Source organism: Danio aesculapii, chromosome 11 (assembly GCF_903798145.1).
Source record: "Danio aesculapii chromosome 11, fDanAes4.1, whole genome shotgun sequence".
Taxonomy (NCBI): domain Eukaryota; kingdom Metazoa; phylum Chordata; class Actinopteri; order Cypriniformes; family Danionidae; genus Danio; species Danio aesculapii.
Window position 1 is genome coordinate 23415108 of NC_079445.1, and position 72089 is coordinate 23487196.

General features: G+C 38.3%; 1 protein-coding gene across 1 annotated transcript; it reads right to left on the reverse strand.

Annotated features, from left to right (window-relative positions):
• Positions 1-15229: 15229 nt before the first annotated feature.
• Positions 15230-26459, reverse strand: optc (opticin). Its single transcript, XM_056468568.1, has 7 exons — positions 26433-26459; positions 24577-24723; positions 22525-22690; positions 20747-20905; positions 19898-20100; positions 15566-15661; positions 15230-15488 (listed from the first exon to the last, which is right to left on the reverse strand). Exons 1-7 carry the CDS (start codon positions 26457-26459, stop codon positions 15318-15320), a joined length of 969 nt encoding a protein of 322 aa, XP_056324543.1. The 3' UTR covers positions 15230-15317.
• Positions 26460-72089: the final 45630 nt, after the last annotated feature.

Below are 72089 nucleotides of genomic sequence, written 5' to 3' on the forward strand. Positions count from 1 at the left end.
GACACAGACGTACACACACTCACACACAAACAAGCTTTAAGCAATAACTTTATCTGTTCGATAACTGTCAAACATGACGTCTGTCAGCCTGTGGCAAACACAATCCAAATTCTTGACCTGTTATTGATGCACTAAGCATGCTTCTGATCTTGTAGGTTTTTCCACATACATACATCAAGTTGCAACTGCTACTTTGAAAGCTTCTGTGTGTTGTTTTTGTTTATTTATATATTTATTTTAAAGCAATAGTTAGTTCTGGTCATTGTATTTTGATTGGCTGAGCAGCACTGAACATCACTGTGTTTCTTTTTTTTATAAAAAAAAAAAAAACCCGGAGCAGTTTGTTTTACATTAAAGCTTTAGTTCACCCCAAAAATATAATTATATTACTAATTACTAGGGATGTCCAGATCACGTGATCGGAAATTGGGCCCGATCATGCGGTTTCAGACACGATCAGAATCGGATGTTACCTCCCAATCAGGACTCAAATATATATATTCGAGTATATTTTCTCATTATTTTTAACACATTTATATAGTAATGCGGTGGCACAGAGTTAGACCACTTTATTCACACAGAAACAGCAACGCTTGTGACATGACATCACTTGGTTGCAGAGATAGGTTAAATGCTGGCAAAGTTGAACTTGGAAGCAGCTTGAAGCGTAAATCGCGATCAGCTTTTGTTGGGCCCACATGCCGCAGTGAATTACAGTACACGATTGAACCAAGTCTGGCTTCCATACAAGGGACAAACATTGACAATATCTGGGCCAAGTCTCAGCCAAGTTAATAACCACAACTGAGCCTGAACTGGGCCGTAATTGTTGGTGTGTCACGACTGAATGAATTTGATTTCACTTTATGGCCACACTTTTTTCTCGAAGCGACCCGATTGGTAGAACTTCTTCTTTACTCAAAAATAATATAAATGTATTTTAAAAGTGGGTCAAGATAGGCCAAACTTACATTTTTAACATCTGGGCCAAATACTACATTTGACATCTGGCCCAAAGCTTGTGTTCAGCCTTAAAGATGGTCCACCTCTGTGAAACCCCGGCCATGTTTGAGCCACATGCTATATGCCAGTTCCGGACGAATGCCTGCTGGGCCAGCTTTATGCTAAATCTGGACCAGAATACTTTGCTACCTGGGTTTATGTTACTTATTACTTGATTATTCAAGCTACCTCACAGAAGTGCAATCGGACGTGAGGGCAAAATAACTTGATCGGGACATTTCTATTAATCACTCCCCATCATGTTTTTTTCAAACCCTCAACTGTGTTCATCTACGAAATACAGTTTAAGATATTTGAGGTGAAATCTGTGAGCTCCTTCATAAACAGCAAGGCTCTTGACTCTAAATAAAGAAAGGTACCAAAATAAATACTCAAAACAGACGATATGCCTTCAGTAGTTTATTGGAGTATGAAGCATGATGCATGAACACGTGCCCTATACTGACACTGAAGAGAAGAAAATGTTGAATAAAGTCGTTATTTTTGCTTTTTTGTGCACACAAAACAGTTTTCACATAGCTTGATAATATTCCAGTTTTCCAGTTTTGATTGTCTTAATTTCTCCGTAGAAATTTCAGAGCTACATTGTAAAAAATGTTGGGTTCCACACAATTCCCTTATGTTGTCCCAACACAAATTGATTAAGTTAACTTAATATATTTAAAGAGAAAACTTAAGTTAACTTTAATTTAAGTAGATTGAACATAAAACAATTAAGTTGTCCCAAAAATGACATAAGAATTGTGTTGATTCAGCTAATTTTAAATAAGTAGTTTGAACAAGCAACAAGGAAAAGGGTGGTAAAAAGCATGCACATTTACATTTACACACAAGATGAATATATGAAGAGTTCAGATGCAAAAACCTCCATCTCAAGTGCCATCTGGAATTTTCTTCTATGTGAACATTTTTTCAGCCTCTTATGATTGTTCAGTTATTTCATATTAAAAGTGATAAAAATAACCTAATCTTTGCCATAAAAGTGAAATTACTGAAACAAGACATAGCAGCCTGAGTAAAATACTAATAGTAGAAGAATTTCAGATGGCACTTAGAGGTTTTTGCATCTGAACTCTCCATATATACACATAACCTTAAGGTACCATTTTTATTCTGCTTATCAGTCACAAACGTGAATGTGCAACAGTTGGAGAGGATGGATACATCTGCTTTCAAAACCTGATCAGGTGATGAGGTTTAAGCTGATGAGATGTGATATAATCATTGGATGCTGACATGCCTTGTTACATTTCTTTCCTGCATCCTTTACTCATCAGGTGAAGCATTGCATTAGCTTGTCTATTTAATGGATGTGCTTTGCCAAATGGACAAATGTAAATATGTCATTCGGAATGTATTGCATCAGTCAATTTATCAGTATGCAAATAAATGATCACCTTGCACGTTTAAGCTGACTGACCAGCCTGATCTCACGAGAAAACGTAAGTATTTTACGTTTTGTCAGTTTAGTGGCTAATTCCTACGACTGAACTTGTACGATTTTAAAAAGGAGGCGTAGCACCTAACCCCACTCCTAAACCCAACCGTCTTTGGGGGATGAGCAAATCGTACTAAATTATATGAATTAGATCGTACGAATTCATACGAATTAGCCACTAAATGGAAAAAGTTACGAATTGCCTTGAGATTGTGTTGGACTGACCCATTGTTGCATACAGCTATAATATCTATAGTGGTATCAAGGCATGTTTAATGATCCTTATAATTAAACATATACTAACATAACTTCTTTTTATTGTCCTTTTTTAAATCAGTAGGAAATGAAAGAGATTGGAGAATGCAGAGAGAGAGAGCTTCCCATTAGTATCACATTGATCTTTTTTTTCCATGCAGCCACTGTCTGGATAAGATCTCCGACTGGAGTCGATGAAACGATAAACCTTTCCTTTTTGAAGGTATAAGGCAGTTTAAAGAGGATCATGTCATTCTCTGAGAAAACGTGCATTAAAAAAGGGAGAGGTGCTGGGGAGGAGGAAGACTAACAGCCTACCGTAAAACGTTCTCTTATAATGTAAGTCATGATGATGATTGGCTCACAGCACATAAACGCCAGGCTTTCAAGGAAATCATTTTGATTGGATGCATAGACAAATGTAAGAGAATTTAGCTAAGTGGATATACCTCAAAATACTATATAAATTATTATTGGATATGTTTAAGAAATAATATGTACTTAAATACTTTATTGGAAAGAAAAAAGATATGTATATACCAAAAAGTAAAAAACCAATACATGGATGAATTAAAGGGCATATTTGATAAAAATTGTATTTTGGAAGCTTTTTGGACAGAACAGTTGTTGTGTGTAGTTTTAGTGTGTACACAGTCATATTTGGGCGATATAAAGAAGAGAAGTCTCTTTTTAAAAAGAAAAAGCATCCAAATCCCTCCCATTTTGAGGCATGATTGACAGCCACGTATTAACATGTTTCCGCAGTGACGCATATAATCATATCAACAAGATAGGACATGCGCAAAGCAACTGGGATTAAAAGATCTGTTCAGCTCGCTGTGATCATCAATCATCATCAAATGTGATCAAGAATGAGTTTTACAAGTTTCAAATGTTTTTAAAACAATGCATGTTTGTAATGAATTACAGCGATTTTACCGTCTTTATCACCCCAGACACATATCAGTACAATTATAAAAGAAGATACTTAAATCTTGGTTTGTGGACATTAAATCAGGTTTATTTTGTACACTAACATATTGGATATACAGCAGAGGATATTAACGTGTATCCTGTAAAATCTGCCATGCAAAAACGTGTGCTTTGTGTGTGTGTGTCCATGAACTTTGTAACAACATTGTGTGACTCACCGTTGCAGAAAGGCTATTAATTAACTCCACAACAAATATATCCATTAATCATTGGGAAAGTTCTTAGTGTAGTATTTTTCACAAATGTTACGTGAGATCTGCTTCCTTCGTGTCTGTCACTGTGCTGTTTATCTGACGCAGCCGAGGCGGAGATTGAGGCACACTCTGATAGGCAAGTGGGAACGGTGGGTGGGGAGACCTAGCATTAAAGGCTCAGGCCACAAAAACAGCTACATTGTGTTCAGACCAGTAAATTTCAATATTCTGAAAGCTATAATAAATAATCTGATGGGTGTTTTGAGCTGAAACTTTACAGGCACATTCTGAAGACACAAAAGACTTACCTTAAATTTTGAAAAAGGGGTAAAATAGGTGCCTTTATAGTTTCATAGTCTTTCAATTCTTTGCTAATAACCTTAGAATCAACTTACTAATATTTACTCAATATTTGACTTGTTATTTTGCAAGATACTAGTATTTAACTTAAAGTGCAATAGGTTAATTAGGTTAACTAGGCAAGTTTGGTTAATTAGACAAGTCACTGAACAACAGTTGGTAAACAAAAAATATATATAATAGGAAATACTTTGAAAATGTCCTCTATAATATATCACTTATTAATATTTGAAAAACAAGAAAAAAAATCACAGGAGGAAAATAATTTCTAATAATTTAGCATTTAACTGTACATGTCATTACATTCAATTTACATAACTGTAACATGACGCAATTCTGATGAGTGTTGTAGTATTCTTGTTTATGCTGTCAATTTAAATATCACCAGGTTGTGTGTACTGTAAGTAAAGTATAATGGTAAGCAGCTCCTCCTGTGGTTGAATGCTGGCTAAAACCTTCCCTTAAATGGCCAAGCAACATGCTTACTCCACACAACCATCAGCATGGCTCTGAAAACAGATGTCTCTTCAGACAAGGAGGAGAATGGCCAGTTGCCTTCCTTGGCTATGAAAGGGTGAAGGGGCAGCATGTTTTCGGATATGGCTCTCTGTATCCCCTTGCATTTCACTACTCTCACTGTCCCGTTACTCTGTGGGGGAGTGAGAATCTTTTCAAAGGCTTGCTTGCATACCTCTACCACAAAAGGAAGAGTGAGCTGCAGGATCCAGCGTTCGTTCCTATGTTTCCATACTTCTGAGACAGCTGACTCCACATCAATGCCATTTGTTTTTGTTGTCCCAGACCTGACCCCTTTCTGTTCAGTAAAATTTTACGTTGTTTGTGAATTCCTTTCACAAGCAGTAGGTGAGTCATTACTTTAGATTAGTAGAGTCAGACAGTAAATTATTTTACTTCACTACTGTTCTTAAGTACATTTATGTACTTAAATCTTCGTATTTTTATTAAAGGAAGCTATTACTTCACTAATATCAAATTTATATTTTAATATTAATATAACCTTAAGATGTTAAATTGACACTGAACAATTTGAACAGATCTGACTGCATCTGATAAATAATTTGAGTGAATGAGTCACTGAGATGTACTTCAAATGATCAAATGATCTGTTCGAAAAGAGTTTGCAGTTAATAACTTACTGATTCTAATGATTTAGTCAGAGGGAGAGTTCATTTAAAACTTTACTGATTCAAATGATTTGGTGAGATGAAGAGTTCATTTAACTCCCAGCAGACACAAAACGCCATAAGATGTTAATATTCGGTTAGATTTAGGTCGCCAGCATCTGAGGACAATGTTATTTTGACGTCACATAACGTGAAATGACGTTCATATTTGGTTGTTTGTAGTTTGTGTTGGAAAGTTACCAAAATCCAACACAGAGCCAACATCTTAAACCAATGTCATATTGATGTCACATACTGACATTGATCAGATATGGCAACAAAAAGCCAACGTCTGATAGACATCATATTGCTATTGTTCATACAACGTCAAGCTGTAACATAGACGTTAATATTTTGTTGTTTTTAGGTTGCGTTGGAAAGTAATCAAAAAGCAACATCTGTCTGACATTAGACATTGTTGTCAGCCTGACGTTGGATTTTGATGTCAACACTATTTTCTTTCCCAAACAAAATGCTACGCGTTGGAGTACAACGTCAATCTGACGTCATGTTGACATCATGTGCCTGCTGGAACTGATTCAAATGATACGGTCAGAGCTAGAGTTCATTTAACACTTGACTGATTTAAATGATCCGGTCAAAGCAAGAGTTCATTTAACACTTGACTGATTCAAATGATCCGGTCAAAGCAAGAGTTCAATTAACACTTTACTGATTCAAATGATCCAGTCAGAGTTAGAGTTCATTTAACACTTGACTGATTCAAATGATCTGGTCAAAGCAAGAGTTCATTTAACACTTGTCGTATTCAAATGATCCGGTCAGAGCAAGAGTTCAGTTAACACTTTACTGATTCAAATGATCCAGTCAGAGTTAGAGTTCATTTAATACTTGACTGATTCAAATGATCTGGTCGTTGTGAGTCTTCAATTAATGATTCACTGATTCTAACCATTCGTTCAGAGCAAGACTTGATTAATAGTTCACTGTTTCTCAAATGGGCGATGCAGTGGTGCTGTCACCTCACAGCAAGAAGGTCGCTGGTTCGAGCCTCGGCTGGGTCAGTTGGCGTTTCTGTGTGGAGTTTGCATGTTCTCCCTGCGTTCACAGTCCAAAGACATGCGGTACAGGTGAATTGGGAAGGCTAAATTGTCCGTAGTGTATGAGTGTGAGTGAGTGTATTGATGTTTCCCAGAGATGGGTTGCAGCTGGAAAGGCATCCGCTGCTTAAAACGTGCTGGATAAGTTGGTGGTTCATTCCGCTGTGGCAACCCCTAGTTAATAAAGGGACTAAGCCGAAAAGAAAATGAATGAATGAATGTTTCTCAAATGATTTGTTCAGAGTGAGTTTTCAGTTCATGTCTCACTGATTTCAAAGATCCAGTCAGAGTTAAAGTTAATTTAACATTTGATTGATTCAAATGATCTAGTCAGTGCGAGAGTTCATTTAACAGTTGACTGATTCAAATATCCAGTAAATCCAAGTCTTCAGTTAATGATTCATTGAGTTAAACGATCCAGTCAGAGCAAGTCTTCACTGATTGAAGTGATTTGTTCAGAGTGAGTTTGCTGTTAATGTCTCACTGATTGTAGTAATCCAGTGAGAGTTACAGTTCATTTAACACTTGATTGATTTTAAATGATCCAGTCAGAGCAAGTATTCAGTTAATAATTCACTGATTCAAATTATTTTTTTCAGAGCGAGTGTCCAGTTATGCTCCATTCACACGTGGCGTCAGTGTCAACACTTCCCATTCACTTTGAATGAGTAACGTCAGGCATAGCCAAACTGCATTTTGGGTCCATCGGCACCGCTTCAGTGGCGTTGCTCGCTGCAAAAGTTGGGACTTTCTCTACTTTTCAAGCGCCAACAGAAGCGTCAGCCAATCAGATCTCTGTATGCAAATACACCAGCTCAGACAGTAGCCGATTGCTGACTAATTCCATTGGCTGATTCTGCTATGACGATCGCGTCAGCCCCAGCTTCAGACACGCCCTTTGTCAAGCGTTGATGCTGAAGCCCCATGTGAATCGGGCGTTAATGTCTCACTGATTTCAATGATCCAGTCAGAGCAAGAGTTCATTTAATGTCTCACTGATTCCACTCATCTGTTCAGAGTAAGGTTCCAGTTAACAATTTATTGATTGATCTGGTCAGAGTGAATCTCCAATGAAGGATTCACTGATTTTCCTTTAAAAAATGAGTCAATTTTTTAGTTAAGTACATTTGATGTAAAGTCATGAGCTGTTCTTTTTACTTGAGTCAAAATACTTTTCTAAATAAAATAGAAAAGGATGAGTGTATACGTTTTACTACAGTAATATTTTATCAGGGTTTTCTGTATGTATTCCTCTGTTCTTTGTTCAAGCAAACCTAAAAAATGAAGCGTCAGAGCATTTTGGCTCAGACTCAGATTCACAATCGATGTACAGTGACACAGGTACAAATGATGAGTGTTTTCATTCACCGCAGTGCACTCATAAAACGCAAAGAAAATGGGCTTCAGAATTTATTTCCATCTTCATCCCTGTGCCACATTAAAGTGAACTACTGCAGCGGTGTGCTTTAATTCACAGCTCTTTCTTTCTTTCTTTCTTTCTTTCTTTCTTTTCTCTGTCCACAGAACATTCCGTTATTGATCGAACGCCCACTTCAGCCCCCCAGTGTTTCAGCTCGCCGTACAGCTATTTCTCTCCTTCTTGCTCTCTTTCACTGTTAATATTTCTTCTACTTTTACTTTTCATCTGTTTCTCCCCCTCCTGCTTCAGCACAAGCGTCACTCTAGCCTGCAGTAGAAACAATGCTTTGAAGTTTCAGTGGCTTCTCCTCTCTTTTGTCTTTACGCTGATTAGAGCCCAGCTGTCTATTATTCACACATTTTCAATTTAAGTTAGAAGGCTGCCGTGTGCATCTCTGATTCGGTCATTTAGAGGAAGGGAGAATGGGGTAGGATCTGTCGCCCCTTCATTACTGGAAAACTATATTACAGAATGTTCTTCTATTGCTATTGTATTTATTGCGAAGCAATTCCTAATATTCTGTTAATATATATATATATTAAGATGACTCTTTGACATCATCATTAACATCTGACACATCTTACCCCAATCTCCCTTACATCTAATCCAGAGGAGCAACCCTGCTCAATATCCCACTAACTAGTTCCGTCTAAGATTCAGCAATCACAGCAAATATGTGAGTCCGTCTGCATGTGGGAGGCAAGAGAGAGTGTGTGCGTGTGCGTGTGCATGTGTGTGTGCGCGCGTGTGTGCATGTGTGTGTGCGCATATGTGTGCGCGTGTGTGTGTGTGTGTAGTGTGTATGTTGTTCAGGCGAGGGCTCGACTCAATTATTCGATGGCTCTGGGCAGCTGAAAGGAGGATGGATGCGTGTTTTAAACATTCCTCTTGCCTTAGCCCCCCTCCTCACCTACACACACACACACAAACATAGCTGAAATACTCCCCCACAGCATATGCACCTATCCACGTCCCCTCCCTCAGCCGATTCATGTGGGAGGGAAGCCCGCAGGTCCTTTCAGTGATGAGATCAATGGATGAGCTCAGGCAGAATGCAAGGTCACCTTCATGGACCGAGTGCAGAATGGCAGAAAAACACAGAGACGGCAATGTAGAATCCCTGACATTAAAGCAGGTGCTCTCTCTCTCTTAGCCCTCATCGACGTGTTTTCAAAATCACTGTTTTATTCCGTTGCTTTCTCATCTCAGACACTTTTCCTTTTCATGTAGCAATTAGTCATTGAAAGTGTTGGGGGCTTCAAACACCCCTTTCCTAAACGCTCGTGGAGCCGTGGGGGAAAAGGATTGCATTTTATCTCGTCTCTATTCATCAAGTGAGTCACTGGTTGCCTGGAAGAGGTTAAAAAAGAGTCATATGCGACAGAGGATGATATAAGCCCTTGTGGAAGCAAACAACAATGGGAGGATCACTCGAATGGTGGAAAAAGAAAAGGAGAGGAGGAGGAGGTGGAGAAATGGTACTGATCATAAAGCTTGGCCGTATTGGGAGATTTGGAGCGCTTTTAGCCTTGGTCTTTGTCGCTTGTGCTCATTGATGGACTGCAGACCAGTGGTTGGATTGAGAACCAAAAATGGGTCGTGGGATTGTTCTCCTAGCAGGGAATCTGAATGCAGTGGAAATGGTTTCCATATCATTTGTTCTTGACGCCAAAGGCTTTGAGTTGGGATTTAGAGACGAATTTTTCTCTCACTTAAAAAGTTATCCAAATTAGGCAATTGCCAGCATGAGTTGTTGTGTGACAATGGTTGAGTTTTGTGCACAAACCATACAATTTTTTTTTGAAAGCTATAAAGATATAGAGATTTAATCTTTTAATTGTATATTGTTAAGTATTTATAAAAATATTTTAATAATTCATCCAATAAAATCAATTTTGGCCGTCAACACTACTTGTGACTAAAAGTTTGGCCAGAAATTATTCACAAATAAGAAATGCACCTAAAGTTTTTGTATTTTGCATGCCAGGCCAGTAGGTGGTAATGTCACGTTCTTAAGAAACATTATGTGCCTGATCACACATGGGCTGTTTCTCAAAATGTGTTCTTCAGTGATCTTTTGTTCTCATGTTCTCATGTAACATCATCATCAACCGCCAAAGTTCAGTTCCAAAACTCAAGACCTCAAGAATGGAGGACATGTGAAAGTTCCCGGATGTATTCTTGATATTGAGGAAGCATCTATGCAGACTTGAGCGCAAAACTCGCTCTAAGTCCCAGAAAATATTTGTAATATAAAAAAATATAACTTATTTGTCTCAGGAGTATCCCTAAATGAGACACTGAAAGTAAACATCACCATGAAAATCTTAATAAAGGCTAATTTTGTTTAAATAATTGTCCATTAAAAACGTGTGAAGGTCATGCGACCATCAGGAAGAACCAGGGCAGAACGCAACATCTCATTTTTTCACAGGACTCATTCTGTGTTCTCGCAGTCTCCTGAATTCATTCTTCCGATGTAACCTGGCAAGACCGGTCTCCACAAGAACGCAAGTTCGTTCTCTGTGTTCTTGGAATTGAGAAACAGCCATGGTTTTGTCATCTGCTATTTTGGTCAAGTATTTACACATAGACTGAACTTGAAATTGAAAAAGTAAGCATTCACATCATATCAATGGTTTCACAAAATCATGTTTTTGGTGCTTACACAGATGCAATATTGCAGTTACACTGTATCACTGGAAAATCACACAATCACACATCCTACAATATTGTTGGAAACACTCACAATTTTGGTCATTTTCAAAATTAGCACATTTAGTTCCCCAGATTGTTACTGTTGTGTAAATGGACTGCCAGAACTCATAAAACATTTCAGCAGTGCTGCATAAAAGCCCTGAAATGAAACAAACAAAAAACATTTTTAGCGATCTGTTGCTACACCATTGGTACTATCTGTAACTTACTTACTTATTTACTTACTTACTTACTTTGTAAGAGGTGGATCGTTAGCCCAACACTCAACTCGCCGGGTTGCAGAGGCAGCAGTCTTAGGAGAGAACCCCAGACTTCCCTCTGCCCCGACATTTCCTCCAGCTCCTCCGAGGGGATCACGAGGCGTTTCCAGGCCAGTCAAAAGACATAGTCACTCCAGCATGTCCTGGCACTTCCTGGAGGCCTCCTCCCAGTGGGACATGCCTGGAACACCTCCCTAGGTAGGCGTCTGTGAGGCATCCGAAACAGATGCCTGAGCCACCTCAGCTAACTTCTCTTGATGTGGAGGAGCTGTGGCTCTATTCCGACCTCCTCCCGGGAGACAGAGCTCCTCAACCTATGCGCCCTACCACCCTGCGAAGGGAAACTCATTTCGGCCGCTTGTATCCGAGATCTTGTCCTTTCGGTCATGACCCAAAGCTCATGACCATATGTGAGAGTAGGACCGTAGATTTACCGGTAAATAGAATGCTTTGCCTTTCGGCTCAGCTTCTTCTTTACCACAACGGATCGTTACATCGACCGCATTACTGCTACTGCTGCAACTGTCAATCTCACACTCCATCCTTCCCTTGCTCATGTACAAAACCCCAAGATACTTGAACTCCTCCACCTCAGGTAAGGACTTTTGTCCAACCTGGAGATGCAAACTACCTTTTTCCCGTGGAGCAATATGGCCTCGGACTTGGAGGTGATGATTCTTATCCCAGCCCCATCACACTCGGCAGTAAACCGCCCCAGTGCATGCTGAAGTTTCAGGTTCGATGAAGACAACAGAACAACATCGTCTGTGAATGAGATGAAATCCTGTGGTCTCCAAACCAGACCCCCTCCAGCCCAAGGCTCTCTTTGAAATTCTGTCCATAAAAGTTATGAATAGAATTGGTGACAAAGGGCAGCCCTGCCAGAGTCCAACATGCACTGGAAACAAGTCTGACTTATTGCCGGAAATGCAAACCAAACTCCCACTCTGTTCATACATGGACAAGATGGCCCTTAACAGAGTGCCTCTGACCCCATACTCCCAGAGCACCCTCCACAGAATGCCATGAGGGACACGGTCAAATGCCTTCTCCAAGTCCACAAAACACATGTGAAATGGTTGGGCATACTCCCATGAACCCTCGAGCACCCTGGTGAGGGTATAAAGCTAGTCCAGTGTACCACGGCCTCCAATATGTATTATATATATTTTAATCAATGTTCTGAGTTCAGCCTTTGACAAAAAATATTTTAAGTTAAAAAATAATTAGTCCAAATACTGTAACATAAATTGCAGCCCAACTTTGTTTGTGCTCTAAATGGTCCCCTTCCCAATATATACATTAAGTATTGTGAAACAAATGAGTTTAGAACCATCACTGATCTCACAGAGAGCCAAACTGTAATTTTCCGCTGTTGTGTTTAATTTAGCATTTAGACAGAAATCTGGGCTTCATTCTAAATCTGCCGTTAAATGGAGCTGTGTGGGATATTTGCTCTGAAGACCCATGCAGCACTTTGTCCAATTGGACATTGTGTACATAGCAAAGCTTTAACACCAGCTAAAAAAAGAGTGCACACATTTTGGTGTGCTAAAACCTGTTCGTGTTCATGGGATTACATTTGTTGTGTCTTTACAGGTGCTTAACATCCAGTGCAAATAATCTACGTGTGTCTTTACATTGTGCACTCGGGTAAATGTCAAACTATAAATATTTGACAGTTGCTAAGTAACCTCAGAAACCACCTGCAGTAGTACATGAATGAATTGATTTTGAAAATTGAATGCTTAGTTGTCACTGTAAATACATCGATGCAACATTTGAATAAAAAAAAAAATACAAATGCAAATCAAACATATAACATCATTAATTAAAAACAATGCATGCTCAAAGGCACTGCATCAATCTGAGATTAAATGACACTCCAAACAGCTGAGCGTCTATAGAAATGCAGAAGTATATTGCAGCAGACAGGAAGTACTGGAGAATACTGCCACATTGTGGTGAAAATAGGGCATTGCAGCTAACCGACTTTAAGATGACTTATAAAGTGTCCCTAGTTCTGTTCCAATATCTAATCAACTGACTACAAATACATTATTATGCCATTTAGATGAGCTCTCAATCTTCTGAGATGCATTTATATAATTAGACTACCTTCTGAGAAGCTTTCTTTTGAAAAATTGTTAATGCAGCATCACATTATGAGGGCAAACCCAACACACGGTACACTGCAAAGCCACACAGTGAAAAAGCTATCCAAAATGGAGGCCAGTTCAAAATAATGAGAACATTGGGTAACATTGGAAACAGGCTCATTGGAAAAGATGCTTGCGGCAGCATTTCTGCAAAACTGCATTATGTTAGAGCTGCATGTGACAGAGGTCAGTCAGAGAGAGTAACTTTGTCAACATTGCTCCAAGAATAACATTAGCAACTGATGCTAAAGGTTGATGTTTTAGTGTGTCATTCAGAGGGGTTGAGTAGAATCAGAAGGGTACATTTGTGCCATGCCCAGACAGGAACGATGTTTAGGGGGCTGAGTGTGACAGAAACCAGCTAGTATGAATGGTGTGATTAAATCTGAATCCCCAAACCTCAAAAGGTGCATCAACATTTAACACTACAAGCTGTCTTTTGTGTCCTTGTGAGTGTGCCACCCTTGGCAACACTAGTTTAAGTCTGTTGAAAATAAAATTGGAGCCCAGAGCTAGATGTATTGGGGGTCAGCTAATAAAAGTTTGACCAGATGACAGATGCTTTTAAACATTGTTTTTAGTTTGTCTGCTTCCTACAGTATATCCAACCCAAGATCATTATTGATATGTACCCCTATATACATTTCTGGAGATCGCAAAATACGTCCCAGGAGTTACCTTTTTTGCAGTTTTTGTTTTTACAAATCCACCAGAGGCTGCTATGTGTTCTTTATCAGATCTCTTCGCACCTGCTATTCTCACGTAAATCCACCAGACATCACTGTCAACTGACTGACTGACTGACCAACCGATTCTCCCTCACCCACTTCCCTAAACCCAACCAATAGTGTTTTCAAAAGCACCGATTGACCCAATCACCGCCTTCACTAAACCCAACGGACGATGTTTTCAAAAGCAACCCAGAAAAAGAAAAGCCCTCGGGGTCGCCTGGTTTTTACCACGTTTTTTAAGATCTTACCATGTTTACTTCTTTATTTTATTTTTTGTCTTTTGTTTTTGTTTTGCTTCTGGAACCTTTCTTCGCCAGACTCGAACTCTGTGGTCAACTCTCTTTGCATCTAAAGTTCGCCAACGTACATGGCGAGCAACTGGGCAAGCTGGTACCAGTGGAAAAGCCGTCCACACAGAGGTAAACAGAACAAAAAGCCATCAGCGGCATCATACCTCCCGTAACGTTTGATTTAAAGATGAAATGCAGCTCTGGCTACATAATTCGCGCTCTCCAGAAATGTATATGGGGGTACATTTTGACAATCAGCCTGTGTTGCAATGTCAGAATCAATGATTAAATCTTGCTTGGAGTTGTGTGAGGGCAACTAAAATTGAGTTACATTGGTGCCTTGAGACAGGTCATACTGAAGTTTAGGAAGCAGTATAACCAAGCATATACTGAATGCATTTCAATACATTTTAAAGCTTGTTTGACTATCGGTTGATTGGGTGATATGCTAATATACTAATAGCAAAAACATTTTAAAATCAACTGTGAGTAGTGTCTCATGTCTAATTGATCACCTACAGTGCTCAGCATATACGAGTACACAACTCACAAATCTCTCATTTAAATTAATATTTTCTGTGGGAATCTTTACAATATTACATTTGTGCATATACTAGTCAGTACTGAAGCCAAATCTGGAGCTAATCTAACAAAATAACTTTCAATAATGGTTCAAAAATCATTACCCAAGTTTATATGTTATAGAAAAATATTAAATAACATTTTCAAAAAGAGCAAAAATCAAGAGCAACAAAAATATTAACAATTTTGTTGAAATGTAGTTTGTAATTTTTATTTTTGTCATATTTTGCATGAATTTAAATGTATTATCTTTCCATTTCTAAAGATGTTCTGTGACTAAAATATTATTTTAATAAATATATCTGTTTATTAAATCTGTTCTGTTCAAATATATTACCCATACTCGCTGAGAAATGGATAAAAATGTTCATTTTTAAAATGGGGTGTATTAATTTATACTGAGCACTGTAAATTGGGATTTCAGTTATCATCTGCATGTGTAGGTGAGAAGTAGATTTTGGAACAAAAACATTTTGTATATCCTTCTGCAGAGTGCAAAGTCATACCGCATATCTACAGAGTGACTTGCTAAAAGAAAACTAAGCTAAAAACTTTCTCCAAGATATTGATTGGGTGACATTTTAAAGTAATTCAATTCCTTGCTTCATATTATTATTCTGTGGCCTGTGGAAAAGAAAGGGATGCTGTTCTAGACTGGAGTTCCTACAGGTAATCGTGGTAAGCAGAAATATGCCTGGGCATAAAGATTGATGTCCACCGGGTTGCCGTCAAGCCTGATGTCCTCCAGAGCTTTCCGTATGTAGTTCTTGTCATGGCTGTTGCAGAATGTGTCTTGGGTTATGCTCTGTATGTTGTTGTTCTGAAATATTAGATTTGCATTACATTTGAATGTATTATTTGTTACTAGTGATGAGATGTGCAGGAGCTGTTTTCTACCTGCAGGTGGAGCACTCGTAGGCTCTCAGGTAGGGGTACGGGAATGTAGTCTAACTTGTTGTGTGACAGGTAAAGAAATTGAAGATCCTTCATTTCCTGCTCAGGAGAAAAATAAACAGAAACAAAATTATGTTACATGATCACTTAAAGCTGTGTTTGCAATGTGACACTGCACTCTCAAAAAAGCAAAAGCAGCACCTTTTCAAAAAGGTTTTTTGAATTTTAATTATTTTTTGTGGAAAACCTATCAGTATATGACAAAATTGGCCCCAAAAATTTGTTTATATTCCATAAAAGTATATCTACCCTGTAGGTACAATTATATGTCTTTATGGAATGTGAACAGATTGTTTAGAGCAAATTTTGTCTTACTATACTGACAGATTTCTTTTAACAAAAAAGGTTTAAAACTAAATGTGTGAATGAACTATGCTCGCTAAAAATAAATAGTAATATCATAACTAAAATTGCTATTTTAGTCATTTTTAAATTATTATTTGCAAGGTTCCCACTCTTAGCCAATCATCAAATTCGCTGGCTTTCTCTGACTAAAGCTGAATTTACTTAACCTATAATGATCAGAAAAACAGACAGCTGTTTTGGGGGAGAAAAAAATCCATTTAAATGCTTTATTTACTTGTTCACAGATTAAGTACCAACTACGCTAACAAGCAAAAATGTTATAGCTAAGTAATGAATAACACAGAAAAGGTATCTTTTATCACATTTGTCATCTGTCACATCTGTTTAAGACATGGTGCAAAAGTCCAAAACAGATGTCACTGAATAATGTGTGATAGACTGAATTGCGATAGACTGAATTGAATTTTAAGGACCTTGTCAATCTTAGTCTTTAACATTAATACAACATTGACTAAAACATGGCGACCCAGTGGCGCAGTAGGTAGTGCTGTCGCCTCACAGCAAGAAGGTTGGCCTCGGCTGGGTAAGTTGGCGTTTCTGTGTTGAGTTTGAATGCGTTCGTGTGGGTTTCCACCGGGTGCTCTGGTTTCCCCCACAGTCCAAACACATGCGGTACAGGTAAACTGGGAAGGCAAAATTGTCTGTTGTGTATGAGAGTGAATGAGTGTGTATGGATGTTTCCCAGAGATGGGTTGCAGCCAGAAGGGCATGCGCTGCGTAAAACAGGTGCTTGATAAGATTAATAAAGGGACTAAGCTGAAAACAAAATGAATGATTAAAACATTAAATGAAGATTCATTTACACAAATTTAAATACCTGACCTGTCGGCTTTATACACGGTATATAAATATAACATTTCAAGAGTTCACACTTAGTTGATGATTGATAATGAAGTGTGTTTGACATGCTGTCCTGGGAGAGAGCCCTGATCCTTGAGCCTAGGTACATCTCAAGAGCTTCCCTGAATTCATTCACTCGGCCTATTCTTTGATTATTAGGAATTGCCACGGCAGAATGAACTGGCAACAATACCATACCAGCATATGGCTATGTACTAAAACACTGGCCCAGTACTAAAACACTTTATACTGTGCCAATTTGGTTTATTCAATTCACTTATAATGCATGTGTTTGGACTGTAGGTGGAAACCCACGAGGAGTACATGTAAACTCCACACAGAAATGCCAACTGGCCCAGCAAGGACTCGAACCAGAGACCTTCTTGCTGTGAGGCGAGAGTGCTAACCACTGTGCCACCATGCTGCCCTGTCCTTGATTAATCTAGGAAAGAGTAGGGGTGAATGGGGGTTCTTCGAGGCAAAGATGACTAAGGTAAGAAAATCTGGTTATTTATGTGCGTTTGGATTTGTCTGATTGGTAAATTATATAATAGCTATTGCAGGACCAGCTGTGGTCAATCATAAGCACGTGATCCTTGAAAAAATTAGTTTATAAATAAACGTCACTTTGGTATTCATTCATTAATTTTCTTTTCGGCTTAGTTCCTTTATTAATCTGGGGTCGCCACATGAACCGCCAACCTATCCAGCACATGTTTTACGCAGCGGATGCCCTTCCAGCTGCAACCCATCACTGGGAAACATCCATACACACTCATTTACAATGGACAATTTAGCCTTCCCAATTCACCTATACCACATGTGTATTGATTTGTGGGGGAAACCGGAGCTCCCGGAGGAAAGCCACACGAATACAAGGAGAACATGCAAATTCCACTCGAAAATGCCAACTGACCCAGCCTAGGCTCGATCCAGCGACCTTCTTGCTGTGAGGTGAACATGCTACCCACTGCGCCACCATGCAGCCTGTCACTTTGATATATGGAAGTCATATGGCATCATAAAATAAACATGACAGTGGGAACCCTGTATTCAATATGTAATGTAATCGCATGCTGCTAAATAATATTCTTGCAGTAATGATAATTCACTATTAGCATTTAAGCATGAATAATATTGACTTTTTGGTTGCACATTAAAATAATTTTACAATAACTTTACAATAATTTTTATTGGTTAACGTTAGCTAATGTATTTACTAACATGAACTAATTACGAACAATAGTTGTACAGCATTTATTAACTAGAACAGTAAAGTTCGTAGACAAACTTTATGGTGTCTTGAGAAAGTCTCGTCTGAAAGTTTGAAATAGTTTAAAGTTTAAATAACTGAAGTAGTTTTTGAAGTTTGAAACTAGTATGGATTGGCATGTTTCTTGCTAGGCTGTTGATAGGGGGTTTTGAGTGGTTGCTAAGTGGTTGCTAGGGTGTTCTGAATGGTTGCTCGGGTGTTCTGAATGGTTGCTAGGTGGTTGCTAAGGCGTTGCGACTGGTTAGTGTTCTGAGTGGTTGCTAGGCAGTTGCTAAGGTGTTGCTAGGCGGTTGCAAATTGTTGCTATTAGGTTGCTAAGGTGTTCTGAATAGTTGCTAAGGCGTTGCTAGGGTGTTTTATGTGGTTTGCTAAGAATGTTCTAGGCGGTTGCTAGGGTGTTGTGAGTGGTTGCTAAGGCATTGATAGATGGTTGCTAGGCTGTTGCGAAGGTATTCTAGGTAATTGCTAAGGTATTGCTAGGTGGTTGCTAGGATGTTCTGAAGGGTTGCAAAGCGATTGCTTAGGTGTTGCTAGATGGGTGCTAAGGTGTTGCTAGGTTATTGCTAAGGTGTTACTAGGTGGTTGCTAGGGTGTTCTGAGAGGTTGCTAGGTGGTTGCTAAGGCAATGCTAGGTGGTTGCTAAGGTATTGCTAGGTGGTTGCTAGGGTGTTCTGATTGGTTTCTGACCGTTGCTAAGGCGTTGCTAGGTAGTTGGTAAGGTGTTGCTAAGTCGTTGCTAAGGTTTTGCTTAGTGGTTGCTAGGGTGTTCTGAGTGGTTGCTAAGGCTTTGCTAGGTGGTTGCTAAGGTGTTGCTAGACAGTTGCTAGAGAGTTTTGTGTGGTTTCTAGGTGGTTGCTAAGGCACTGCTAGTTAGTTGCTAGGGTGTTGCAAGGTGGTTGTTGAGGTGTTCTGAGTATTTGCTAGGCAGTTGCTAACATAAATTAGCATAGTTCTAGTTTAGTTCTAGAATTAGCATGATGCTAGCATGTTTCTAGCATAAATTGGCATGTTATTAGCATTGTTCTCAAATGTTTCTAGCATCTTTCTAGTATAAACTAGCATGTTGTTAGCATGAATTTAGTATGAATTAGCCTGTTGCAAGTATGTTTATAGTATGAATTAGCATGTTTGCTAGTAAGATTAGTATGCTTTTTAGTTTGTTTCTAGTATAGATTAGCATGTTTGCTAGTATGGATTGGTGTGTTATTAATATGTCCAATGTAAAGTCAAGGGCAGTTTTTTTTTTATAATGGAAGTCTATGAGACAGTTGCTAGGGTGCTGTAAGTGGTTGCTAGGGTGTGGCTAGTAAGTTGAAAGGTCATCAGTGTTTGGCAGATTGGTAGTCCGAGTTAAATGAGCCCAAACTTAAGTCTGTATGACAGTCTGGCACAAAATTATGAGTTTGGTTCAATGTTAAGTCAATGGGACTTTTCTGAATTTCCTAAGAAGAAGTTTATGTAGTATAACAGTATGTTGGCTTTCTCGAGCCACCATAATCATAATTCAACATTTACTAAAGCATTGTTAACATTCAAATGCCTGCTTGTTGACATCAGTTCATGCATAATGAATTAACAATGAACGACTGTATTTTTATTAACTAAAGTGAACAAACACTGTAATAAATGTATTGTTCATTGTTTGTTCATGTTAATAAATGCAACAACTAACATTTACCCTTATTGTGTTACTGACTTTTTTTTTGGCTTTCTATTATGAAATGCATCCTTGATAAGCATACAATTCTTCTCTTACAAGAATTTAAAAGGATTTAGCAACACTAAACAGTATTCACCTTGAAGGCCTCAGAATGCATGCCTGAACTCCTCAGCTTATTATTGCGGATGTCGATATGCTTGAGGGAAGCTGGGAGTTCAGGAAGAGCCTGAATGTTGTTGTCGGCCATCATGAGATCATGAAGTTGAAGCAGTGAACGAAAAGCATCCTCGTTCACTTTACCAATCAGGTTTCCACTTAGGTCGATCCGCTTCAACTGATCTGAGAACAGCGTAAAGTGATAAACGGTTTGATCAAAGGCTCCATTCAAGTCCTAAACCTAGTATTAGATTTTTCAGGTATGTAGACAAAGTTATTTAACCTTTTACTCGATGATCATTTGCTTAAATAATAAGAGTAAACTATTTAAACTGTAAACAAACCATGCTGTGTTTTAAAAAATCTGGTATACCATGATGTGTAATTATTCTTCTCACAGTTCATCCATTGATTTAAAACAACAAAACGTATTTAGAATGAACACATTACTTTTAGCAGATCACAAATAACCTCAAAAACATGAAGTCTTTACTGCAAACATATATTGAATAGACTGTACTGCAGTGAATACTTAATAATCTGGAGGAGCAGACCACAGTGAACTCAAAAGAGCTTTGGATATGCTTGTGATAGTCACATTAAAATACCAAGCCTAACGTTATTTTCATGACAGAAAAAAATACAAAGAAAAATGTGGCTCTTACTCAGTTTTCAATACGCACATGGATGATTAGTAGCACAGCCTTACTATTTAAAAGAATTAGTTTCAGTTCTTTTTAAATTCAAGTTCCTCAAACCATAAGTGCAACCCATTGTTTGAAATGAAGTATGTGCAGAAAAAAACACATTTTTATTTGGAAAAGCTTACTGAGATTGATGAAGTCTGTGGCCTTGATCTCTGTGATCTTGTTAAAGCGAGCGTAGAAGTGTGTGGTTTCTTTGGGAAGAGGGGGAATGTGAGTCAGATCTGAGTCATCGCAGTAAACGCTGCCGCTGATACACACACACAGAAGGCATGTGGGCATACCTGCCGGACAGAGGGAAAGAGAGCCATGTTATGACATTTCACACCACTAGAAGGCGCAGGCTTCTTGGCTGAGATAGAAAATACACCAGATGAAAAGTGCCTCTATTATGCTGTTTTAAAGGTTCCTAGTTTTATTTTGGAAGTCTCCTACGTTTACATGCATTCAAGGTCACAGAACACCCTATTTTGTCTATTTACTAGTATCTAGTCCACGCGTTTCTTATTATTAAATAATGAATAGGCATGCATATTTATGTACAAGTCACAACTAGAAAAAGTCATAACTAAATAGATGATATTTCATTTATAAGTCACCATAGAAGTCAATCAGAAAAATAATTTTCAATCAATCAATCAATCAATCAATCAATCAATCAATCAATCAATCAATCAATCGTCAAAATTCTAATAAGTACTAACTAATCGGACCAGAATAGGTATTAAATCTGTACCAATATCCAACCAATGATAAATACTAGTGTTTGATGATTATTTAGTGTCTATTTAATAGGTACTACTCCTACTATATAGTAAAAAATGGCAGTATCAAATAATAACTCCTGTCTAGTGATGCAAGTACTACATATTACTAGTACTAGTAGCTAATGAATAAGTACTGTTACCCAATTGAAAAATTTAAAGAGGTAAAAATAATTATTGGTAGCATGACCATATAAACTCACCGGCCACTTTATTAGGTACACCTTACTAGTATTGGGTTGGACCCGCTTTTGCCTTCAGAACTGCCTTAATCCTTCGTAGTATAAATTTAACAATACGATTTTGGTCCATATTGACATGATAGCATCACGCAGTTGCTGCAGATTTGTCGGCTGCACATCCATGATGCGAATCTCCCGTTCCACCACATCCCAAAGGTGCTCTATTGGATTGAGTTCTGGTGACTGTGGAGACCATTTGAGTACAGTTAACTCATTGTCATGTTCAAGAAGCCAGTTCTTAGCTGACAGGAGTGGAATATGGTGTGATCTTCTGCAGATGCAGCCCATCCGCCTCAAGGTTCGACATGTTGTGCATTCAGAGATGCTTTTCTGCATACCTCGCTTGTAACGAGTGGTTATTTGAGTTACTGTTGCCTTTCTATCAGCTCGAATCAGTCTGGCCATTCTCCTCTGACCTCTGTCGTCAAAACAATTTTGGTTAATTATTAATGGTTAGTTATTTGAGTCGTCAACTCAAACCAGTCTGGCCATTCTCCTTTGACATCAACAAGGCATTTGCGTCCACACAACTGTCGCTCACTGGATATTTTCTGTTTTTCAGACCATTCTCTGTAAACTCAAGAGATGGTTGTGCGTGAAAATCCCAGCAGATCAGCAGTTTCTGAAATACTCAGACCAGCTCGTCTGGCACCAACAACCATACCACATTCAAAGTCACTTAAATTGGCCAGTGAGTGTATATACTATTATATTTCATAAATAAAATTTTAAAAGTTTTGCCATAATCTTCTGTACTAAGTGAAATTTTAAGTGAGTTTATCTACTTGTCCTGTTGATTGGTCTATTGCCTGCAGTGCTGTATTATATGCTATATGAAAAAGTCATAACAGTCTAATAGGGGCAATTTAACACTTTCAAATGCAATGATCTGTCTACCTAAGCCTGTGTCCGGTCCAAACAGGCCTGGTGCTTTGAAGTCTAGAGTTGAAGGAACAGGTGATTTCGTGGGACGAGGCGGCAGAGTCACTTCCTCCACATAGTTTTCAGGAACAACCACAGCAGGTGGAGGAGTGACAGCTGTTGGAGGAGCTACTGTCTTAACCTTAATCAGAATGAAGATGGACGAAAACAGAATATTAAAAGTTCATAGTGACTCTACTCTTAATATATCATTGCAAAATTAAATAAATAAAATCAAACAAAATATATACACACATTTCATTGTTTTTACAAAAATTGAGCATCACGTTAATGTTAGTTCAGGCTAGACATGTCAGTCAAACTTGTATCAGCTGATGCTCAGCTGTTCATGATGTGTACCAATCTAGTTCTGACATCTATCACGCTGGTCTAACTAACTCTCTTCAGTGCTTGGCAGCATTCAACCATCTTCAACTCCTCCTAGATCATATCTGTTATCAGATTCAGGTATTATTTTGTCCAATACGTAGACATGGTAATCAGCATATCTTTGGCATTTACATTAACTCGTAATTAATTGTAATTGTTTATGCGTTTTGGTTCTGTTTTTTTTATGGGGTCTGACTTGCTGCTGCACTCCTTATATACACAGCTGCATGGATGGACGTGGATTTTGTTTAGAACAAAACCATACCGCCATCACAACTGCATAAAGGGGTAGTTCACACAAAAATTACAATTCTGTCATCATTTACTCTTGCGTCACTTAATCCAAACCTGTCTGAGTTTCTTTCTTCTGTTAAACCCAAAAGAAGATATTTTGAAGAAAGCTGGAAATCTGTTACTATTGACTTCCACACTGAAAAAAATGATGTCTGCAAAATTGTTGCAAACCGTTTATGTTTTGAATTTAAACAAACCATTTAAATTTAATAATGCTCAGCTTAATTTGTTTGTTTAAATTCAGCCCAAATAAATTGATTATAACCACTTAACTTAAAAAAGTAGTAAATCCAATGAACCATCTTTGAATAATTTTTTTCAGTGCATGGTATTTGGTTTTGCTACTATGGAAGTTACAGGCTTTCAGCTTTTATTTACAACATATTCTTTTGCATTCAACAGAATAAAGATTTGGACCACTTGAGGGTGAGCAAATATTTTTATATATTATCCATTATATTTAAAGTGCCTCTATTATGCAATTTTAAAGGTTGCTATTTTGTTCTATGTATGACTATTTAATAAGCACTATTGTCTGGAAAATTAACATTAGTACATAGTAACTTACTAGGCATATACATATATTTATTGGTCACAACTGGAAACAGTCAAAACTGAATAGTCATTTCATTGAAAGGTCACCATAGAAGTAAATCAGAAAAATAATTTTCAATCAATCAATCAGTCCTCAAAATTGTAATTAGTAATATAAAGAAAATAATAGTAGTATTTAATAGGAACAAAGTAGGTATTAAATAAGTGCCACTCGAGGGTGAGTAAATAATGAGTAAATGATTATTTTTTGGGTGAACTTCCCCCTTAATATTTAATGCTGCTGTTGTTGATTTTTGATGAATGGGATCTTGACTCAGATATTATACTTATTCCAAGCAAATTGAATACATATATTTTAAATAGTTATTATGACTAAATATATTTTTGTATAATTAATCTTATAATTTTCTCATTTTATTTTTATTGTGAAATAATATATTTTTCTGTCAAGTTAAAAAAAAACTGAGTTAAAAAAGCTTTAACAGTATACAATAGCTTTCAAATAAAGAAATGAAGAGAACCCTCAAAGCAGCTGCAGAGACTTAATTCACGAGCTTTCTCTTCAAAAGTTTATTAGATTAAAACAAACATTGATTTATTATCCGGTGGTCCTCCTGGTAGACCATAAACCACACGGATTACTTTTATAGCATTTATTTCCCTTTACTGTGGAAAGAAAAGTTTCACATAACTATTAGAATTACTGCTTCTATCACATACAAGAAAGAAAATCATTCAGGTAGATTCATGATACATACTGACTAAATGAATCCGCTTATGAAAGCTCACCTCCTCATCCTCATCATCATAATTATAGTGCAGATCCCAAGAGTCTGGGTCATCATAATTCTCCAGGCCAAATGCTTCAAGATCTAAATCAGTTGGAGGGGCACCAAGACTGAACCCCAGAAGAATCCAAACGAGATACAGTGACATCTATAGGAGATAAAGTGAATGGTCTTTTCAGCATGCTTTGTAATTAGACACCAATTATGGATTTAACATCACCTAGTGTCAAGTTAATCCGCTCTATGCCATTTTCTGCTCCAACTTTCTAATTAGCTGAAAGACTGTGCTTCATTTTGAGGTTATGGCACCGTCCACTCTTCCCCCCTCCCGAGGGGTTTTATAACAGTCTGCAGGAGCTCTTTGTCTGCAGCAACAGATGCCTGTCTCACCTCTGTTTATTTAACCTTTAAGGGCATTTCTTTCCGGCTGCTGAGACATGTATGTAGACCCATAATAGCCACAAACTTCACATATAATGACAGAGTGATGGTCATACACTTTAGACCCTCCATGCATTTCAAAACATAAATACATCGGCTTTGTGTGGCTCGCGACGGTAATCTATCATCTAGTTGTGTGGAACACGGGAAGAGGCTGTTAGCAGATGACATGAGTGTGCATAGCCAAAACATGAGATTTCCACACAGATATGGAAGAAAGTAAGAGACAACCTTTTGGAAAGTATGGATTTGGTTTGATGACACTATTGATTATATTTCTTGTCAATTTTAAATGAAAACATGTTGTTAATTGAGCATAAAATAAAAAAGGAAAAGTTCAGAAATCAATATTTTGTGGAGTTACCTAGATTTTCAATCAAAGAAAATGAAAACAGATGGTAATCTGACCAGTTTCTTTCTCTCTCTCTCTCTCTCTCTCTCTCTCTCTCTCTCTCTCTCGCTCTCGCTCTCGCTCTCGCTCTCTCTCATAAGTAAGCTTGTCAATCTGGCATAGTTCACACAAAACATTTATTTATTCACAAATTACTAACTCTAATAGTTCCAAACCTTCCTGAGTTTCTTTGTTTGTTCGAGCACAAAATAAGATATTTTGAAGATTGTTAGAAAACTCTAACCATTGACTTCCATAAAAAAAATAATAAATAAAAAAAAAACAGGAAAGAAGCAAATGATTACAGGTTTCCAACATTTTTCAAAGTAGCTTCTTTGTGTTCAACAGATCAAAGAAATTTAAATTGTGACAAGTGAAAGGTAGAATTTTTTAAGTATACAGTGCTAAGCATAATTGAGTAGACCCCATTTTGAAAATGAATATTTTTGTCCGTTTCTCAGTGAATATAGGCAGTGTCAAAAAAAATGACAACCTACAAAATTTCAACTAAATTTTTCAACTATATTACTTCTCTTGATTTTTCCTCTTTTTTTAAATTTTGTATTTAATATTTTTCTATAACATATACATTTGGGTGTACTAGTTTTTGGAGCGTTATCGTAAGTTATTTTGTTAGATAAGCTCCAGATTTGGCTTCAGTACTGAGTAATCTAATGTATTTGCACAAATATAATTGCTATATTGTATAGCTTCCTACTAAAAATATGAATTTAAAAGATAGATATGTGAGGGGTGTACATATATGTGCTGAGCACTGTAATTTAGAATACTGTTAACACCTCCGTGTTGTTAACCTAACAAAAATAACATGATAAATCCAAATCACATGTAATCCTCTGATCTAAATTAACCCAGATTGACTCAAATTTTTTTGCAAACAGCTCAAATTTAAAACATTAATATTCAAAGCTCCCCCGGGCCTCTTCAGTTATTCAGCTTAACCTGTTCTCAAAGTGTTAAACCAAGAGACCAAAGAGTCTTCACTCAGCAGGAAGGAGGCCTACCTTTGATGTTTGTCTGTGAATGGCCATAGCCCTAAAGCAGCTCTTACGGGAAAAGAGCTATGGAAGCTGGCCTTGTGTTCTCCTGAGGATTGAGTAATGAATCTAACCCGGGATTGGAAAGGCGGTCAGGTTAGGTGAGGGGGAGAGCTGTGGGAGCTCAGCTGGGGGACGGCCAGGTCAGTTTGCTCAGCTGTCACTAATTCTACAGCCTTGTCAATGGCGAAGTATCAGTTTGGTTTAGTAATTTACCACTTCTTACCAGCAGGATGTGGTTTTTAGATGTGTGTCCCTAGAGAGATGCAAAGTTTCTTCTTCTTTTTGTTTTAAATTGCACTGCATTTAATGACATTTTTGTCATTCCAGAACACAGTTCTGGTCCGGTCATTTACGACTCCTTACCAGCAGGTTGTGCTTTTTAAAACGTTTGTTTTTATTTCTTCTATTACATTTAGCTACATTTTGGCATCTCAAAAAACTATTTCAATTTGGTAATTTATCGGTTCTTATCAGTGGCTTGTGGTTTTTGCATTACATTTAATGACATTTTTTAACCAATCACTCATTTTTAATATGGGATTCTGTGCTTACGTTCCTGCAAAATGGCAGTTTATAGGTGAAATGACTAAAAGGCCACAAAATACCAACCACAGAGCTCAAACAAATTGAGAAAACATTTTCATTTCAATTTGACAACAAACGCACACACAAATTCTCACTAACAGATGGAACACGCTGCAAATAGCACAGATAAGGGAAATTTGTCAGGGGACCATAAAAAGTGATGAGCCCTACACGTCTGCACGTGTTTCTGGTCAGTAGTCTGACATGCTTGTTTTCTAACTTTCTAACTAGTTGTTCTGAGAGTGACTCTTATTAACATCACATAAAAATAACATTTCATTGTGCAATTCGTCATAATATATATGCAATTCGTATATGGTATAAAATATACAAAAAAAAAAGAAGCAAACATGAGTGCAGCGCTCGAGCTAAAACTGATAACATATCGTCACCTTGGAATTATAAGGTTCTATCTGCGTTCTGAATGATTTTGAGATATTGAGCTTCAAAGTTTTTAAATTCCATTTAAAAAACAGTATGTGTGTAACATTTTTTGTTTAAAATGAAAAGTCTAAAAATGCAAATAACCTATAAAAAACATCCCATAATGTAAATAAGTTGTCATTTAATAAGAATATGTAAATAACTAAATTTTGACAAAAATGTTAGATAGAACCTTATAAGGTGATGATATGGGCTAGAGCTATCTGACATGTAGTAATGCTGACGAGTAATGCTAACGAAACATCTTAAAATGTAGTATTTGAAAATTGTTATGAACAATGTGTGTATATATGTAGAGTAAATGTGCATATGAAGTGTGCATATATGTGATTTAATGTTAAAGATGTTTTATTAATTTATGTTTGCCTTTTTGTTTTGTGTGAGTTAAAACATCTGTGACCCTGTGAGTCCCTGGTTCAAGCTGGACTCAAGGAAAAACTTATGTATGGCCAGCCACACAGAACCGATTCACCTGTCAGACTGTGTGTTTATGACCTGGCAATGCAATCTCACAGCAATTTAAAATTATTTAGATTTAGTGGCTACTTCGTATGAAATTGTACAATTTAGTTTGATTTGCTTATCCCCCAATGATGGTTGGGTTTAGGGGTGGGGTTGGGTGCCACGCCTCCTTTTAAAAATCGTATAACTGATCTTGAATTAGCCACTAAACTGACAAAATGTAAAATTGTTACGTTTCCTCATGAGATCAGGCTGGACAGGGATGTTAAAATAATCTCCACCAATTCACCAATTGGAAGCAGCCAGGTTCGTCGCTTTTTAGGGTCCCTTGACAATTTGTGATCTTTTCTATATGAGAGATCATTTGTGTTTTCTTAATTTGTTGGTGTTTTTCTGTTGGAATGTGTTTTCTTCAGTCAACGTATTTTATAATATGAATAAGCAGATTACTGCAAATAAGCTATATTTTAGTGCAGTTGTTTGCACAATACTATATAAAAATGTAATAATACTTAAATACAGAGTAAGATTTCATCACATATTCATTCATTCATTCGTTTTCCTTTGGCTTAGTCCCTTTATTCATCAGGGGTTTCCACAGCAGAATGAACCGCCAACTTATCCACCATATGTTTTACACAGCGGATGCCCTTCCAGCTGCAACTCATATTGGGAAACATCCATATACACTCACATGCACAACTCATACACTACGGCCAATTTAGTTTATTTAATTCACCTACAGTAAAGCGCATGTCTTTGCACTGTGGGGGAAACCCATACCAACACGGGGAGAACATGCAAACTCCACACAGAAATGCCAACTGACCCAGCCGGGACTCGAACCACCGACCTTCCACTCAGCCACTGTGTCACCCATCATCACATATCTATCTCTAAATGAACAACTTTTTTTATAGTCAGTTTGCTTGGTAGCTCAAATGGTAGGCCTACAGGGCACTCGGATATTTGACAAAAGAGCTCGATGTAAAATCTGTTAAATGGTGTAGATCCATCAGTAAGTGTATGGGAAATATGGGAACATGCAAATACACAAACAAATAAAAAACAACACCCTCTTGTGAACGTTTCATAACAGAGGTGCACAAAACACTAGGTGTGGAACAAAATATTGATATGCAATATATCGTGATATTTTCGACCGCAATATATTATCGATACTCTGGCTCCAAGTATCGATATTTATCTGAATGCACAAAAGATCTAAATTAAGTAATCAGACGTACATGCAGTTTACCGCTTTGGCTGCAGTACACACATCTGCCACCAGATGGCGAATCCAGAAATGGCGGATCAACAATACATCAGAGACGCACCGGCGTCATTTAAAACCACTGACAGTTGAGCCATTGTAATGGTGAAAACTTATAGGGGAAATGAAGTCGAGTTTACGTTATTTTGTACACTGGATTCCACTTAAATTAAAATATATTAAACAAACTTGACTAATGTAACTATTCAGCAGAAAACGGCATGTTTGATTCACTCTCTGTATAACGCTGCCTGACTGCCTGTCTGGGTTACATCTTTGTGGATTATGTCAGGACATATTGCCTTATCACGTCAATCAACTCTATCTCTCAACATGTATGAAGGATAAAACTAAGATCGGCGCTAAGATCTGCGCAGTGTTGCTTATGGCAGGGTTTTATCCTTCATACATGCTGAGAGATTAAGTCGATCGACTTTATAAGGGAATATGTCTTGACATAACCCACACAGAAGTGACTTAGTAAAGTGTGAAGTCATGAATGACTTTAATCGTTGCATTAGTCTAAATGTAAATGCCCTCGTCAGGCAGTGCTGGAGCAGCGTGAAAGTGGACCACCGCGCATCAAACGAACAGTATTAACAAAAGAAAAATACACAACTTAAGACACTTAAATGCTTGTATTTGTTGTATTTGCAGCAGCTCTGTGATGCTCGTCCACAACTTCGTGCATTGGGTTAAATTAGGCTGTCCAGTCTCTGTGTTCAGTCTGGTACAAGCATGGTTAAAAGCGCATCAAATGATCGGTAATTAAAAGGGGAAAAAAGAAAATTGGAATAAATATATATATACTTTTATATTAGACAAATATAAGCACTCTGATGCTTATATTTGCAGCAGCTCCTCATCCACAACTTCATGCATTGGCTTAAATTAGGCTTACAGTCTCCTTTACTTCCACTGTATCTGTTCTGCTAAGCGAACGGAACCAAACCTGTGACGCCAGACACAGCAACATTCCAAGATGGCTGAGCCCTGGGTCTAAAATCTATAGTAAAACATGCCGTTTTCTGCTAAATGGTTACATTAATCGAGTTTGTTTAATATATTTTCATTAAAGTGGAATCCAGAGTACAAAATAAGGTAAACTTGACTGAGTGCTTAATTTCCCCTTTAAGGCATATGGATACCTTCTTCTGTCCAAGCTGGACCGAGGTATTTGTGTGTTTCAAACATCACAACTCACCCAAATCTTCCGCTTGTTTTTCCCTCATAGATTCGCTTTCACTTCGCTAGATCGCTCGCGCGTGCCCGCAGTCAGTGCTGCGAGATAGGACTATGTTCTCAAAATATTTCATTCCGCCTAAGTTTATATTAGATAAAGATATCAATAGGACATGAACATATAATTTAAAGGGCCTTGCATATAACCATTACAGATCTTGGAAAAGTCTTGTAGATGATTTGGTTGAAAATTTGAACTTTGGCTGAAAATATTAGGGGGTTATGTTCTTGAAGAAAATATATTAGCCTAATCTAGTGGGGATGCATGATTTTGCACGATTAAAAAAAAGCATAAAACATCAAATATGTTGGCAAAGTTGTAATGTGTCTTAAGTTTACAGAAAACTAGATTGCTATTTTGACAGTGGTTTCTTAAATGTGGGCTATATTCCACAAAATAGAGATTCTGCTGCTATGACTAATTTAGAGATGTGCCCTTTCAGTCACAAATGTCTGTCTGCACATCTTGTTTGACAGCTTACCAGCTCTTGTTTTACACTGTTGCAGTATTATAAAATTTGTGCTGTTAATAAAACAAATGCATCTCATAACTTTTTAACTCATTCCTTTACAAATATTGTGATATGGATGGTTGTGTTATATCGATATATCGCAGAATCATTGATATTGTGATATATAAATTTTGGGGACAAAATATTGTGATAATATCGTATCATGAGTTAACCAGGGATTCCCACCCCTACAGAACCCACCAGAGACAATTTCTGGTTTTGCCAGAATCACATGTTAAGAATGAGCCTGTAGGATGTTTTTAGCATTCCAGAGCAAAATTCTGGTTTAGTGGGTTTCAGATGTGTGTCCTCTCTCTCTCTCCTCTCTCTCTCTCTCTCTCTCTCACTCTCTCTCTCTCTCTCTCTCTCTCACTCTCTCTCTCACTCTCTCTCTCTCTCTCTCTCTCTTTATGCACTATATTTAATGATGTTTTTGTTTTCAACACATAAGTTTCTTAATTTTTTTTCTCCTCGCCAGCAGGTTGTCGTTTTCAGACATGTGTGTTCTAGTGAGATTGAAGGTTTCTGTTTTTTAAATGGTTTTTCATTACACTTAATGATTTTTCCACCCTCCAGAATAACATTTTGCATTTCCAGGAAGCAATGGTTTAGAATGATCAGCTCATCTTTGTTGTTGCCAATGCATTCAAGGATTTTATTTCTTAGAGTTCATAATATAATAGTGACAAGGAAAAATCTGGGTTGTAATAGTTTGACTCAATTTGCTGAGGTCACAAAACTGATTGTAATCCTTTAAAGTCAGATTAAACTAATGCCCCTAATGTTATTTCATGGTGTATTGAGCAGGTCAGTGAGGTCAGCTGTTTGTGATTTGACTCAAACAGACGTCCAATAGCAAACCTACTGATTGACCTTTGACTTTGTCTGATTTTTTACTGGCGTCTGCATGGCAAGACCCAAAATAGACACTCGCTCCTGCTTCATTGCTTCTCTTTCAGAGGTCTTACATCACTTCTCAATTAGCAACCATGTTTCAGGGATCAGACTTTCCACTGCTAAATTCTTTGTGCAGATAACGACAAGCTGAGGCAAAACCAATAAATAAACAGAAAGGAAGTACATAAAACTTTAGGGTATCTTTCTCATAATGAGGAAAATGCTGGGGGGGGTGGGGTTTCCAGCACAAAAGTTTTTTTTTAATGCTTTTAGGGTTTTAGTTAATCCAAAATGCAATAAAAAATAATAATGCAAAAAAAAAATTATCAGGAAACTATCAGGAAACATTTGTAATACTAATAGTTATTATTATAAATGTTTAAAATGACATAGTTATTAATGTTGTTTTGCTGCTTTATATTTTTGAGCAGACTGTTTTTGACAGAAAGTTAAAAAGCACAGCATTGTACAAAGAAATCTTGTGTGAGATTATAAATGTCTTTGCTGTCAGATTAACTAAATTTAATATATTCTTTCTGATCAAATTCAGGCGACGCAGTGGCGCAGTAGGTAGTGCTGTTGCCTCACAGCAAGCTTATTTGCAGTAATCTGCTTATTCATATTTGGTTGGGTCGGTTGGCGTTTCTGTGTGGAGTTTACATGTTCTCCCTGCGTTCACGTGGGTTTCCTCCGGGTGCTCTGGTTTCCCCCACAGTTCCAAAGACATGCGGTACAGGTGAATTGGGAAGGCTAAATTGTCCGTAGTGTATGAGTGTGAGTGAGTGTGTGAATGGATGTTTCCCAGAGATGGGTTGCGGCTGGAAGGGCATCTGCTGTGTAAAACGTGCTGGATAAGTTGGCGGTTCATTCCGCTGTGGCGACCCCGGATTAACAAAGGGACTAAGCTGAAAGGAAAATGAATGAATGAATGAACATATTCAGGGAAAAATATCAGGTTAGAATTGTCACATTTTTCCAGTTAAAATTTGAACTATAGATAAATGTATGAAAGATTCATGAATATTGAACAAATTAATAGATGTGTGTGCATTCCAATGCTAAAAGAAATGTCAAAATACATAGATGTGCCAGAATAATTGCTCAAATGTGTGTAGCAATCCACTAACACAGAAGAAGCAATACAAATAATTCACAAAAATTTCCAGACAAAGTTGTGTTTGTGACAAAAACATATTTGTGGATACTTTTTGGTGCAACCCAGGCTCATTCTGAAAACGTACCCCTATATACATTTCTGGAGAGTGCCAAATATGTTCCAGGATGTGCGTTTTTTGCAGTTTTTGTTTTTGCAAATTCACCAGAGGCCGCTGTATGCTTTTTCAAATTGCTCTTCTAACATAAATCCACCAGAGGCGCTGTCAACTAGCTGAATGATTGACCGATCGACTGACCCACCGTCCTCCTTCCCTAAACCCAACCAAGTCTTTTCAAACGCACAGATTGACCCAACCCACCCATTTTCCTAAACCTGACCAATAGTGTTTTTAAAGCAATCCAGAAAAAGACAAGCCCCCTGATTTTTACAACCTTTTAAGATTTTACCATATTCCGACCCTGTTATTTACTTTATTTTTTCATTTTTTGGCTTTTGTTTTTGTCTTACCTGCTTTCTGAAACAGTTCTTCGCTGGACTCCCGTCATCATGGTCAACTCCTCTCTTTGTCTGAAGTCCGCCGATGTAGGCGCCAAGCTAATGGACAAAAAAAAAGTAGTAAGCTGGTAAGCGCGAAAATGAACGGCATCATACCACCCCATAGCGTTCGTTTTAACAACGAAATGCAGCCATATGTACTTCTGCCATACATAATTTGCGATCTTCAGAAATGTATACATTGCTATGTTTTCAGAAAGAGCCTATGTTGCAACATTTTGACTGACTAGTCTGGTGTTATTTACTTGTGTGCTTGTTTTAATTTTGACTTTGTGGATTTCATTTTCTTTCTTTTCAAATTAGTTGAATATTTGTAAATCTCGTTAAATATATTTGTGGCTTCTAATCTATTTGGCTGGAAATATGAAACAATTAACCCAACCACTCTTGTCCCAAAACTTTAAATCTTTTTGTTCCTGTCTGATTGAATTAGCAGCCAAGCTCCATCCAGACTGATCACACGCTTCCACAAACAGAGAGAGAGAGAGAGAGAGAGAGAGAGAGAGAGAGAGAGAGAGAGAGAGAGAGAGAGAGAGAGAGAGAGAGAGAGAGAGAGAGAGAGAGAGAGAGAGAGAGAGAAAAGAAGAAAAAAAATCCTCTGCATACATTCCAGCATAATTTACTCTCCTCTCTAGCTAGTTTCCTCATGTAGTCAGCAAATAAACTTGCAGTTGTGTACTAGCCTACAACAATTGTTGTCTCTTAGATTTATTTAAGGTTTTATTAGCTAATGTTACCTATTTACTAACACGAATAACATAGTTGTACATTTACTGATGCATTCAAATTCATGGTTGTTAACATTAATGCACTATGGATGGACTATATGCACAATGTTTTTCAGCCAATGATAAACTTCTGGTAAAAGCTTTATGTGACCATTTTCAATTTCATAAGGTTCCTTTTACAGCATCTATGTTGTGATGTTCAAATATAATCAGTTAATAAGACTTAAGCATCCATTTTGGTTGTTAAAGCATAAAAATAGATGAAATACAGTTTAAATACAGGCGCCATCATTAGCATCAGGCTAGTGCTAAAATTCCATTGAATATACTGGAGTAAAATTAATTTCCATATTTTGAAGACATGGTGCGGAAAAATATAATTTAATGCAGTGCTTCTTGTTTGGTCTGATACTCACTTTATATCATATCTTAGCCAGGCAGTGAAGATCACTTTTTTGTTTGTTTTTTTAAAGAAATCAGATCTTAAAATGTGGCGATTTTGTATGGGATGACAATTAACTGACTCATTAACATGAACTAACAATGAACAACTTTATTTTCTATAACTAAAGTTAACAAAGATGTATAGACACTGTAATAAATGTATAACTATTATTAGTTCATGTTACTAAATACTTTAAGTAACATTAATTTAATAGAACTTTATAAGATGTGAGAGTGAAGAAAAATGCATTTAATGCATGACAATTGAGGTGCTGTGAAGGAAGTGTTGTCGAGATGTTTGATTTCAGATGTAAAGATGTGCTTTGATATCCACCTGCTGGGGGAGCCAGAGTGCTGATCTGTTTCTTATATTGTTCAGTATTTCAGGAAATGGTTTCCATCAGCCACCTGAATAACATTAGTAAAGCAATGGGGGATGTCTAAAATTACCGAAAGTGCAGTAAGATTCTTTCTAGGAGAATATTGTGGCCAGTGTTGGAACATGGCCCTGGTTTTTCTAAGAAGCTTTTAGGAAGCTGCTCATGAAAATATTTGAGCATTTAGAATTTAATTTAATTAAACTGCAGGATAATTATACTTTATCATCCAAGCCGAATAACATGTAGTTCATTCAAAGTCTTTTATTTTTAAAATCTATATTGCATAATATGTCTTTTCAAGACTGTGAATTTCTGTGTAAAGCCTTTGATAACATAACAATGTTAAAGGGCAGGATGGGATGAAGAGCAAAGCAAACAGGAGAATGTTTTACACTGACTAGGACTAACTGAATAAACAGATTTAAAAATAAGATATGGCTGAGAACATGACACTGAAGAGTAAAAACATAAAAGAAATTTAAACATTTAATTTTTATCACTTTAATGATAAAATACAACCCTGATTACTAACTTGAGTATAACATTCATTGGGTTTACCGAAATAACATTAAACAGTTCACTCACATCTGATATTTTCTAGCTAAGTGGCGTAGGGGAAACCAATCCTTTCCTCTTAACTGAGGTAGCATGGTCTTAATGCAATATGGCTTATAGAATCACTTCTGCTGCTTGATAGAGCAAGAGATGTTGTATATTATACTCTGAATCAGTTTTTTTATTAAATTCATATAAAAATGCAGAATTTCACACAGCGATTTTTGGCATTGTATCAAGCAAAAATCAGTCCTAATCATTACAAATAAATCATCTAAAGCTGGGCTCACTCTGTAATTTTGGCCATGATTTAGTTGTCTTAGGCTAATTTTTTAAATCTTAGAAGATTCATAAGGCTAATGTCTTGCTGCTTTGACATGTCCATAGCTGATAACTATGATCACCGTCAAACCACGACCAACATTAGCACGACAAGCTCAAAAGCTTCAGGGAAAATTATGAAACAATTAAGTTGGACAGAGCAGTAAGAAGATCTTAAGTTATACACTACCTGACAAAAGTCTTGTGGCCTATCCAAGTTTTATTAACAACAAATAATAACTTCTTGTTGATCATTTGATATCAGAAGTGGCTTATATGAAAAGCAAAGGCCTCTAGATTACTCTTTTTTTACCAAAATAAAATATGATCATGATTTTTAATTATTTAATTAGGAAAGTAAAGTCTGACTTTGCTTAGACAAATGTCTTTTCACTTAACAAAAATAATGTACAGTATAAAATATAACGTCATGGTGCAGTGGAAAAAGAATTGATATTGTGTATGACTCCCATGAGCTTAGAGGACTGCATCCATACGTACATCTCTGCAATGACTCAAATAATTTATTAATAAAGTCATCTGAAATGGTAAAGAAAGCGTTCTTGTAGGACTTCCAGAGTTCATCAAGATTCTTTGGATTCATCTTCAAAGCCTCCCCTGTCTTACCCCACACATGCTCAAAAATGTTCATGTCTGGTGACTGGGCTGGCCAATCCTGGAGCACCTTGACCTTCTTTGCTTTCAGAAACTTTGATGTGGAGGCTGAAGTATAAGAAGCGCTATCCTGCTAAAGAATTTGTCCTTTCCTGTGGTTTGTAGTGTAATGGGCAACACAAATGTCTTGATACCTCAGGTTGTTGATGTTGCCATGCAATCCGCAGATACCTTGCACGCCCCCAAACTGAATGTAACCCCAAATCATGATTTTTCCTTCACCAGACTTGACTGATTTCTGTGAGAATCTTGGGTCCATGCTGGTTCGAATAGGTCTTCTGCAGTGTTTGTGATGATTGGGATGCAGTTCAATGTATGATTCATTGGAAAAATCTACCTTCTGCCACTTTTACAAATAATCAACTAGAGGTCTAACCATTAATGTACTGACCAGTAAAAACAACATTGTAGTTTACTATAAGGCTCACTGAATAATCTTGAGAGCATGACTTCAATGTTTTTGTACAGAAGATACTGACGATAAAATCAAGCTGTCCTTAAACTCATTGAGCATCCAGAGCACACGTTTAGATGAAAGAAAATCTTGCGATAAACAGAAAAGAATGGACAGCCTCACAATAAATCCTGTAACCAAACCATGTACATGGCTTTTGCAAACACAATGTAGCATCTGCTTACCTTTTTCTTGAGTCATCTGTGCATGTTTATTTTCATGAGCACATAACATGGTATCTTGTTGTACTTAGCGCAGCTTGACAACGTTAACAAATCATTTAATTTCACAGCTTATAAAAATCTGTTTTTGTGGGACACCTTATCCGGGGTCAAAAAAAACGTCTTTCTCTAACATAATCCGTTTGTGTCATGATATTTCGTACATTAATATACATGTGGTGTAGAGACAATTGTGCAATAAAGGCACACAATATTGTTGACTCCACATCACTGACTGAAGTGTAAGTGAATGATGTGGACTGTTTTTTGTCCTAATGGCTGAACATGTTAAACAATGGAAACACTGACAGGATCTGTTCCTGTTTTACACAACTAGCCAGAAATATCCGAGAGGTAGCAGGTGGTAAAACGGAACTTTTACTCATAATACGTATACTTTTAAAAGGGACTTGTTTACTCATATTCATCCGCATTTGTCATCACAAATAGTGAAACTTGTTGACTCAAATTGTGAGGACATGTAAGTCAATTTCAACATTTGATTTCCGTTAACATTTATTATATTAACAGTAACATTTGTTTTATTAACAGTACGGTTTGACAATGCGAGGGCGCCACTGTGGCGCAGTGGGTAGCATGATCACCTCACAGCAAGAAGGTGCTGGTTCAAGCCCTGGCTGGGTCAGTTGGCATTTCTGTGTGGAGTATGTATGTTCTCCCTGTGTTTGCGTGGGTTTCCTCCAGGTGCTCCGGTTTCCCCCACAAAAACACGTATAGGTGAATTGGGTAAGCTAAAAATTTGTTTCTAGTGTATGTGTGTGAATGAGTGTGTATGGATGTTTCCCAGTGATGGTTTGTAGCTGGAAGGGCATCCGTTGCGTAAAACATGTGCTGGATAAGTTGGCGGCTCATTCCACTGTGGTGACCCCAGATTAATAAAGGGATTAAGCTGAAAAGAAAATGGATGGCAATGTGAAAGCAAATCTCTTCTGTTCACCATGGCCGCATCTATTTGATACATTTTTCCAATCTTTATATTTATTTAATTTCTTTCATGAAATAAAAACAGGCTTTGTTTACCTAAAAGCATTTCAATTGCTTATTGATATTTTAAATTACATAAATCTGCGAAATCATATGTTTGTTACCCTTAAACCTACCGATTTAAACAGGTCTGTGTGAATTATTGTCTAAGGACGGGTTTGGAATTTTACAAATATCACCAATGAGAATAGACGTCTTTCATTTTTACAAAAAACACTCAACAATGTTTATCTGGGTTAGAATTAGGGATAGGTTTAGGTTTAATGGATCAAAACATTTCTATGTCAATACAAAACATTGATGTGTTTGTGTTGAGGTTTTCTAATGAAACGCTGCTGAGCATTGCAATCATGCTGACTACTGTGCTTTTGTTGAGCTGCCTCCAAAACACACTGCTCCTGAGAGTTGGAGGATACTATTACCTCAGCTTATCTAATGTGTTATGAAAAGAGTTACTTAACTTCTTTAACACTTTAACTTCCATAGCAAATTCTTTATATAATTGTGTTCCTGACACCATTTGTTTATAATAGCCTAATTGGACAAAGTGTTAACCAGGCAGTTACAATGCCAGTTAAAGTGTTAAGATAAATAGTATTACTTTTTTATAATCAATGCATTTCTTAGACATTTTCAATTAAAAAAACCACCGTATCCTCTGGGCTTTCACTGTAAATGCATTACTGCCTGTTTTAGATAATTTTTACCAAAAAGAGGGATGTGTCAATATTACACCATGGCTTTGTGGTATACCACATATGTTATTTATAGATGTTGAGTTTTACTTTAACGATCAATTCTTTAATTCACAGTAATAAATGTTGTACAGTTTCATGTTTAAGCCAATGTTGGCTCAGTCTGATGCATATTTTGTGACATGTGTATACTACAATATTGATGAATCCATGAATCTGGTTAACACATGTTCTGAGAATGTTGATTCATTTTGCATTACTAAAACTCAACATTTGTTGAGCGCATGTTCTTGCAAATTAGGGACAGGTGTCCTGGAAAAGGTCTCCCACAGAATCTCAGGACTCTAAGATGTGATTCATGTCTTGTTTTGTTCAACATTTAAAGGTGAAGAATGCAATATTTTTAATGTCAGCACAAATTCTCTAACCTCATTTTGTCCCCATGGAACTTTTCAGTAAACAGGTTGTAAAAGGATTTGTTTGTATTTAGTTTCTGCCAGCTCAGACAAGTTGAAAAGAAAACATGCAGCTTGTTTATAATAAACTGGATATAGGTTGTTAGCAACCACGTGATTCTGGTGATGCATCAAATTCAGATGGAGGGCAGGAAATTAAAAAATATGAATGGAAGACAGAGGAAAGTTGGTATTGTTGTGATTTATACCCAACTTCAAAAAAGATATATAAATAGAAAATAAGCAAATATGTTGGATCCTTCTATCCTATTTCATTAAGGAAGTAGATATAATGTACAGTGCAGTAGATGTACAGTATAGTGATTTTGAGCCATACTATAGTACATTTAATTAAATTGCTGTAGCAATTCTATGGTTGCTGGTAATACAAACAACCATAGTAATAAACAAAACATCCAATATTATAATGTTTTCGACACTATTTAGATTATACACCACAGTTTTACTGTTTAGTTATTACTATTAGTTTTTTACAATAAATTACTATAGCATTTTTTTTCAACATAGGCTCATTCTGAAAACGTATGCCTATATACATCTATATATACACTATTATAATCGGATCACATTAGCCCGATTAAACCTGTAGAATCCCCATCGGTCATTGACTGAAGCAGCGCTTAGACTGGTTATTCAGTAATGAATCAGAGCATAAGTATTACTTAGTGAAGTGATGTAGCAAGTAAACAATTCAAGTCAAGAAGGAACACAAAGAGGCCAGATGTAATCTTGCTACCCTTTTAAATATTTGCAAATGATATGGATTATTAGATTATCAGACATTTTTGCGGAAATTAGTCCTTCCATGGGGAGTGACAGTTACTGTGATAATGGTACTCAATGCTGCTTTGTTTACACTTTGTTATTCTGAAGTTCTGAATGAAAAAACGAACTACTGCGCCCCCACTGGTGCAGAAAGATATGTCCTCTTATGCAGGTGCAGAATGTACACTGTTGTTTAAGGGTGCTTTCAGACTAGCATTTTTGGTCTGCACCCGAGTTCGTTAGACGTCAGAGTACGGTACATTTAGCTAGTGTGAATGCTGTGTTCTGAACTTGGGTGCGCACCAGTGAATCAATTGCAAGTCTGCCTGAAAAAGGTGGTTTGGGGTACAGTTCATGCGAACACTGTTACGGTTAATTTCTAATATGAATGCAATCAGAATCAGAAAGAGCTCTACAGTGCAACATAATTACAGAGACAGGACAAAAACCAGATGATAAATATATTTTAAAAAAATAGAAGTAAGTAGTGAATGCAAATATACAAATTGACAAGTGTATGTACAGGTATATTACTATATACAACGTCATATGTGCAGCTTGTATGTGCAAATTGGCATATAAAGTGTGTTGTTAAATAAGTGTATATGTGTATAAAAGTGTATAGCAAGTAGTGATGTTGGTTCCACAATTATTATCATCAAGTGTTCATGAGATGGATTGCCTGAGGGAAGAAACTGTTTCTGTGCCGGGCTGTTCTGGTGCGCAGTGCTCTATAGCGTCGACCAGAAGCTAAAAGTTCAAACAGGCAGTGTGCTGGGTGTGAGGGGTCCAGAGTGATTTTGGCAGCCCTTTTGCTCGCTCTGAATAAATACAGTTCTTGGGGAGTATGAAGGGTTGTACCAGTGATTCGCTCAGCAGTCCGAACTATTCGACGTAGTCTTTGGAGATCGTATTTAGTAGCTGAGCTAAACCAGACAGTTATTGATGTGCCCAGGAACTTGAATGACTCCACTGCTGCCACAATGCTGTCCAACATGCTCAGTGGGGGGAGAGCAAGGGGGTTTCTCCTGAAGTCCACTATCATCTCCACTGTTTTGAGCGTGTTGAGCTCCAGGTTGTTGTGACTGCACCAGACAGCCAACTCTTTAACCTCCTGTCTGTAAGCAGACTCATCACCGTCCTGAATGAGGCTGATAAGTGTGGTGTCGTCTGCAAACTTCAAGAGCTTGACAGAGGAGTCTTTTGAAGGGCAGTCTTTCGTGTACAGGGAGAAGAGCAGTGGGGAGAGGACACACCCCTGGGGGGCGCCAGTGCTGATTGTGCGGATACTAGATGAGAATTTTCCCAGCTTCACCAGCTGCTGCCTGTCCGTTAGGAAACTGTTGATCCACTGACAGACAGAGGTGGGCACAGAGAGCTGAGTTAATTTGGGCAGGAGAAGTTTTGGGATGATAGTGTTAAACACCAAGCAGAAGTCAACAAACAAGATCCTCACATAGGTCCCTGGTCTGTCTAGATGTTGCAGAACATAATGCAGTCCCATATTTACTGCATCATCCACAGACCTGTTTGCTCTGTAGGCAAACTGAAGAAAGTCCAGTGAGGGTTCAGTGATGTCCTTCAGGTGGGCCAGCACCAGTTTTTCAAAAGACTTAATGACCACAGATGTTAGCGCCACCGGTCTGTAGTCATTTAGTCCTGTAAGTTTGGGTTTCTTTGGGATGGGGATGATGGTGGAGCGTTTGAGGCAGAAAGGCACTTCACACAGCTCCAGTGATCTGTTGAAGATCAGGGTGAAGATGGGGGCCAGTTGGTCAGCACAGGATTTTAAACAGGCTGGTGTTTTAAAATCTGGGCCTGGTGCTTTTTTCCTCTTCTGTTTCCGGAAGGCCTGGCGCACCTCCTCTTTACTGAACTGAAGTGCAGGTATGGGGGAGGCGGGGGTGGTGGAGGTGTTAATGGTGGTGTGAAGAGCAGTTCAGAGTGGGTGTGGGGGGTTTTCTCAAACCGGCAGTAAACTCATTCAGATCGTTTGCAAGTCGTTCGTTGTCTACAGCTGTGTTTCCCAACCCTGTTCCTGAAGGCACACCAACAGTACACATTTTCGACCTCACCCTAATCAAACAATCCTGAATCAACTTATCATCACATCAGAAGAGACTCCAACACCTGAAGTTAATGGGTCAGAAAAGGGAGACATCCAAAATATGTACTGTTGGTGTGCCTCCAGGAACAGGATTGGGAAACACTGGTCTTCAGTGCTGGGGGATGGTGTCTTGTAGTTTGTGATGTTTTTCAAACTTTTCCACAGGGATGGTGAGTAGCTGGAGGAGAACTGACTCCTTAGTCTCTCAGAATAGTTCCTTTTTGCGACTCTGATCTCCTTTTCCATTGTGTAATTGGCCTGCTTATACAAGGCCCTCTCCCCATTTTTGTAAGCAACCTCCTTGGCCTGACGTAGCTGTCTGAGTTTTACAGTGAACCATGGTTTGTCATTGTTGTATGTGAGTTGAGTCTTGGTAGGAATGCACACGTCTTCACAGAAACTGATATAAGATGTTACAGTCTTGGTAAGCTCATACAGATCGTTTGCAGCAGCTTCAAAAACACTCCAGTCAGTGAGGTCGAAACAGGCTTGTAGATCCCGCTCTGTTTCATTAGTCCATCTTTTCACAGATCTTAATACAGGTTTGGCTGTTTTCAGTTTCTGCCTGTAGGTTGGTATGAGATGAATCAAACAATGGTCAGAGTGTCCCAAAGCTGCTCGTTGGACGAAACGGTATGCATCCTTTGTTGTGGTATAGCAGTGATCCAATATATTACTGTCTCTTGAGGGACATGTAACATGCTATCTATAATTTGGCAGTTCACTGGATAGTTTTGCTTTGTTAAAATCCCCGAGAATGATTAAAACAGAGTCCGGGTGTTGTTGCTCTATCACCGTGATCTGATCAGCTAGTTTCTGTATCGCCAGGCTCGTGTGCGCGTGCGGAGGAATGTAAACACTGACAAGGATGAATGAGCAGAACTCACGTGGGCAGTAGAAAGGCTTACAGTTAATAAACAGTGCTTCAAGATCTTCTTTAAAACTGTTACATCTGTACACCACATTTCATTGATGTAAAAGCACGTCCCGCCACCGCGTGGTTTTCGCGTTGATTCTTCGTCGCAATCCGCTCTGAACAGCTGAAAGCTCGGAAGGTGAAGCGCAGTATGGTATTGTCCGGTATGGTGTTATTTAGCCAGGTTTCCGTGAAACACAGAGCAGCTGAATGCAGAAAATCCCTGTTTGTCTGAGAGAGCAGAATGAGTCTATTGAGCAGAATGTCTATTTTGTTGGGTAGAGAGCAAGAGATTTGCCAGATATATGCTAGGCAACTCGGTCCGAAATCCACGTTGTCTGAGTTTCACAAGCGCGCCTGCACGCTTTCCTCATCTGTGCACTTGAAAGCATTTGAGCAGGACCGTGGCTCCACCGACTACAATGTCCAACAGAACATCAGATAAATAAAAGTTTGGAAAAATATTTGGGGGTGTATGTGCCCGAATGTCCAACAATTCATCTCTGGTGAAACTAATTGTAGGAATGTGACTCGAGACAGGACAAACTAACAAAAACACAAAAACTACTGCAGAGCACGACACGGAGGCAGGCATCATTGTAGGCGCCATCTTGTATTTTACCAAATCGTTTTTTACCAAATTTGGTATCGTACCAAATAATGAAAGTGAACTGCCAACTGTACAACAAACTTTAGCACTTTGGTTTTATGGCCGTCAACTAACAACAGCTGTACACAAAACAGCAGCTTGATGATACAAGTGTACCGGGATTCAGAAGGAAAAAACATGCCATGGGGGGACAGTCAAACTTGGGTTCGGACCAGGCGTTTGGACCAAGTGTGAAAGCTGCTGTCTGTTTGGTGTGTTCACGTATAGCTTTTTGGTCCAGACGTGAGCCAACGCAAGGAAACAACACAGCTGGTTTTTGTTAGTGCTAGTTGTTGGGCATCAGCTTGGTTTGTCCCAGCATTAAAGCTCAGGTGGGATACTACAGTCTTAGATTGGGGTATTTTTAACAGGGTAAAAAGGATGTTCATTTACTTTACTGTTGGGAAATGTAACCCAAGTAAGTTATAAACTTTTCATTAAAACTAAAAATTTAATCAATTATGTAAAATGGGCATCTGATGTGACCTTTAAAGGAAGATTTGTGCTCCTACGGAAACCTTTTCCACTATAAAGAATCTATTGTTGAATAGAGTGGTGTAGTGAGTGTGCCTCTTTTCCCAGTGTACAAGCATGCCTTTTTGTGGGTTTGTCTCCTCTAAAATTTAACATTGAACCTCAAGGTCATCATAAAGTCATTGAGAGTGATGCACTCAGTCAAGTTTGTTTCAATTGAGAGGCCTGGCTTGTAGAGTTTCTTAAGGACAGGTAACCTAAAAGTTGTTTGCTACATGTTTGCTCCTTCCTGTCGTCCCATAAATTAATAAAAGATTACAAGGATAAAAATGAGTACACCTATAAGCATTTGCAAAGGTTTGAAAATTTATTTTGTAATTCCACTAGGTGATACAAAAGATACTGTATTCTAGGCAGGTGCATCATTTAGCATTATGCTAAGCTTCTAGGCTAGACCGGTGTTCCACTTGCTGTCTGTTTCTCAGCTGATTATTAGTTGTATGTACATAATGGGTCATGAATCAGCAGGAGTACATGTATGTGGTCACATCTTTCAGCAGGTATATGACGTTAACAACTGCAGCAGCTCAGCTCCCTGCAGCGTCAATGGTTATTTCAACTTAGCATCTAAATTTATTGCTGACAGACGGTGGAACAACTGCAGGTCATGGTGATTCTGCACAGAACTGATACAAGCATTTTCATCAGTAAGTGAACAACCACATTTATAAACTGATTGTAATCCATGGCAATTGTTAAACCACAGTGTTTTTCTGGTGTCTTTAAGCACTTAAATGACATCTATTCATACCTGTGGTAAAATTATTCTACGAATTGCTTCTTAATCTAGTTTTATATGCTAATGAGGAGCTTGAAGTTTATTTCGGTTATCTTTAAGCTACAATATTTCATATGTAAAATATATTGGTTTAAAGTTCACATAATATAATGCTACAGTTAATGAGGGTCAGAGGCATAAAAATAAACAGAAAAGTTTGAGGTGTATTGGAGACCACATTATAAACTTTAATTAATATATATAAATGTCTGTATGGTATATCTTGCAAATAACATACCAAATGATTTGGATTGTTTATATATTAATAAGATACATGACCAAACTTGAAATTTGTAGTCTAATAAAGATTTTAGATTTTTTAATTTAGATTGGTATTATTTTTAGAATATTTTTTAACCTTTATTTCTCATTTTTAATTTTGCTTTTAGATAAACTTTAATGTGTAGTTTTTCTTTTCATAGTTTTATATATATTTAATTTAATTTAAAATGCCAATATTTTAATAAAGTAATAACAATTAATTCAAATATTTTTTTCTGCCATTCTGTATTGAACATTTCTCCAAAGTAGTTAACTAAATTGGTGATTTAAAATTAAGATGACGATATTTTATTTACAATTCTCTCTCTCTCTCTCTCTCTCTCTCTCTCTCTCTCTCTCTCTCTCTCTCTCTCTCTCTCTCTCTGTATATATATATATATATATATATATATATATATATATATATATATATATATATATATATATATATATATATATTTATATATATATATATATATATATATATATATATATATATATATATATATATATATATATATATATACTTAAATCTACCACAATTTTCATATTTATAAATACATCTTTAGACTATTAGCATCATGCACAAAAATTGTATTTTTTTCTTTTCTTTTTTTTTTTGATAGCTGCACCCCTGACTATGCAGGAGCAGATTATTACTTATTTGGTAAAGCTTAACGTTTAGCTCAAATTTTGCTTCATCACAATCAGAGACATCAGACCAGCCTTTTTTTTTATTTTTTTTTAAGAATTTGTTCAGCTGTAAAATCTTTTTTGCATTGCAAATACTATGAAGTCTTAATTTTAAAACAAAATGTAGACAATATGAATGTATGTGTTATCCTGAATTGATTCTTACCAAAAACTTGTTTCCAGTTTAAATGCTGTGGCTGCCCAGCAGGAATAGGCGTCAACATGACGTCACTTTGACGTTGTACCCCAATGCCTTGGGACGTTACATTTTTATTTGTAAATGAAAATCAGGTTGATGTCAAAATGGCGTCAATGTCCATCGTCGGACAGAGATGTTCTTAGATGTTGGTGAACTAAATCTAATCTAATATTAACCTCTCATGACATTGTGTATCTGCTAGGTGATTTTAAGACAGAATATGTAGTGACAATTCTTAAATAAAGCTAAATTTTCCACCTTAGAAAATGTAGTTTTAAAGTCTTTCCACACAAAATAAGATAAGCAAACTGATTTTAAAGGCTATTAATAAGCTAGTTCTAAGATAGTAAGGCTAAATACACTACTTGGAATAAGGATCGTAATACTAAGAATTGTTTTTATTTACTTAACCTTAGGTAAGTTTAACTTATTTCAAGAAGTAGCCAAGTATAATTGTTTTACTGCACTTCAGATCATTTGACTTGTTTCTAGACTGTTTTTTTCTAAACTCAATCACTTTAGATGGTCCTTTTTGCAGTAACTGAAACTGACTTTTTAATAGCCTAATGTTGGGAGTGCTTTGTTCACATTATGTAGTTTATTTCTTGTTGTTGTTCTTTTATTTCTAATAAAAAAAAAGTATGTATCTTTATTAAATGATTATCTTGATTAATCAATAAATGTCACATCTGAAAAGTGGTTTACACATGGGTGTTTGTGCAACAACGTTTTTTCTCTGAATCGCACTTACAGACTTTTGTAAAATGATCTTAGAACTAATTTAGATCAATTTCTGCACAACATTTTTTACTGTAAATAAAGCTCCTGCACTGCTGTTATATTAAATAAAAGACTGTTGTCAAATATTTTCCGACAGTCAACAAAGCTAAGCTAAAGTAATCATGACAGATAAACTACCCCAAAACATATGGAGATGTTTTCATCTCTTTCTTCCCGTTGTCACCCTTAAATCTCCAGTTTTTTTATCAGGCAAAATGAACTGCATATAAAGTATGATTTTGTTTGTCTCCCTATCTTCGGGTAAATCGATTCAAAATATCATCCTTATTGTCTTACTCAGAGGGACATTATAAAAAAGGTCATTCTCAGACGATTTTGTTTCAGCATTTCATCCACGCACAGTGGGAAGGAAACAGGGATCGTCTGAAACCGAATACTGTTTCAATGCTATTCCATTCACCCCTACAGATGCACTGCAGTCAGTGCATAATCAGTTATGTGAGTACAGACCTGGTTATTTACTCACTCACCCTCTTTTCTTCGGCTTAGTCCATTTTTTTATCAGGGTTTGTTACAGTGGAATGAACTTCCAATTACTCTGCCATGTGTTACCAATGGATGCCCTTCAACCTGCTTATATAATTATTTTTGGAATTACTTTGACCTTTTTGTCCAAAGTCACTCAGTTTTATAACACTCAATCCATTCATTCCATCGCTATGAATCAGCATTTGAAAAAAAAAAACCTCAAGAATTGTGTTGTTTCAGCTCCTTTAAAATAAGTTGTTTAAACAAACAGCAAATGCCAGTTTTGAGTGTATCTATAGTGTAAACATTTGTTAATAATCAAACTTATTTATTTATTTTACTTTAAAAAAATATGGATAATTTTTGTTAAATTCTTTTCCTAAATTTCAAGATCACTGTTTAGTCCTACTTAATGTTTTTTTCTAACAGGAGTAAAAATAATAATTCCATGAGACGTTACACGGTGCAGAAACTTTTGATTTTGTTTAAATTATGTGCAAATTTAGCTTAATAACAGTCAGAGACATCATTTAAGATCGGCCTTGTATTTTTAAGACTTTATTTTAGTTGTAATAACATGCCTATTAAAATGGCTTAATCGTAGTTATTCTTATTTTAGCTGTAGTATGTTGTAGTAAATCTGCTCATTAAAAAATGCTCACTTATACTTGTTCTTTTTATTTTGAGAAGCAATGAGTAAAAAATTTGCACCGTAACTACTGTCTATTCTTAATTTGAATAAAAATTGTGGACAATATGCATGTATACTATCGGTCAAAGGATTGTGGTAATTCTTTTTTTTCATGTTTTTTTTTTTTTTTGGAGAAAACTATACTGTTATTCTGTTCATCAAATATTTATTCAATTTTTAATTAACTGCTTTCTTATTGTATGTAGTTTCAAATTAAATTGTTACTCCATTCATTATTGCTTTTATTACTATTACATTCATTATAATAATATTAATAATAATTAGAATAACAATAATAATAATAATAATTAATATTAGATTGATTTCTGAAGGATCATGTGTCTTTTAAGCTTGGAGTAATGGAAGGTGAAAATTCATCTTTAAAATCACTGGAATAAATGATTAAATTAAATGATAAACTACTTTTGAACAGTTATTTTTTTGTGCAATAACATTTCACAATTTTACAATTTGTACTATATTTTAATTAAATAAATGCAGCCTTGATGAGCAGGAGAAGCTTATTTTAAAACATTTAAAAATTTTACTGACCCCAAACTTTTGACCGGTAGTGTATGTGTTTTAAGTTTAAAAAGTATGTTAGTAACTTAAGGTATTTTTAATGCAAAATAAGAAAAGCATACTATTTAATATTCCATTACCAAGCTAGTTTTAAGATTCTTGGAATAAATGTTATACTTATTTTAAGGCCATTTTTTTTCTTTACTAAAGGTAGGTTTTCTTATTTCATGAAATTAAGTAAAACTGTCTTACTGCACTGGCAGATAATTTGAATTAGTCTGTATCTTTTATAAATCATTCATTCATTTCTTGTATAGACAGTTTTTGCAGGGCATAATTATATCCTTAAGTGCAGTATAAAAAGCTTTATAAAAGATGAGATATTTGGAAAAAGAACACTAAGTCTCAGTTTTTGGTGTAATTTGGCACATGGTGGTAATTCCTTAATTATCTGATAAATCCTGTTTAGCTCTCAGTCTAACTTTCTAGTTTTCGCAAGATGGCAAGCTGTTCTAAATTGATTTAAACCCTTAGACATTATTGTCTAGATGAAGGCCAAAGGATTGACCCTTTCAGCCACAGCATCTGTGGAAGTCATTCAAAGCAATAGCCACAGTCACAAAAAATAAATCGCAAAAAAATTAAGAATTGAGAGAAATAAAGCCAGAATTGTATGACTGCCTGAAACTCACAACAGTGACCCTTTATTGGCCTTCTTATAGCGTGTTTGTTTTTTAAGAAAAATGAGAAAATATATCGCTAAAAGAGTCAATCACCATTTAAATCATGTCTTGACAACAAAGTGGAAACAATTATGTAATTTGAAAGCGTTGACTTCTTTTCATTCAGTGGTCAAAATGTGTTTTATGCTCAGAATGATGGATTGTACTTGATATAAAGCTTGAGGAGTTTCTCTCACGGAATCACAAGAGTGATGCACTTTCTGTCCTTCATAAGAAGGAACTTAACTCTGTGTTTGTGCTTTGCTTTCAAGTAAATTCAGGTGTGAGGAAAAGCCTGGCATGTCAGGATTTTCAACGGAAGAAGACGGGGAAAGATAGATGTCCAGATGTAGCAGATGTAGTTGCTGCAAAGTTGAAGTACAGCTTGCTTGAATTCAGGGGGCCCAGCACCAAATATTTATGGGAGATCCTGAATTCTCAGAGCCTCCGCAAAAATTTCAAAGGTGGACTGCATGAACACAGCAGTGCAAAGGCATGTTTAATAGGCTCCCCGCATCAATGACAACGTCAATTCTGCTTGTTTCTCCCAGTGGTAGCCCTTAGTGGGGGTTTCACACACAAAGGTTTTTTCGATTCCAAATAAAACATTATGTTTCCATAGCAGAGCTGTAAAAGCCAAAAAAGCTGAACATATCAAGCATTACATTACTGTAAAAGGAAAATCAGACTACTTAAACCAGTATACAGCATAGGGCCCCATTTACACTAGCAGATTTTAGTTTTGTACGTATAATATAGGAAAACGTTCAATTTTACATACGTCACATATATGTTTATATAGGTTTTTTCTGTGTGGTAATGTTTTCGAGCCCTGCAAACAGAGCTTTTTGAATATGCTTAAGAGGCCGTTTTGGTTTAAAACACTGCTGCTCCGTGTCAGTATGGATGGGGGGAAAAGGAGACATCTGAAAACGGAGGCATCTGATTGGGGCTTTTCCCTTAATATCAAGTACACAAAGTTTAGTCTTGCATCCTTTCATTGTAAGTTCAGACTTCGCAAGTTTGATATGAAAACAAACTCCCGAGGACACCTCGGGTAAATCTTTCAAAGGTACCAGTGTACTTTATAACGTAATTCACATCATCTAGGCTACGCTGTTTCTTAACCATAAAATGAGAACATATAAGGAACTGCCTAATTTCATTTTGATATTAACTGAACAGACACTATAAATGTTGAGGCATCGTGTAGCTACATATTTATATGACCTTCATCTTCACTGTATGCATAATAACAAAATGGAGCCTATTACCTAACTGCCTCCTTTCATTTTGATACGAAACATACCTTCTCTTTTGCTGGATATCAGTATTAATAATCAATAATGGTCATTATAAATGTATAGCATACAATGAGTTTATACAATATAGGAAATAAAGGCAAGCAATTAGTCAAATGTGCAGAATCAGTGTACGTGGTTACATAAAATAATAAATTAACTTACCTTTGCGCTCAGCCAAAAACACCTTACCTGAGAACAAGTCATAGATTTATAAGAACATTAGATAGAGACACGATAAATTAAATATTACGTTTACCAACTATAGTGAGATAAAATTCAGCAGAAGATCCTTGATGAACTGTCCGACTTGTGCTGCTCTCACCCGGGGAGGTGTGCTCAAAGCACCTGCAGACTGCCTGGAGCTCAGACATGCACATACGCTGGAGCACATGCCAGTGTGTGTGTGTGGTCACGTGATTACATTTTCAGTGATATGGACGGAGATCTGTTCAGAAAACCTAGATGAAACGCCGGTGTGGACATAAATCGTTTTCATTCTAAAACGCTGTTTTAAAACTGTAAAACGTTTAAAACGTGTTCGTGTAAACGGGCCTAAGGCAACTGTACACTGATCAGCACAACTTAACACCTTGGCACAACTAAAATTAGTCCCTGTTGACTATGTACAGGATGGGTGTAAAGTAACTAGGAAAAATATAATGTCCATAAAACTAGTAGTATAACTGGGACCATGAAGAAATGGTCTCAAAACAGACAATTGTAAATATGTCTTTATATTTTCCAAATCAATAGGACAGGCATTCTCCATGAAAGACAGAAGGCCTGTTATAAACATGGACGTCATTACTCATTTTTATTACTTTTCACCTGTGTGTTTGTGTGTCTATACAAACTGCATTTATAGTACTATTATATCTTCAGGTTTCTTAGGAAAATTTTAGAGTGTGTGTTGAAGTGGTCTTTGAGATACTCCAGGTTACAATAATCTTACACGCAAAGAAGGGATGGTGAGCCCCTTCTAGCCAGATCCTCCATTCTTTCAGGGTGAGCTTGAGCTCTCTGTTGCCATGTCATAATTTTGGAGGGCCTCATAAATGTGCAGACAATGGTCTGACAATGTCAATGTCATCTTTGTAGAGCAGGACAAAGTGAAGCAGAAACTTCCGGAACACTTCATATGTCATTGGAAAAGAAGGTGGCGTGGGCACAGCAGGGATGCTGAAAGAGGGTGTAAACCTTGAGGCTTTATTCCTCTAAGCAGAGACTACAACCACCACAGCATGAGCACATACTTTACTGGCCGGTGTGGTAAACAATAATGACAGTAAATATGTTTTTTTTCATTTATAAAGCTCTGAAAATGTCTCAATTAAATTTGTGTGGTCTCACATGGTTAGTGTCATCGTCATAAGGCCAGAGCAACCACTGTTTGCATCGTGAGAAGGTGATAGGAGGATGGGAAAGGGACCAATGAATCTAGGACTTCCTTTCTAGCTGAGAAGTCTGAAGTGGATGTCACGAGTAGGGAATCAATCCTTCTGTCTAGGATTGTAAATGAGAATAGGGGGCCTCCTTTCATTGACATTGATGGCATCTGACTGCATGCTGGAGATGTTAGTGAGCTGAGTCCAAGACCCTCTCACTCAAAACCAATGACTCCCAGATGGTCTTTAGATGGTTCTTTCAACCCAGGCTCATTCTGAAAATGTACCTGTATATACATTTCTGGAGACCACGAAATTCGTTCCACGAGGTGCGTTTTGTTTTCACAATTTTTGTTTTCGTGAATCCACGAGAGGCCGCTGTGTATGCTTTTTTTTCAAATTTCTCTCACGAGTGCCATTCGCACTTGCTGTTCTCACGTAAACCCACCTGAGGCCGCTGTTGACTGACTGTTTGACTGACTGACCAATTGACTGACCCACCCACCTCCTTCCTCAAACCCAACCAACAATTTTTAAAAAGCAATCTAGGAAAAGAAAAGCCTTCGTCTGATTTTTACTATGTTTTTAGATTTTACCACATTTTCACCCTGTTATTTACTTGTTTGTTTTATTTTTTGTGTTGTGTTTTTGTCTTACCTGCTTTCTGGAACTGTTCTTCACCAGACTCGAATCCCGTTGCCGCAGTCAACTCCTCTCTGCGCCAACGTACATGGCGAGCTAACGGGACAAACTGGTTGCAGCGGGAAAGCTGTCCCGGAAAGGAATGGCATCATACCGGCCCGTAGCGTTTATTTTAAAAATGAAATGCAGCCATACGTACCTCTGGCGACATAATTTGCGGTCTCCAGAAACGTATATAGGGCTACGTTTTCAGAACGAGCCTATGTAAGGTTCTTCAGACCAGGAGAAAAGTGAGGTTGGTACTGTAGCTGAATATTCTCTGGAAGAGAGTGAATTCCATGGTGGGCTGCTGTAGAAAATTCTTTGTGTACTCTGCCCAGATAATGAAGCGGGTTCAGAAGGTCTGGTGGATGTCTGGTGATATCAGGCTATCTTCTGGATTTTTTCTTTCTGTTTGCCTATTGATTGAGGATGGTAACCAAAAGATAGGTTTACCTTCACACATACTGTACACTCTCAGAAATGAAGGCACTCGAGCCGTCACTGGGGTGGTACCTTTTTAAAAGGTACACATTTGTACTTGAAGGGTTCATATTTGTACCTCAAAAGTATATATTAGTACCTTAAAATTTTAAGAGGAACACTTTTGTACTTTTTTGATACTAATATGTACCCTTGAGGTATTAATATAGACCTTACAGTTACAAATTTGTTCCTTTTCAAAAGGTACCACCTCAGTGACAGCTCGCGTACCTTTATTTCTGAGAGTGTATGAGTGAAAAGAATGATCTCCAGACACTTGATATGAATTATAGTCTGAAACTATTCTCAGGGACACCAAAGTTACAAAATTGAGTAGAGTAAAGATTCAGCAGTTTACATGCCTGTGGAGAGTCCCTTCAGAGATACCAGACAACATGCTTTACAAAAAATATTGCTAAAAGGATGTAGATGTTTTGAGATGACAGCTGACAGTCAGCTGTTCATGATGTGTACCATCCTTTTCTGACATACATTATTATGCTTTGGAAAACCTGACCATTGTCATAAGGATGCAGGTGTTTGAAGAGATTGGTTAGTGGAGCTATAATGGTAGATTTTGGTAGAATGGTAGATATTGTGCATTGTGCTACTTCAGGCAGTACTGACATCAGCTTGGGTCAGTCCTTTCTGATATATATTATTATGCCTTGGAAAACCTGTCCATTTCCACAAAATATTCAGTATTTTCCATCTTCAGAGATGGGAAATAGCATCAACCTTAATAATCTTTGTCCCCAGACAATATTAGAGGGTGAAATTAAAGCACGTGAAGAAGTGGGCCCAACTGGCTTGTCAGGGATTCAGTTGCTTTGTGTCTCAAAGATATTGAAGGTTACAATAATTGGTATAAAGAAAGAAAGTGTGGTGAGCTCCTTCTAGCCAGTGCCTCCCTTCCTTCATGGCGAGCTTGAGCTATCTGTTGCAAAATCTCATAATTCTATTCTGCCAGGGATACATTTTTGGGGAAGAATGCACATAGAGACATGAAGGATTCCCCTTGTTGTGATAAGACAACTCTGACCCCTAATGTGGATGCGTTGACCTCTACAATAAAGAGTTTTTGTGAATTGGGATCTTCTGTACCCTATGAGGAGCTGAGGTGAATGATTTCTGAGGAGTTTGCATGGCTTGGGTGGCATAAGGAGTTGAGGACAGAGACTAGAGCTGTCCTTTGAATATATTGGCTAGTGGAGCTATAATGGTGCAGTAGGTATTGAGCATTGTGTTACTTCAGGTAGGACTGACAGCGTGCATCAGCAGACAGACCAGTCCTTTTCTGATATATGTTTAAATACATATATCCTGTCTCTCTTCAGTGCAGGACAGTCAAGCTTCCATCGGCCGACAGTCAGCTATTCATGACATGTACCAATGCTGTTATAAAATATATCAAAGTGGTTTATTTAAATCTATACCTCCAGTCTCTCTTCAGAGCTTGACTACATCACGTAAACTTCTCCCTCAACCATCCCCAACTCCTCCTAGCTTATTTCTGCTATCTGTTTGAAATATTTAGCCAAGTACAGTAATCAGCCTCATGTCTCTGGCATTTACATTAAACCGTAATTAAATTGTAATTGTTTATGTATATCAGGTTCTAATCTGTTAGCCCTATGGGAGTATGCTGCTCATCCCCTAACTGTATGTCCATGCAAAGCAGTATGGATGGTGCATGAAGTTTTTCCAAGACCAATCCTACAGTCCTCCTGAAAGATATTATTTGATTGTCTCTACTGCAGCCAAAGTGCTGTCCATGAAAAGGAATGGGGAGAGTGGCATGAGGTTCTCCTGAAGTCCACAATCATCTCCACTGTTTGGAGTGTGTTGAGCTCCAGGTTGTTGTGATTTCACCAGTCAGCTGCTTAACCACCAGTCTGTAACCAGAATTCTCTCCATCCTTAATTAGGCCAATCACTGTAGTGCCATTGGCAAACTTCAGAAGCCTTCAGAATGGTCTATAAGATTGTAAGCATTTGTATATGGAGTCAGTTTGTCTGAGAGAAGTTCAGACATGATGGTGGTAAAGGCTGAAAGTCCACAAACAAGATTCTTGCATAAATATCAAGATGTTGCGGGATTTAATGCTGTCCCATATTTGTAAGCTTATCCACAGGCCTGTTTGCTCTGTAAGCAAACTGAAGAGGAACCAAAAATCATTCAGTGATGTCTTTCTGGTATTTCAAGACCAGTCACACAATTGACTTCATGACCTCAGACATGAGATCAACAATTTTGTAATTAATATGTCCAGAGATTTGGGCCATTTTGGAGACCGGAATGAAAGTGAAGTGTTTAAAGCAACAGGAGAATTTTTACAGCTTTAGTAATCTGTTGAAGGTCAGTGTGAAAATGGGGGCCAGTTGGTCAGCACTGTCTGTTAAATAGGTAGGTAAATGCCATCTGGACCTGAAGCTTTATTTAGGTTTTTCCTTCTTGAAAACATTAAGTGCATGGTAAACAGATAGAAGCAGCCAGTGTTATGATACATGTACATTCATACTGTAAGAGCTATCCAGTCAAATGCGTTTTCAAACACCTCTGGAAGTGGTCAAGAGTGTACAAGCTCAAAACGTCTCACACCCCTGAATGTCAAACCCATTCTGATTATCAGCTTGTTGTTGATTCTCCACAAACTGTGGAGGTGATGTTCTTCAGACCTGTCCAGACTGATGCCAGGTTTTTGTCTAAAAAATTTTACACCCAACATTTTTGGAAGTGGATGGCGGAATGTATCTTTGTTGGAGAGCCTGTGACCCACATATTAACTTCATAACAACCAGACTAGGAAAATAAATAGCAGAAACAGTGCATAACTAAACAGCGGGGCAGCTATAGCCTTTAAAATGCTTTTTACAGTTTGCCCTCGCTCTGATGGGGCCCATGATGACTGTTGTTTGATATAGAGAACTATAGATGGCCACGTGTGGTTTCAGCTACTATAGAAGATGTGGTGGGGAAGGCTGCAAACTTAGAGGAAATGGTTTTAGACATGCCGCCCCAAAAGCCCAGGGCTGTTGAAAGGGGTTGTAAAATGTGTGGTTTCATTCCTCTGGGCAGAGACTACAACCACAACTGTGGGTCATTAATCCATTTAATCCAACAGGTCACAATAATGGACAAAGAATTATCATTATTATCATCAGAAATAATACATTTCTACATTTTAAAAATAAAAAGTATAGATTAAATGTGTAAAGAATCACATGGTTAGGGCTCATTATCACAAGACCAAAACAGTTTAACCACTGTTTGTCCCTATGAGAAGATGATGGCTGCATCAAAGATGAAAAAGGATTAAAGTTAACATAAAGATAAGATTTTTCATACATATTATGTTTAAGGTGTCTAATATTAATATATGAATTAACAATTACACAGTTTTGTTGAGTGATGTCATAGAATGTATAAATATTCTGATAGTAACAACAGTAGCTGGTTGGATAATCCAGTTTAGTTGGTTTTACATATAAAAATTTCAGATGCAAAAGCCGCTAAATGCCATTTCCACCAAAAATGAGATAATGACATTGAGCGAATTCTTTAAAATGACAGGGGGCGGTCAAAAGAAACCCACCAAGTCAGATGGATAAACAGAGAAGTAGGACGTTTCTGGAACTATGTCACATCTTTATCATTCAAGATTTTTTAACTTATTATTTTATTGTTTTTCTAAATTATTTTAATTATTGTAAGAATTTTTATAACCATTCAAGGTTTTTTTTTAATCAAACTTTGATGCATCACTTGATTTTGTTCATATCTTGGACAGTTTTACCTATTAAAGTTTCTTAAAATATTAATGACAACAAAACATGTGTTGCTCTACAAATATATATTTTTTATTATCGCAAGAATAAAAGCAAAAAAAGCACACTTACTAAAAAAATACAGATTTTTTTTTTGATGTTCACACATCACTGCCTGTCTAGTTTCTGTCCTCTTCTCATGCTAAAAAGGCAATAATGCTCCAACATTCCAGACCATTATCACCAATAAAGGCTAGATTAGAACAGAACCTTTAGATAGGGTCAAATATTTGTTCCTTTATTATAGTTTTGTAACTATTAAATTATTTAAAATTCAAAATTGTTAAATAAACATCAGTTCCATCAGTGCTAAACATCAGTGTGAATAGTGGAAAAACATATTTTTGTAATTGTGTACCTGGGTCTCCACTTTTGCCATGGCCTCTTTTTGCTTTAACAAACTTATCCCTCAGGTTTTTCTTTTTAACAAAAACTTTCCTCCTTTTCCTCGGCTGTTGCAATTTCTAGCCAAGAATTATTGATATTCAGGTTATCATGTTGTGTGCACTCAAAGCGAACATCCGCAAACACAGAGATGACTTCACATATGCTGCACGCACTCAAGCGAACTAGCTTATCATTATCTATAAAATGAAACCGCTGAACCTAATCTGAGGAGCCTGACAGAAAATGCTCATTTACGAAAAAAGAGGGCTGATGGATTTAGAGGGTTTTGCATCTGAACTCTTCATATACTTAAAAAAAGTGGCTGCACTAAAATTGTGCATTGACAAAGTTACATTAAAAAGGTAAATATTTCTCGAAAATAAAAATTTAAATGCTGCAAACAAGTTGTTGATTGTTTTTAAATAGTATAAATTCTATGATTTATGTTACAGTAATTCTGAAAGTAAAATTTTGGAAGTTTGTTGATGTTTTTTTTTTTTTTTTTTTGTCTATCTCAGCATTCATTTATGAATACTATGTTTAAGAAAATGTGCTTAAAGTTTAAAATGTGTTAATTTAATTAATAATTGGCACACACACATATCCCACCATAGTCACAATTATGACTAACCTTAAAAACGTTCTCACACAGTTCTAATTAAATAAAGCAGTAACACTTTTATTTTGATGGTCCATTTGAATAGACTGTCTGCTTAATATCTGTTGATACTGCTGCTAAACAGACATTTAACTGACTATAAGAAACTTTGCAAGTCCGTCAACTTTAACATAACCCTAACCCCAACCCTAACTTAAACCTAACAGTCTACTAATAATCTAATCAGAATTAGTTGGCATGTAGATGCAATTTAACTTAAATTCAACAAACGGACCATCAAAATCAAGTCTGACCAATAAAATTGATTTGTTTCAATGGGTTATAAATTATGCATTGCTTGGATATTTTCACGTATGGGAAAATGTTTAATTAAACAGGTTAAAAAATCCTTAAAATAGCATAAAGCGGCTGACAAATGTTTAAAATCAATGGAACAATTTATTGTTGAAACAAATACAGTATAAAGCTAAAACAGGATATGTGTTCTGAAAGATGTTGCTGTGCTCCAGTTTAGACTGAAACATCCCATGTTGGGAAATCATGTGACACGGTGTGCCTCTGCTTCAGAAATTCAATAAGGCAAAAGAATATCAGATAGAAAAGGTTAGAGGGGCAAGAGTGTGTCAAAGAGAATGAATGGATGAAAGCTTTAAAAGGTTTAGATGCCAATTCAAAGGCAATTTGAAAAGTCTTGTTTAGTAAAATAAGAAATCTGTTTAAGCCTTTACATTCTTTTCATTAGTTAAAGTCAAGATTCATCTGCGCAATTAAAATTAAATTGCTAAAAAAAAGATTAATTTTACTTTTTGTCTGCAGAAAAAAACTTTGGTTGACATTCTCCCTTTGTACATGTCATAAGAAGTGGAAAGGCCTGCTCAGTAGTGATGAGCTCTCCTTCATTAGCATAGGACGTTAGTCTTGTTTTAGAGTCTGCCACTATGCTGACGCATTTGTAGCTCCACCTTGTTTTGAAAAGAGGACTGGGAGCGCAATCTCATTTGAATGTAAAGTGACAATCACCAAAATGGCACCATCAGGATCAAAGTCTAAAAGGGGCAGTTTGAACATTTAAAAACACTATAAGTTGAATATTTTGAGCTGAAATTTCACACACACACACTGTAGGGACATAGAGACTTATTTTATATTTTATTTATTTTTTATCTTTTATTTTTTTTGTAAAAAGGGGCATAATAAGACCCCTTCAATGATTTATCTGATAATCTGATGACTAGCTGTTTTGAGGGATACCACTGATGTATGAGCAATAAAATTTGGTCCTGGACCTCCCATAAGCATTAGGGCACCCCCCATAAAGTTACGACACTTGACTCGATTTAATCAGAATCAGAATCAGAAAGAGCTTTATTGCCAGGTATGTTCACACATATGAGGAATTTGTTTTCGTGACAGAGCTTCTACAGTGCAACAGGAAAACAAGTTTAAGTTGAGTAAATTTAAAAATGTCCTGAAGTTTGTGTTGTTTTCGTTAGTATTAGGTGCATTCATATTATTCATATTAATTATTTCTGCCAGTTTAGATATAAACTAATCCAAATAACATTTAAAATATATATTAAAAAAAAAAAGTGTAATGAGTTGTTTTCTGGAGGAATTTCAATTACAGTGATGCCACTGCATGAAACAGAGATCCCCCTTTTCACGTCAGGATGACTGTAAAATTGTTCTTTAGTGTATACAAAAAGTTACTGATAGTGACAATAATCTTATTCCTGAAGGCAATAATCTTATTCCTGAAAAGTCACTATATTTTATTGTAATTGCAGTAAATTAATATGCAACATGTTTGACCCTTACCTCTATATTTAGAGCAAAATATTACCTGTCAACTTTCAGTAAAGAAAGAGAGACAAATCTGGTGCGAAAATATGTCCACTGTGGGCCATTCTAAACAGTAGGAAATGAAGTGTTTTAGAAAGTGTCCACATCACTGGGTTTGCTCTGTTTACATGCTTACACTGGCATAAACAGAAAGAGTAGACAGCATGTTTCTTTCCAATATTAGTTCTGAATTCAAAGTGTTTTTTGGTCAATTTACATTAAAGGAACAGTCCACTTTTTTGATAATAGGCTCATTCTATAACCATAGAGTTGAGCAGTTGAGTTTTACCATTTTTTTATCCATTCAGAATCTTAACAATCAAGGAACAATAGCACAATGCAGGCACAGTGATATTGTGCAGTGATTACACGATATTGCGCAGCACTTGAAAATGGTCCCTAGCTATGCAGCTAAGTAACAGTCCTGCCCAATGTGGTGCTTGCTGCAGCCATGGTACAGCAGTAGAGTTCCTTGATTATTACAGTGAAATGAGAGTGAAGGTTCCTAGATATATCAGCTTAGAAATTAGCATTTGAAAATTTGAGGAGAAATTGTGGTTGGTAGGTTTCATCATCAAGTATGTGAAATTAGAGCTTTATCACAAATGCATGCAACAACAAGCTAAAACAAATTAACACAAATTTGGAAAATGACAAATCAACTAACTATGCTTGTAATGACGGAACTTACTTGGCTAACATTGGTTTTTGGAAACACACGCCTGGCCTAAAAAAATCTGTGTTTTCTGGTTAATTACAATCACAACTCAACATTGCAGATCCTGTGATATGACTATTGCAGATTCTTACGATATCGATGCTGAAACAATATATGGTCAGACTTTATTTTGATGGTCCATTTGTTGAATTTAAGTTACATTGCATCTGTTATGGGAAGCAGACGGACAAGGAAGGTGAGTGAATTATTAACAATGTTTATTTGTAACACATGAGCACATCAGGAGAACGGAGGAGAAGTGAGTGGAGTCCGGTTGTGCGGATGATCCTTGGTGGCAGGCTGGATGACTGATACTGAGGGAGACCAAATGCACACACCAGAGGGCTTGCGGGGAAGACAGACTGATGACAAACACAAGGCAGACAGGACACCGGGAACACTGGACAAACTAGGAGAGACAGAGAGCAGATAAGTACAATATACTGATATCGAGTGTTAGTGATTACCAGGAGGTGTTCACTCAGAGTCCGCTTCGTAGGAACGAGACCGGACACTGAGTGAAGTGAGGTGTGTGCTTATATAGTGACTAAGTGATTGGGTGCAGCTGTGTGTGGTTAATACTCAGGTGATGGTGATCTTTGCGTGATGCTGGTGGAAGAGCCTGGCCAATCCGTGACATTACCCCCCTCCCCAGGGCCCGCTCCTGAGGGCCTATACCTCCGACGCCGTGGTGGTCTACCACGTCCACGAGGTGCTGGAAACTCGGGGTGATTGGAGTGGAACTCTTCCATAAGTGCAGGATCTAATATATCTGATCTGGGGACCCAAGATCTCTCCTCCGGACCGTATCCCTCCCAGTCGACAAGATATTCCAGCTGACCACCACGACGTCGGGACCGTAGAAGGTCCTTGATCTTATAAATGGATCCGACTTCCGACATCAGGGGGGGAGGAGGTTCCTCTTCATGGCCAGGCTCTGTGGAAGGAATCAGAGGGTCGTGAAAGGGTTTGAGGAGTGAAACATGGAATGTGGGGTGGATCCTATATTGTGGTGGTAACTGTAACTTAAATGTGACGGGGTTGACCTGCTCCAGGATGGTGAAGGGACCAACAAATCTGGGACTAAGTTTTCGGGAGGGCAGTCGCAAGCGGATGTCTCTGGTGGAGAGCCAAACTTTCTGCCCCGGCGCATAGCTTGGACCTGGGATCCTCCTCTTGTCGGAGACCTCCTTGGCTCTGCGAACTGCCCTCTGGAGATGGTGATGAGCATCGTCCCAGACCCTCTCGCTCTCCCGGAACCAGTAATCCACTGCGGGGACATCAGAAGGGTCGCCATCCCAGGGAAAGAGTGGAGGTTGGAAGCCCAGAATACACTGGAATGGCGTAAGTCCGGTGGTAGGTTGCCGCAGGGAATTCTGGGCGTATTCCGCCCAGCCCAGAAACTGGCTCCAGGAGTTTTGATGACCGTGACAGAATGTTCTGAGGAACCGCCCCACTTCTTGGATTTTCCTCTCTGTCTGGCCGTTGGTCTGTGGATGATAGCCAGACGAGAGGCTGACGGTCACACCTAGGAGTCTGAAGAAGGCTTTCCATAGTCTGGAGATGAACTGGGGTCCTCTGTCCGAGACTATGTCCTCAGGTAATCCAAAGCATCGGAAGACATGGTTGAATAGGGTTTCGGCGGTTTCCAGGGCTGTGGGCAGACCCTTCAAGGGAATCAGACGGCAGAATTTGGAAAATCGATCGACAATGACTAAAATGCAGGTATTACCTTCAGATGATGGGAGATCTGTCATGAAGTCAACTCCTAGGTGTGACCAGGGGCGGTTTGGGATGGGCAAGGGATGGAGTTTACCTGCAGGTAGATGGCGAGGACTCTTCGACATAGCGCACTCTCTACAGCCTTGAACGTATCTCCTCACATCCCTCGCCATGTGCGGCCACCAAAAGCGTTGGGATAGCAGCGAGAGGGTGTTGTTGGTCCCGGGATGTCCTGTGCCCAAAGATGTATGGGTGGAATGGATCAGATCTACCCGTTGGTTTTCAGGAATGAAGCGACGATTGGGGGGACAGCCCGGCGGAGTCCTGGATTCGGGAGTGGCGACGACTGTAGGAGCGGACCAGGTGATGGGACAGACCGTGATCTGTTCTGGGAGGATTCTGGCTGGGGTCTCCATGATTTCCGGCTGATCATAAATACGGGAAAGTGCGTCCGCTCTGATGTTCTTTGACCCAGGTCGGTAAGATATTGAGAATTGGAATCGGGAGAAGAACAGGGACCATCGGGCCTGACGAGGACAGAGTCTTTTGGCTTCTTTGAGGTACTGGAGATTCTTATGGTCTGTAATCACCTGGAAAGGATGTTTAGCTCCCTCCAGCCAGTGTCGCCATTCTTCCAGGGCAAGCTTGATAGCTAATAGCTCCCGATTTCCGATGTCATAGTTTCTCTCCGCCGGGCTGAGCTTCCTTGAGAAATAGGCGCATGGATGGAGTAATGCTGGTGTACCTTGATGCTGTGACAGGATGGCTCCAACTCCAGTTGTCGAGGCATCTACCTCGACCACGAACGGGATTTCAGGATCTGGGTGAGTCAGGAGTGGAGCTTGAGTGAATGATTGTTTGAGGGTTTGGAAGGCTGCATCGGCTTCGGGAGGCCAGGAGAGTTTCTTGGGGTGATTTTTGAGTAGGTTGGTCAGCGGAGCGGTAATGAGACTGTAGTTGTGGATGAATCGTCTATAGAAATTGGCAAACCCTAGAAATCGTTGGAGTTCTTTAATAGTTGTTGGTTGTGGCCAGGAGACAACGGCAGTGACCTTCCCCTCGTCCATGCGAACCCCTTTCTGATCAATAATGTACCCCAAGAACTGAACAGATGGTAGGTGGAAGGAGCATTTTTCAGCCTTGAGGTACAATTGATGGTCTCTGAGGGTTTGTAGGACCTCCGCAACGTGGTGGCGGTGTTCGGCCTCACTCCGGGAGTAGATCAGGATGTCATCAATGTAGACTATGACGGAGATATGGAGGAACTCCCGGAGGACTTCGTGAATGAAGTTCTGGAATACGGAGGGGGCGTTGACCAGACCATAGGGCATGACCAGGTATTCGTAGTGCCCTGTAGGGGTCACAAACGCAGTCTTCCACTCGTCCCCCTCACGTATTCTGACCAGATTGTAGGCGCTGCGGAGGTCCAACTTCGTGAAAATCTTGGTGGATCGGAGTTGTTCCAGGGCCGCAGGGACGAGAGGAAGGGGATACCGGAACTTAACTGTTCCTTGATTCAGAACTCGGTAATCGATGCAAGGACGCAGCCCTCCATCCTTCTTGGCCACAAAGAAAAAGCTTGAGGCAGCAGGTGACGTGGACTGGCGGATATACCCCTGACTCAGTGCTTCCTGAATATACTCCTCCATGGCCTTAGTTTCCGGAAGGGACAACGGGTAGATCCTACCTTTGGGCATAGGAGCGTCTGGCAGCAGGTCTATGGCGCAGTCCCATGGCCGATGTGGAGGTAGCTGGGAAGCTCTCTTGGGGCAAAAAACGTCTTCATATGTGGAGTAGATCTTCGGGATTTGAATGGATTGTTTATTGACTGGACTTTCGACAGACGTGACATAGATGGTAAGTGGTTTCTGAAGTTGAACAGGTAGGTCGGGAAAACATCTGGTTTTGCAGTCTTCACCCCATTTCTTTATTTCTCCTGTGCCCCAAGAGAGGATGGGATCGTGCTTCACCAGCCACGGGCGCCCTAGAATGATGTCCATGGATGCACCCTCCAGAACCAGAAATTGGATCTCCTCCTTGTGGAGCAATCCCACTTGGAGATAGATAGGTTCACATTTGCGATGGATACGTGCCTGGGAACGGATTGCGTTGGTTATGGGTTGGATCTGGTAGACGTGCGTCGAGGCTTCGGTGTTAAGATGGAGCTGGCGACAGAGGGCGTACGAGATGAAATTTCCAGCTGACCCGGAGTCGATGAGGGCCGTGACTGAAACAGATACAGAAGGGGTAGTTAACTGGACATTGGTGGTGAGAGGATGCATTTTTTCAATGGGGGAACTGAATACACTCACCAAGGGACGTGCTGGACGAATGGGACAGTCCAGCCTGACATGTCCTTCGGCACCACAGTACATACATAGACCCCGGGTCAGCCTCCTCTGTCGCTCAGTGATGGTGAGTCTACCAGATTCCACGATCATTGGTTCAGGTTCTGGAGGGACTGCTGGCTCTGGCGAACGGAGGAGTGCTTGGGGAACAGGTGGAAGATCGTGCTGGTACACCCTCAGACGATCGGAACAGCGGAGGGATAGTTGGATGAATTTCTCCAACCCCAAGGTATCGTCGAGGGCTGCTAGCTGTAGTCGGAGGCTGGGCTCCAGTCCGAGCCGGTAGGTGGTGAGGAGAGATCGCTCATTCCATCCGCTAGCAGCAGCCAGAGTACGGAACCGGAGCGCATAATCCTGAGTGGACATGGCTCCCTGTTTGAGATGGTATAACTGTTCTCCAGCTGCTACTTCTGCATCTGCGCGACCAAAAACCTCCTTAAAGTACTTGGTGAAGGCTTGAATGGAGCTGGTTACCGGCCCAGACTGTTGCCAAATGGTTTCTGCCCACCGAAGAGCCGATCCAGAGAGAAGGGAGATGATGAATGCGATTTTGGACCGATCTGTGGGATATAACTCAGGTTGCATGGTGAATATGAGAGAACATTGCAAAAGAAATCCATTGCACTCCTCCGCCCCGCCAGAGTAGGGCGCTGGTCGAGCCATGGGACTGGATGAGTGGGTGGACGGTGAAGAAGTGCTCGGTGCTGGTGGTGCTTCGGGAAGTGGAGTAGATGGTAATAAAACTCTCTTCAATGAGTCCACCAACTCTTGAATGGGATCGTGAGTGCTCATGCTGTTGATTGTAGTGGTCCGGTCTTCTGTTATGGGAAGCAGACGGACAAGGAAGGTGAGTGAATTATTAACAATGTTTATTTGTAACACATGAGCACATCAGGAGAACGGAGGAGAAGTGAGTGGAGTCCGGTTGTGCGGATGATCCTTGGTGGCAGGCTGGATGACTGATACTGAGGGAGACCAAATGCACACACCAGAGGGCTTGCGGGGAAGACAGACTGATGACAAACACAAGGCAGACAGGACACCGGGAACACTGGACAAACTAGGAGAGACAGAGAGCAGATAAGTACAATATACTGATATCGAGTGTTAGTGATTACCAGGAGGTGTTCACTCAGAGTCCGCTTCGTAGGAACGAGACCGGACACTGAGTGAAGTGAGGTGTGTGCTTATATAGTGACTAAGTGATTGGGTGCAGCTGTGTGTGGTTAATACTCAGGTGATGGTGATCTTTGCGTGATGCTGGTGGAAGAGCCTGGCCAATCCGTGACAGCATCTACATGCCAACTAATTCTCATTAGATTATAAGTAGACTGTTAGGTTGGGGTTAGGGTTGGGGTTGGGGTTAGGGTTAGGGTTAGTGTAAGTTGACAAGTACTTTCAAAGTTTCTTAAAGTCAGTTAAATGTTTGTTTAGCAGCAGTATTAACAGATATTAAGCAGCAGTCTCCTGATACTTAAATGGAAAAATAAAGTGTTACTCAATATATTGTGCAGCCCTAATTTAAACCCACATGTGCACATAATTTAGTTTTACATATTGGTGTTTTAGTTAACATTCGGCAACATCTAATGCAAGATAATGTTTTATCATAAAAAGATAACATAAAGAGTAATCTGAAAATATCAGAACCACAGGGAAACCAACATGTTGACATCTTAATCTGTGAGCATTTAACAAAAGTTTCATTACATTCCCAGCACTAGTCCACAAAAATGCATTTAGGGTTTGTCACAATTATGTCATTATAAATGATCATTTTCACTCGTGAAAAAGTAGGTTTAAATTTAATGAGCATGTGCTTTACATTGTCAGCTTAGAGTGGCACTTACTAATGTGAAATAACCAAACTCACCTTAAAGCAAATGGGAAAAAAGTGCAACTGATTTGGGTTTGAGTCACCCCAAAAGAAGAACTGAAGTGTGATCTACTAACAGCATGCATGTTTCGCTGTCTGCGTCTTGTAAGAAATACTCCACATGTGTGACCCATGTGCATATGGTTACCGGGGTGTGAAAAAATTCATGTGGGAGATTTGCATATTTTTCTCTTTCCCACAAAATGTTACTTATGATTCTGCTTTGTAGAAGATGGTAGAAGACAAGGTCAGGGTGAAAAAGTTGGATTGGATGTTATTGGATCAGCAAATCTGAATGGATTCTGCATAACATCTGCATAAGCATCTGTAGCATAACATGTCCAGCTGAACTAAAATTATCTTCTTTTTATTAAAAAAGCCTTATAACACTTTTGCCTTATAAAAATTTTGAGGCATGTAAACAAAAACAATTGTCCCAACATATTTCCTGTTCTCTTTCAAACATTTGCTCGGTATCTCACTATGGGAAACGCCTCAGGTGTGACGGACTATGGAAGCACCAATTACACCACTTCCGTCTGAGGACGGACTAATTACAGCTTGCGATTAGGAGCCCACCCTCTCTGTTCTAATCCAGTGTGATTCTCTGAATCGGCATTCTAGCCCTCTTCCTTGTGAAGACTTTCCTTAAGCACCCAGTCATATTGAATCTGTCGTGGGTTCTCTGATCGTTACTGAGTGTTTTACTGCTTTTACTAGCAGCGAAGCAAGATCCCACGAAGCAAGATCCCATGGAGGAGAGGATTTGGCTTCATTAGCTGACGACGGAGCACCAGAGAGAACTGGATCTTCCTTGGAAGATGCCGCCACTCGAAGCCTTCACTCCAAAATCCTCATCAGCATTGCCTGGCAGTGCGCGCAGCTTTCAGTGATCGCCAACAAGGCCTGGGCATGATTCACACCAATATATGCGATGCACATTTGATGCAAATCCTGGCCTGAGATCATAAATTCGCACGCTGACAGACAGGAGCGCGAAGTGTTCAGCAGATGGATGGAAGCAGCGCTGTCACCTCTGAGACACAAGGGTCTACGCATATCCGCTTACCTGGATGATTATCTGATATGCGCTCGCTCGATATCAAGGATGCACCTATTCTTGGAGGGTTTTCATGTTTTAGTCAGAACGGACAACACAACGGTGATGGCTTACATCAACCGCCAAGGGGAGATACCGAATAAATATTTGAAAGTGAACGTTAGGTTACTTGCGTAATCCCGGTTCTCTGAGAACAGAGCAAGGTATCTCACCAGACTTTCCTTCACGCATTACACTCGTGAAGAGCGTGCTTCGAATGCTGATTCAGGGAATCACAGTGGATTATATTGGAGAGGGTGGACTCCTAATCGCAAGCTGTGATTTGTCCGTCCTTAGACGGATGTGGTGCAATTGGTGCCTCCATAGTCTGTCAAGCCTGAGGCAATTCCCATAGTGAGATACCTCGCTCTGTTCTCAGAGAACCGGGGTTATGCAAGTAACCTAACATTTTACAATTTTAATTTCTATAACTTCCGAGAATCCAAAAAGAGCCACATATTAATAAATAATGTTATGATAGCGGTTTTAACATTAAGTCATGACTGAGTTGCCTCGTTACAGTTATGAAGCATAACAAGCAGGAAATGTTGGGCCAAAAACATGACCACATTGAAATTGTCTATTGGACCAAGCCTGTGTATTGCACACTTATAACTTAGTTCCAGGCAATACAACCCCCTACCCCCCCCCCCCCCCCCTTTTTTTTTTTTACCCTCAGCCACCCTGCTTAAAAAACGTTCCCGCAGCTGTGCATATATATCGTTTTCAACAATAGTACTTAATAGGTATTACTTGCTGAAAGTAGAGCATCCATCAAACACTTTCTGACAGTAACTGTACTTACAGGTCATTTTAGATCATCTTTGATCTGTCTGGAGGTGATGATTGGATGAATCTTTGACATTCAGACTACTCTTTGATCCATTTAACTGTAGTTGCTCATATTCTGCTACATTTTGTGAGTTTTTGTTGCAATTTGAAAGTATTGAAGATCGTTGCAGATGAATATCTTATAGTTTGTTCTACTTCTTTGTACATTTTACCTTCTCAAATCAACTTTTTTTTACTTTAATAGCATTGTAGTTATATTACAGTTATTATAAACAATGTTTTGAATAAACCATCTTACATTATTGACAAGAAGGTCGCAGGTTCGAGCCTCAGCTGGGTCAGTTGGCATGTGTGGAGTTTGCATGTTCACGTGGGTTTTCTCTGGGTGCTCCGGTTTCCCCTACAAATCCAAAGACATGTGGTATAGGTGAATTGAGTAAGCTAAATTGTTCGTAGTGTACAGGTGTGTATGTGTGTGAATGAGAGTGTATGGATGTTTCCTAGTGATGGGTTGCAGCTGGAAGGGCATCCGCTGAGTAAAACATATGCTGTATAAATTGTCGGTTAATTCCACTGTGGCGACCCCAGATTGATAAAGGAACTAAGCTGAAAAGAAAATGAATGAATAATGTATGACACATTGCTGACCTTCCTTGAAGGACCCCAGTTTTCTTCAAAGAATGAATGATTTATCTCATTAAACTCCTCACTGCTATTATCTTGTACACCACCACGTTTGTATATATTTACATTTATATTTATATCCTTTTATTCATAAGCGTATTAATGTTGATATCTCAAAATTTAACACAATTTTAAGGTTTAACTTTTTACATTTTCCTCTAAATTGCATTTTTGAATCTTGCAATATCTCTCTAAATATATTTAGAGAAAAGTATTTTATAAAATGCTTATAAGTTATTCAGTTCTTCTACATGAATCTAAAGCAAAATGAATGTATATAGTTCACGGATGAGTGTGATCATGGAATACACAAGTGGAAAAATTGTTTCTCAAACTCAAACCACATAAGAATGTCTTAAAGGGCTTACACAAGCTTTGTTAGCTTTTTCAAGTCATTGTTGACTTACAGCAGAAAGTTTATGTGACAATAATAAGTAATATAATGATTTTTGACACAAACCAGAGACAGTCAGTTAAATATTGCATAGAAAACATAAATGCAAACAGCTCCAGTCGTAATTTGTTCCAGCATCTCCTTCTGTTATATTGCTTTCCCATTCTTTATCAATTGTCTGGACTACACACAAATCTCTGACCAGAACAACACACAACTGACGCAATTGATATACATTTTCAATAGACTAATGGCACTAATTTTAGAGACATGCTTGATGCTTAGAAACAATTTAATTTAATAAATTAGAGTCTTTGACATTTGTGCACTCTCAGACAAAAAGGTACGCGAGCTGTCACTGGGGTGAATCCTTTTCAAAGGGTCCAAATTTGTACCTTAAAGGTGCATATTAATAACCCAAGGGTACATATTAGTACTTAAAAACTACAAAAGTGTTCCTCTTAAAATTCTTAGGTTATAATAAATACTTTTGACGTACCAATATGGACCTTTTAAGTACAAATGTGTACCTTTTGAAAAGGTACCACCCCAGTGAAAGCTTGCTTACCTTTATTTCTGAGAGTGTGGTATTCCTCTGGCAGAAATATGTCTAGATGACAAGTCAAAGATCTCTCATACTCTCTGCACCATTACAGTTGTAATAGCTAATCACGTGCATCATATATGGGTATTGAAAGTATTCAGACCCCCTTGTTCACTCTTCTCACAGTTCATGCAGCCATTTGCTAAAATTATTTAAGTTCATTTTTTCCTCATTAATGTACACACAGCATCTCATATTGACAGAAAAACACAGAATCGTTGACATTTTTGCAGATTTACTTAAAAAAATAGTGAAATATCACATGGTCCTAATCATTCAGAAAAGATGCAACAAGTTTTTCACACATGGATTTGAGGATCCTCTGCCATTCCGCCTTGCAGATCCTCTCCAGTTCTGTCAGGTTCGATGGTAAACGTTGGTGGATAGCCAGTTTTAGGTCCCTCCAGAGATGCTCGATTAGGTTTAATTGAGGGCTCTGGCTGGGCAATTCAAGAACAGTCACAGAGTTGTTGTGAAGCCCTTCCTTTGTTATTTTAGCTGTGTGCTTAGGGTCGTTGTCTTGTTGGAAGGTAAACCTTCAACCCAGTCTGAGATCCTGAGCACTCTGAAAAAGGTTTTTGCCCAGGAAATCCCTGTACATGGCCAAATTCATCTTTCTCTCATTTGCAACCAGTCGTCCTGTCCTTGCAGCTGAAAAACACCCGCACCGCATGATTGCTACCACCACCATGCTTCACTGTTGGCACTGTATTTAATAGGTGATGAGCAGTGCCTGGTTTTCTTCACACATACCGCTTAGAATTAAGGCCAAAAAGTTCTATCTTGGTCTCATCAGACCAGAGATTCTTACTTCTCACCATCTTCAGATGGGCTTTCATGAACAGTGGAGAGGCTTCTTTGTCATAAAGCCATGACTAGTGGAGGGCTGCAGTGATGGTTGACTTTCCACAACTTTCTCCCATCTCCCAGCTGCATCAATGGAGCTCAGCCACAGTGATCTTTGGGTTCTTCTTTACCTCTCTCACCAAGGCTCTTCTCCCTTGATAGCTCAGTTTGGGGATATGACCAGCTCTAGGAAGGGTTCTAAACGTCTTTCATTAAAGGATTATGTGCCTATGACTGCTATTCAATGTGGAGAGTAGTATGTCATAGCTGGTGAAGATTCTGTCAAATATTGCACTGCAAAGAGCAAAAATAAGTTTAACTTATCTATACCTTAGCAGTTGACCATGGAATAAGGGATAATCAACAGTTTGCTGTGTGTCAAAGGATTTTAAATACACTTCGTATTGCGCGTCAAGCAATTCTTTCCCTCCATATTGTGCAATTAACGTCCTCTTTAACGCATGGTAAGCCATTGATTATCCCTTACATATAATACCATCTTTAAAGGGTGAGTGTCCATCAAAGTATGTTTATCCAGAGGCAAGTGTATTTTTTCAGGTGTTTTCAATGACAGTGCTGTGTTTTATTAAAGGGCACCTAGGTTACCCCTTTTTTCAGATTTATTATGAATCTTTTGTGTCTCCAGAATGTGTCTGTAAAGTTTCAGCTCAAAACACCCATCAGATTTTTTATCATACCTTTTAAAAGATTCTATTTTATACATTTTTGCACTGGGTGGCTGTTTTGCTGTACTGTGCCTTTAAGGCTAGTCCTTCCCACCCTTTCTACGTGCCTTTCTGCATGCCTTAAACTCCTCCCTCGGCTGCGTCAGACAACAGACGTAAAAGAAGCAGATCTCACGT

Bases quoted from the DNA above. Each gene is read 5' to 3' on its own strand.
- optc (XM_056468568.1), bottom strand. From the start codon at position 26,459: ATGGCCATTCACAGACAAACATCAAAG. The intron at 24,724-26,432 runs GTAGGCCTCCTT...TATCTCCTATAG, and splicing joins TTCACAGACAAACATCAAAG to ATGTCACTGTATCTCGTTTG. The intron at 15,489-15,565 runs GTAGAAAACAGC...CTAATATTTCAG, and splicing joins TACGAGTGCTCCACCTGCAG to AACAACAACATACAGAGCAT.